Below are 72,089 nucleotides of genomic sequence, written 5' to 3'. Positions count from 1 at the left end.
TCACTGTACAGTATATTGTTTAGCGGCTGCTCTAAGTATCATAACTTAATTTCTATTGTTTACATCCATCCACTGGATGAGAAAATAACAGCTGATCAGTGGGGTCTAATATTCAGCATATACTGTATTATGGATAGGTCTTTAATGTGATAGACAAGCCCTTTAAGCTGGCAGAAATGTAATATTATTTTCCAGTTTTGTTGGTGACGAACTAAAGACCATGACTATTGCTCAATTTGAACTTTTCTGTAATAATGGCTTGGCACCATATTGTAGTGACTGGTAGAGGGTCCAGCAGTAGGACCACCAGGAATCATACCCTTATCATTAATCATGCGTATAGGCAATTATTTTTTTAAGCATAACCCTTTTGCTAATTCCTTTACTAAGTTCTAAAAGAACCCCTCCAGCATTCCCAACAAACCCTAACCCATTCATTTTCTCCATGCCATCTCTATCTTCCTATTTAGAAAGGGATTGACACCTCGATAGTAGAAATCACTGTCTAGTTGGTTTGGTACTATTTACATGTTTGATAATACATTGCTTAAAGAGAACATGTTACCTGGTAAAATGGGGCCAGTCTTTGCTCTTCATCATTTTCCTCCTGAATCTCTGAGTATTCCATTTTTTTTTTAAATACACTACATGGTTCCAGAGATGTGTGACTTACTACTTAATGCAACATTTTATGGTCTTCACAAAGGAGGCTCACAGGGTAATAATGAAAAGCAGTCTACAGACACCCCCCATAGACTCCTGTGAGCCACGTCCCTATGGAAAGAATCAGAAAAAATATTGCTAATTGAAAATGCTCATATCTCTGGAACCGTATGGTGGATTTATGGTGGATTTACAAAAAACAAAAAGAAGCTGAGTAGTGGTCACTTTTGAGTTGGTGATAGGTCCTCTTGAAGCATAAGAACAAGTGAGGCCAGAGCACATCTAGCACATGCTAAAGTTGAATTAGAAAGAGGTCTAGAACACAAGGAAAGATATACTTTAATCTGCATGTGTGTCTCAAGCAGTAAACAAATGTTAATCCAATTAAGTGTCGAGCAACGATGATTGTTTGATAATAAATGTACATAATCTATAGGAACCATAAAATAGCATCCGATCCCTTTGAGTCATAGGACTCTCCCTATACACACTCGCATGGAGAGATCTGTCACTCCAGAGCAGAGGGTAGAAAGAAGGGATCCGCCTGTACAACTAGTCTCCCTTGAAGCTCGGTCCTTGGTGGCAATTAACCCCTTCATAACCAGGCTGTTTTCCGTTATTTCGTTTTTGGTTTTTCCTCCCCTTCTTCCAAGAGCCATAATGTTTTTTGTGGGACAAATTGTACTTTTGAATGACACGATTCATTTTTCCACGTGATGCACTGGACAAAATTCCAAGGGAGTTAAAATTGCAAATTCCACAATTGTTTGTTTGAGGTTTTCTTTTTACTATGTTCACTATACGGTAAAACTGACCTTCCAATATAATTCTCCAGGTCAGTACGATTACACAGATCCCAAAAATGTTTTGTTTTTTATTTAAGTCGTGAAAAAAAATTCTGAAGGTTGTAAAAAATATTTTTTTGCTTGCGTTGTCATTTTCCAAGACCCAGAAAATGTGATATGGGACTGTGAGAGGGCTTTTTTTTTGCGCGTTGATATGACAATTTTACTGATACCATTTTGGGGTACATACAATGTTTTTATCACCTCTTATTGCATTTTATTGCAATGTTGCGGCAGACAAAAAACTATTATTCCGGAGTTTTGATATTTTTCTCGTTACGCCATTCATTTATTAGATTAATTTATATTATATTTTGATAGATTGGACTTTTAAGACTGCAGTGATATCAAATATGTGAATTTTTTTTATTTCCATTGTTTTACGTTTAATAAAACAAAAAGTGGGAATTTAAATTTTTGTAAACAAAAATGTCACATTTTTAAAAACATTTTTTTCCACTTTTTACTGTTTTTGTTCATTCCCTTAAGGGACTTGAACCTGCAATACACTGTGTGCATAATTATTAGGCAAGTTGTATTTTAGAGGATTATTTTTATTATTGATCAACAACTATGTCCTCATTCAACCCAAAAGATTTATAAATATCCAAGCTTAATATTTTTGGAAGTTGGGGTGGTTTTTTTTTAGATTTGACTATCTTAGGAGGATATCTGTTTGTGCAGGTAACTATTACTGTGCAGAATTATTAGGCAACGTAATAAAAACCAAATATAATCCCATCTCACTTGTTTATTGCACCAATATCAGTGCACAAAATTTAGAAATAAACATTTCCGACATGCAAAAACAAAAAACAAAAAAATTAGTGATCAATATAGCCACCTTTCTTTATGATGACACGCAACAGCCTTCCATCCATAGATTCTGTCAGTTGCTTGATCTGTTTTCGATCAACATTGCGTGCAGCAGCCACCACAGCCTCCCAGACACTGTTCTGAGAGGTGTACTGTTTTCCCTCCCTGTAGATCTTACATTTTATGATGGACCACAGGTTCTCTATGGGGTTCAGATCAGGTAAACAAGGGGGCCATGTCATTATTTTTTCTTCTTTTAGACCTTTACTGGCCAGCCATGCTGTGGAGTAGTTGGATGCATGTGATGGAGCATTGTCCTGCATAAAAATCTTGTTTTTCTTGAACGATACCGACTTCTTCCTGTACCACTGCTTGAAGAAGTTGTCTTCCAGAAACTGGCAGTAGGTCTGGGAGTTGAGCTTCACTCCATCCTCAACCCGAAAAGGTCTCACAAGTTCATCTTTGATGATACCAGCCCATACCAGTACCCCACCTCCACCTTGCTTGGTAGTTGGCTCTCAAGCCTATGCAGCTTTGCGTAGGACAACATGTATAAAAAGTATAATGTGATCAAAATACTCATTTGCCTAATAATTCTGCACACAGTGTAGTCTAATCATTTGTACTATACATAGCAGTGCATCAGCAGCAGTATCAGATAGTATCAGCTGTCAGATTCTTTTTAAGAATGGTGTACGAAACTCCAATTTTAATGAATCGGCCCCTAATACTTTGTAATTGTACTGACTGTTGAATGTCTCCAACAATTAAAGGTTTATGTAGCTTTGGGTAAAGTTAAAAGATTTGATAACTTGGAATTTGAAATTTTAACGACATCTTAAAAACATAAGTGATGGAAACTAATACATTTAAGGTGCAATATCCTCCTGAATGAAAACGTAATATGGCTGGCATAGCCTTCTATAGGGTTAGGCTATGTGCACACTGCACGTTTTTGATGCATTTTCACGGCGTTATTTCCGCATGGAAATGCACCAAAAACACTAGGTAATCCGTGTGCCAGCTAATGCAATGACAATGCTGAAGTGCTGTTCACATGATCAGGAATTTTCCTGTCAAGATTGTCATTGCATTTAAATCTGCAGCATGTCAATTCTTTGTGCGTTTCTGCAGCCTTTTTCACCCATAGACTTGAATTGAGTCAGTCAAATCCGCTCCAAAAACGCAGGTATAAATATATTTGCAGATTTGCTGCGGATGTTTGCTGCGTATTTGACTGAATCAATGCAAGTCAATGAGTCAAAAACACTACAAAAACGTCGCAAAAACGCACAAAGAATTGCACCCGGGGAAGACTAATTCTCCCATAATCTGACGGCTGCTCCCGTTTATAACAGTGAGAACAGGTGCGGCTGAGGAGAGAACTAGTCTACTCAGCCGGCATCTGTGCGCTGTGTAAAAAAAAGAAAAAAGTAAAAATAAATCTATATTAAAATAAAAACATCTTATTCTCACCTGTCCGCCGTTCTCCCGATGTCCCACGGCGACCGAATCACCCCGCAGCCGGCAATACACTGACAGGAGCGCGATCGCTCCCGGCAGTGTACATCACTGCTGGGATTGAGTTCACCAGAGTTTTTCAGCTGAGTGCAAGACTGAGTCCCCATGACTCCAGACCCACCACCCCACAAACACAGGCTGGTCAGAAAGTTAAACTAATAACTTCATGTTCAGTATTATATTTTTTTGCCGAGAGGCAAACTAAGAACCTCATGTTCAGTTTTATATATTTTTGCTGAGAGGCATTAGATCAATGTATGTATGCTGTCCATTTTCTTTTTTCAGCGTGTTTTTATTTTTAGTTTCTTACAGGAGACGAGAGCTTCGGGGATTGGGCATTAGGTGAGTATACTGTGTTTTTCATTTTTAAATAAAAGATTTAAACCGTGTGTAATTGTATTTAAAATTAAAGACTTTATTCTGGCAGTGTATTTATTTGAAAAACGTCAAAAACCTTAGTTTGGGGTTAGTAATGGGGGTGTCTTATAGAAGTCCTCCATTACTAACCTGGGCTTCATGTCAGCCGCCATTATAAGGCTGACATGAACCCCAATCTTCTTACTCCACTCTACACCGCTACACGGCAGTGTGAAGAGCAGAGGCTAAGCACCAGATTTGGCGCATCTTATGGATGTGCCATTTCTGGGGCTGCTGAGAGCTGATATTATTAGCTAAATAAACAGCTGTGGGCTGTTATTAGAGTTGAGCCACCCCCGTAGTGTTCGGGTTCGGTTCGTCGAACACCGGTATGTTCGCTGAACTGTTCGTCGAACTGTTCGTCGAACACCGTTAAAACCAATGGCAGGAAAACAAAAACAAATAGAAACACATAGAAAACACCTTCAAAGGTGTCCAAAAGCTGACAAACTGCTCAGAAGACACAACTAACACATGGAAAAGTGACAAGTACATATAGTCATGCGAAAAGAAAAGAGGTGGAGGAGTAAAAGGAGGGAGAGACACAGATATAGGCATGTCATGCCCTTCTGAAATCAAGAAAGGCTGGAGAAAAAATCTAAAATCAGCCTACCAACATCCAGACATCGTGACAAGAAAATTAAAAAAAGAAATATCTTTAGGTAGAATGGCGGTTCCATTCAGAACACTTTCCTTACAAGACGTAGTGGTATCCCCGTAGGGAGTCGTGCCAAAAACGGAACCCAATACATTAGGACTAATCCACCATTTGTCATATCCAAGGGGCAGGTCAGTAAAAGACAACATCGACGCGGAACCAAGTACAGTAGTATATATTGTACCTCCTTTGACAAGGCAATCAGGCGGGTCAAGAAGTTGGGAAGGGGCACCCTAATGGCCAAAACAGACATTGAGGGGGTGTTCCGGTTACTTAGTACCTGTGCCTCCGAATAGTGTCCGCCTATTGGGCTGCTTCTGGGAAGGAGCATACTATATAGATCGCTGTTTGCCCATGGGGTGCTCCAGATCCTGCTCACTATTTGAGGCACTTAGTTGCTTCCTTGAATGGATTGTCATGGATGTTTCTAAGGGGGCACATATTATCCATTACCTCGACAACTTCTTATGCCTGGGCCCAAAAGACGCCACAGTGTGAATACACACGGTAGTCCACCTGTGAGAAGGAGAGAGCTGGAGGGAGAGCGGACACCACAGAGCTGAGGGGTTAGATGGAGAACGGAAGAAGGAAAGAGGGCGAGGGAGGTAAGGGAGTACAGTGGAAGGCCGACCTGAGCTCCCCCACGTTACTTCTGGACGGGGAACAGCCCTTGGAAGAAAAGCCACTTGCGCATCCCTTTGAGGTTACGGGTGCGAGCGGGCAGAGGGACTACGCTGGAGTGCGAAGCCGACATGGCCAGTCAGTTCCTGCCCGTGCGACCTCCATGTCGCCGAGTTTGTGTCAGAGCCGCGGTGGACCCTGACGGCCAGCCCCCCTCTCCCAATACTGGTGCCAGTCCGCTGGTGGGTCGAGACCCCCCAACGGTGGAAGCAGGTCTAAGCTCTGTAATTTAAATTGGCTCTGTAATTTGAATGAGTACATTTAAATCCTTTTGCAAGGATCTATTAGAGGGCAAGTCTGATGCCAGCAGCCGCGGTAATTCCAGCTCCAGTAGCATCCACTAAAGCTGCTGCAGTTAAAAAGCTTTCATAAGGATCGAGCTTGGCGGTCCACCGCAAGGCGTGCTGCCCCCAGTCCCAGCCCCTCTTCCTTGGGGCACCTCCCCGATGCTCTTCACTGAGTGTCCCAGGGGCCCAAAGCATTTCCTTTGAAAAAATTAAGTGTTCAAACCACAGTTGGTGTAGCTTGCTTAACAACTGGGCTACTCCGCTGACTAGGAGACACTGCTACTAAGCCCAAAGTATTGCCTGGGCTAGATGCAGTTAAAAATTTCTAATTAGATCTTCAGGTGGTGGCTACTCCGCTGACTAGCAGACACTGAAGCTTTGGAGCAGACCTCTGATTCCCAGGCTATAGTATGAGTAAACAGCTCTTCAGACTCAACCATCTGTGTTACCCCAAGCCATAGTGTATGTAGTTTCTTACGGTTAAAAGGGGGGGGAGACCCAACCCACCTGGAATTGATGATGCCAACGTCATGTAAAACACAGCAAGGGGATTCCAAAAAAGAGTCTCCATTTTTTCCAAAAATTGTGGCACAGACACCACTTAAGTGGCATCAATTGTCCCAGAGTTGCTTAAAATGGTTGGTGAGGTGATTTTCCAAAATCCTCAAGCTTTTAGTCTCCCCAGGATGACACAGGTGGGGCAGATGGTGGTTGGCCCGGCCCGCTAGGCCTCATTGTAGCACAGTGAGATTCACACTGCAACTTATGCTTCATATCCATGTGACGGTTCAAGCATAAAGTACTCAAACTATTGTTTTTTTGGCCTCTACTTAGCTTTTGGTGACAAATGTTACAGACTACATGAGTTGGGTCATCCTTAGTGATCTCAAAAAATGCCCAGGCTATGCAAGGTTTAGAGCCCATGCGATACTGCTACTAGCAATACTAGCAAATGATTGGCTGGGTTAGATGCAGTAAAAAATTGTTATTAGATACACAGGCAGTGCAGCTTGCTTCACAGCTGGGCTACTACGCCCAAAGTATTGCCTGGGCTAGATGCAGTTAAAAATTCTTATTAGATACACAGGCTGTGTAGCTTGAATCACAGCTGGGCTACTACGCCCAAAGTATTGGTAGACTCTATACTAAATAAGGAAGGAGTCACTGACTGTGGTGGCCCCTCCGCGGTCTGTGGCGATTGGTCATCCCCTTTCGCTGCCCCTTACTGACCAATGATCCTGTAGTCCCTGAAGGGACCAATGAAGCGGAAGGGACGGCTGCCACAAGCCATCCCATGGATACATAAACACCGAGACATCCCACCTTCCTTCCTTCCTTTCTGCTCCAAACTATTCATATACCAGGATACGGTGTATAACTCGTACAAAGCCCATGGTGGTTCAGCATGGTGGCGCTACGACGAAGAGCTCCGGAGGCGGTTGGCCCTGCAACCACAGCTAGGCTGGGGGGCTGAAGCTACAGATGTTTGGCTACGACTAATGCTGTCACAAAAACATCATCCCTTTCCAACAACGTCTACTGGACAACCGGCAACAGCAGGCCAAAATTCAGTGGTCGTACGTAGACCAGGGGCCTGCTGGCAGTACAATGAGGGACACTGTCGTTTGTACGCCTTATGCAGATACAAACATGAATGCTCAGCCTGCGGAGGAGCCCACCCCGCAGCAAGATGTTCTCGTCTCGCAAGCAAATTATCAACAAAACTCCCACAGTCAGAATCCAAGGACCCCGGTGAGCATAAACGCGATGGGTCCTTGGCTAGACCAATATCCTAAGAAAGACGCAGTGGGGCAGTTACATTTTGGTTTCACATATGGTTTTTTCATCCCAGTCAAACTCAATAAATCGCCCACCTTTGCAAATCACCTTAAATCAGCAAGAGAGCACCCCGAAATACTTAGGCAAAAATTACAAAAAGAAGTAGCGCTAGGCAGAATAGCGGTCCCCTTCCCAAAACCACCATTCAGAAACTTAAGAGTTTCCCCTTTGGGAATAATACCTAAGAAAGATACAGATTCATTCCGGCTTATCCGTCATTTATCTTACCCAAAAGGAGAATCTGTGAATGACGGTATTTCGTCTGAAGACGCCTCGGTCTCCTACGCGTCATTCGACAGAGCAGTAATGTTAGTATGCGATGCGGGGCCCGGAGCGCTGCTCGCTAAATCAGACATAGAATCCGCCTTTCGCCTACTACCGGTACACCCAGATTGCTACCACCTGTTGGGATGCCAACGACTACTTCTACGACATTTGCCTCCCAATGGGTTGTTCAATATCTTGTTATTACTTTGAACTATTCAGTTCCTTCCTAGAATGGGTGCTGATGTACGAAACCGGCAATAGGTCCGTCACACATTACCTAGATGACTTCCTATTCATCGGACCCAAAGATTCAAAGCAATGCCAATCATTACTCAACGAATTCACAAACATCTCCCGTTGGTTTGGAGTCCCATTATGCCTAACAAAAACCATAGGCCCCACAACAAAGCTATCGTTCTTAGGCATCGAAATCGACACCACAGCAAGATTGTTCCACCTCTCATGGGAAAAAATACAAAAACATTACATCTGATCGAGGGTTTTTGCGCAGTATGGAAAGTAACACTACAGCAGATGCAAGTATTACTAGGTCTCCTCGTGTTTGCGAGCCGGGTCATGCCAGTCGGAAGGGTTTTTTCTCGTCATTTATCGCCCGCAACAAAAGGGGCATCAAAACTGAGTCATAGAATCAGAATCAGCAGGCAGCTACGGGCGGACTTAGAGGTGTGGAAAACCTTCTTATAATCATTCATCGGTCACACGTTATTTATGTCAGCAGAACAGTCCAACATTGAATTAAAATTATTCACGGGGGCGGCAGAATCAGGCGGATATGCAGCGATACTAAATAACCAATGTGCACAAGCTTATGGCCTCCGTATTGGGCAGAATAAGTGCTGACAAAAAAAACAGACACTCCTGGAACTCTTCCCAATAGTGGTAGCAATAGAAATATGGGGCGCGCGCCTGGCTAACAAAAATATACGCTTCATAGCAAAAAACACCAGCCTAGCGCACTGCATTAATAAGATGGCATCATCGTCTCTCCCAGTGCTAGGCCTAGTACGCCGGCTAGCATTCCTGTGCCTAAAACACAATGTATGGGTCCACGCTAGCCACGATGCTGAGGGGTCTAACGCTGCTGCTAACGCTTTATCACAATTAAATTGGCAGATTTTCACAGAGCTCCTCCCCAATGCCCACCCATCGGGCACCAGTTGCCCACCCTCCCTATGGGATCTAGTGGCGAACAGTTGATGCCATTAATCAGAGCGTCAGTTGCCCCGTCGACGTGGCAAGCATACGGTAAGGCATGGGAAGAGTGGACACGACTAGTAGCAGGCAGACGGATTGACCAATGTGAACAAGCCAGATTACAAGTCATCATAGAATTTCTCCACCAGCTAATGATGAGGGGCATATCAGGGGCGTCAGCGCAGCGGTGGCTGACCGGGGTAGCATTTCACTTCCAACTACTGAATTGGGGAGATGTGACAAAGAGATTCATCATCAAACAATCCATAAAAGGGTGGAAAAGGGGTCAGCCAAGTCAGGAGTGTAGACGTCCTGTCCCGTGTCACTAAAACTGATTTCTCACATCATATCCCTAACACCATTAACATGCCACTCACAATTTGAAGCAACACTACTGTCTACTGCACTTGCGATCGCCTTCTTCGGGGCGCTATGCATAAGCGAATTAGTCCCTCAATCCAAAATTAACACCAGTGGAGGCTTATTACACCAGGACGTAGTCATAGCCAATAATGCAATACGTCTACGCATACGCAAATCGAAAACGGTTCCAGCGGGCAGGGGCACTTGGGTACTTCTACAACCCACAAACGGTACACTGAGTCCAGTAACAATAGTAAAAACATATATAACCATCAGATCACAAAGTAATTTCTTCCTATCACACATTGATGGAACGCCATTATCAAGATACCAGTTCCAAGCTATATTTAATAAATGCCTAACATCGGCAGGGAACCACCCCAAAGATTACGGGACACACTCATTCCGCATAGGCGCGGCCACGGAAGCAGCAAGAGCAGGACTGTCAGAAATGGAAGTGAAGAGGATAGGGAGATGGCGATCCACGTGTTTGGCGAGATACATAAGACCGGACTTGTTATCCTAACGTGGTTTGTTTCTTTTACAGGTGATGCTAAGCCAACAGTGTGGGTGATAGGCCACTCGTATATATATTGGGCTGAAAAAAGGGCGAAAGTCCGCCCAGGCGGGAGGAAATTAGAGTTTCATAACACATATTTCAACTGGAGAGGTATTAGAGGCCTGCGATGGCCACAGGTACTAATGGAGGTAATCAAGGTAGGGAGAGAGGCAAGAGATCCGGTCATCTTAGTTATACAGGCCGGGGGAAACGACCTAGGTCATCACAAGAGCGCAGAACTAATGGCAATAATGAAACTAGACACTGAGCGCTTCAGAGAATTTTTCACAAAGCTAACTATAGTATGGTCAGAGATTGTGCCGAGAGCACGGCCATCTAATGGACAAGGCGGGTAATAAATATTCGGATGGCAAAATTTATAAGAGACAGAGGCGGTGCAGTGATACGACACCGACAACTGGATGGAGATAAAGCAGGCCTCATACGGCCCGACGGTGTTCACTTAATGGATATAGGACTGGACATATTCCTGTCAAGACTCCAGGACGGAGTGGAACAAGCGTTAAGAGTGATGGATGGTGGTCGGAGTCCTGCATACGAGTATGCAGGATCCTCCGTGGCCTGGAAATAGAAAGGACATGTTGGAGAGTTACACTTGTTGGCCAACTTGCCGGTGTGGAGACACAGGGCATGCTACAACAAGCTGAATTATTTTGGAAATAAAATGCCTTTCTAATGGAATGAGTATAAAGAAGTTAATAAAGCTGTGACCGATCCTCACCCATCCAGTTGTAAGAGTTACATTATTGTATTGTCAAGGAAAGGAGTGGGGGCTGAGCGTCTGGGTTTGGTTGGGGGGTCCCCACAGTCTGCCTAGGCTAGATGCAGTTAAAAATTCTGATTAGATACACAGACGGTGCAGCTTGCTTCACAGCTGGGCTACTACGCTGACTAGCAGATACTGAAGCTTTGGAACAGACCTCTGATTCCCAGGCTATAGTATGAGTAAACAGCTCTTCAGACTCAACCATCTGTGTTACCCCAAGCCATAGTGTATGTAGTTTCTTACGGTTAAAGGGGGGGGGGGGGGGCGACACAGCAAGGGGACTGCAAAAAAAACCTCAATTTTTTCCCAAAATTGCGGCACAGACACCACTTAAGTGGCATCAATTGCCCCAGAGTTGCTCAAAACGGTTGGTGAGGTGATTTTACCAAATCCTCAAGCTTTTAGTCTCCCCAGGATGATACAGGGGTAGAAAAGTCCTTGCGGATCCATGATTTGTTCATCTTTATGAACGTGAGTCTGTCTACATTGTCAGTGGACAGCCGCATGCGCTTATCTGTCAGCACACCACCAGCAGCGCTGAACACACGTTCAGAGAGAACTCTGGCTGCGGGGCAAGACAAGATCTCCAAGGCGTGAGTGGCGAGCTCAGGCCATTTTTCCAGATTGGAAGCCCAAAATGAGCAAGAGTCCAGTGACACAGTCATGGCTTCGATGTTCACTTGGAGATACTCCTGTACAATCCTCTCTAGGCGTTGACTATGTGTCAGACTTCTTGTCTCCTGTGGCCTTGCAAAGGACAGTCTAAAAAATTGGTGAAACGATTCCACAAAATTGCTGTTACCAGCAGATACGGTGTTACTGTTAAGGTTTGAGTGATGAAGACTCGACAGTCCCATTGTTGGCAAGTTAGAACTGTGAGATTCACTACGTGCACCACTGATGTTTTGTGGAAAAGCACATGTAAGATTCTGTAACAGCCTCTGCTGATACTCCTGCATGTGTGAATCCCTTTCTATGGCAGGAATTATTTCGGCAAATTTACTTTTGTACCGGGGATCTAAGAGTGTGGCAACCCAGTAGTCGGGATTACTTTGAATTCTGACAATCCGAGGGTCATGTTGCAGGTAGTGCAGCAAGAAGGCACTCATGTGTCTTGCGCATCCAAGAGGACCAAGTCCTTGTTATGTTGGTGGCGAGGTAAGAATCCTGCTTCCTTCCTCTGCCCTCTCCCCCCAACCTCGCACAACAGAAATGTTATCAAGGTCTCCCTCATCTGATGAGTCTTCCATGCCCATCGCTTTACCACCTACCCCACGGACACAACCTTTTTTTCCCTTTCCAACACGCCTATTCCCCTTTCCAACAGCAGCAGACCTTTTGCCACTCATTTTGGTGGTTAACTAATTGGCATTCTGTAGTTGTTTGCCCAAAAAACGATGGATGGAAACCGAGCAGAGCTGAGTGGCCAAACTGTGGTACTAGCCCAAAAGGATTGGCTGGGTTAGATGCAGTAAAACAATTTTATTAGATACACAGGCGGTGTAGCTTGCTTCACAGGTGGGCTACTCCGCTGACTATGAGACACTGCTACTATGTCTAAAAGGATTTACTGTGGTAGATGCAGTAAAAAATTGTTATTTGATATACAGGTGGTGTAGCTTGGTTCAGATGGGCTACTCCAATGACTAACAGACACTGCTACAGGCCCAAAAGGATTTACCGGGCTAGATGCAGTAAAAAATTGTTATTAGATACACAGTGGTGTAGCTTGGTTCAGATGGGCTACTCCACTGACTAACACACACTGCTACAGGCCCAAAAGGATTTACTGGGCTAGATGCAGTAAAAAATTGTTATTTGATACTCAGTGTTGTAGCTTGGTTCAGATGGGCTACTCCACTGACTAACACACACTGCTACTGTGTCCAAAAGGATTTACTGGGCTAGATGCAGTAAAAAATTGTTATTTGATACACAGTGGTGTAGCTTGGTTCAGATGGGCTACTCCAATGACTAACAGACACTGCTACAGGCCCAAAAGGATTTACTGGACTAGATGCACTAAAAAATTGTTATTTGATACACAGCGGTGTAGCTTGGTTCAGATGGGCTACTCCAATGACTACCAGACACTGCTACAGGCCCAAAAGGATTTACTGGGCTAGATGCAGTAAAAAAATGTTATTTGATACACAGTGGTGTAGCTTGGTTTAGATGGGCTGCTACAATGACTAACAGACTGTAACATACCTGGCGGCGTTCTTGCATAGGGCACCATCTCCCACTATGCAAGATCGCAAACTTGATCATCAGTCCAGTCTGCTAGCCTGGCTTCTTTCCATGCTGTCTGCTTGCCTCTGTGCTGGCTGCTTAGGGCGGCAGCCCGGTCACTTCCTGTTTCTTGTAGCTGCTGTGGGCACACCCCTAATGCGTCCTCAGCCTATTGCTGTCAGTCATTGGATATTTAAACCAGCTCCACATACAAGCTGGTGCCTGAGGAACTTTAACATTCAGTGTGCTCCTTGACTCTGAATGTGCCAGGTCCTGTTCTGTTTTTCCCTGCCTGTCTGCCTTCCTGGAGGCTGTATTCCCAGGCCTGTCTGAACACGCTCCTAGCCTGTTCGTTTCTGCCTCTGGGGGCCATATACCCAGGCTCGTTCCTGTATTTCGCTGCAGTAACAGTTCCTGTCTGAACTGTCTCCTAACCTGTCACTTGTTTTGTTTCTATGTCTGTTCCTACCTTTTGCTGCAGTGTCTGAACCAGCTCTTGGCTATACCTAGGCTCGTTCCTGTATTTTGTTGCAGTACAGTTCCTGTCTGAACTGTCTCCTAACCTGTTACCTGTTTTGTCTCTTTGTCCGTTTCCTCTCTTTTTCTGCAGAGTCTGATCCTGCACCTAACTCCTACTCGTTGTCGCTGTACTTCTGTTTGTGAGTTTGGAGTCCACTCGCTACCTCTTTGCAAGTACCTTGTGTGTATCTGGTTCTGCCTTTCCCTTCCAGTCTGTTCCGTGTGAACACAGCCCTGTCCCCTCTGCTCTGTCTTTGCTCACCGCTTTGGCGGTTTATCTCTGCTCTGCCTTACTTACCGCTCTGGCGGTTTCTGCCCACTCTGCTTTGTCCACCACACTTGCGGTTTCGCTCTGCTCAACCTTGTCCACCGCGCTTGCAGTTTCGCTCTGCTCAGCCTTGTCCACCGCACCTGCAGTTTCGCTCTGCTCAGCCTTGTCCACCGCACCTGCGGTTTTGCTCTGCTCAGCCTTGTCCACCGCACTTGCGGTTTTGCTCTGCTCTGTTCTGCCTTGTCCACCGCATCTGTGGTTTCGCTCTCCTCTGCCTTGTCCACCGCATCTGCGGTTTCGCTCTGCTCTGCCTTGTCCACCGCATCTGCTGTTTCGCTTTGCTTTGCCTTGTCCACTGCATCTGCGGTTTCGCTCTGCTCAGCCTTGTCCACCGCATCTGTGGTTTCGCTCTGCTCAGCCTTGTCCACCGCATCTGCGGTTTCGCTCTGCTCAGCCCTCTCTACTGCACTTGCGGTTTCACTCTGCTCAGCCCTGTCCACCACACTTGCGGTTTCGCTCTGCTCAGCCTTGTCCACTGCACCTGTGCTTTCGCTCTGCTCAGCCTTGTCCACCGCACTTGCGGTTTCGATTTACTCTGCTTGATTACCGCATCTGCGGCTCTGAACCCGTCTCCTAGTCTGTACTGGACCCTACCCAGCCTGTGCTCTAACCTGCCTGTTCCTGTATTCCCCGGTGTGGGTCAACAGCCGTGTCCGGGTCTGACATGGAGTCGCACCTGGTCCCTCTCCTCGGTTCCTCCCTGGTGCACGGCGTCGTAGCCATCGTGTGACCTGGGTCGGATCGGGTTTATACTTAGTTACGCCCCACCAGGCACTCTCCGGTTCATGGCACAGTGGGATCACTAATCACGCACACGCCAGTCAGTCCGGACGTTTGCATAACAGTTTGCTCAGGCCATGGTTCTCGCTGAGCCCCACGGCCCTTCGCTCTCAGAAACATTTTGAATCTTTGTCCAGCGAATACGTGCAAAAAAAAAATAATAATAATAATAAAAAAAAAAAAAATTTTTTTTTTTCTCTAGCTATGGCCCAGGCGATGTACGTACCAGTTCAAATGGAGCTTTCTGCACCCGTTCCTGCAGATCCACCACGGTACTATGGGGATCCTAAACAAAGCTGTGCGTTTGTGGAGCAATGCATGCTGCATTTCAAGTTCTACCCTCTCTATTTTCCTACCGATTGGGCTAAAGTGGCATTTATGTTATCCTGCCTAGCGGGTGATGCCTTGAAATGGATCACCCACCTATGGGAAGCATGGGATCCTATCGTCCTTGACCTGCAGGCCTTCCTGGTGGCCTTTCTAATGGTCTTCGACGACCCTAATCCTGGGGACTCTGCTGAAGCTGCCCTTCCCAGTGTCCCGGAGCAGCCCCGATGGGTGATGTGTGTGGGTAGCTCACCAGTTCTCCTGCCCGAAGAGACTGCTTCCCACCCAGAAACCAGACTGAAGATGGTCCCAAAGCAGTGACTCTCCATCTTTAATGAATCTGGCGATACGTCCATCGAGGCGGAGGATACTCCCAAGTCTCTGCACCCCTCTAACCTGGCGGAGGACCTCCAGTTGCCTTCTGAATCCTCCGGGGTGCTACCTGTTAACGAACGGAGAGAGACTTTCCTACACCCTGTACCGGATATCTCGCCCACTTCATCCAGTGAGCTTGACCAAGTGTACTCCAAAACAGTGGTTACCCCCGAGTCTCTGCACCCCTCCAACCAGGCGGAGGTCCTCCAGTTGCCTCCTGAGTCCTTTGGGGTGCTACCTGTTAACGAATGGAGAGAGACTTTCCTACACTCTGTACCGGATACCTTGCCCACTTCATCCAGTGAGCATGACCAAGTGTACTCCGAAACAGTGATTACCCCCGAGTCTCTGCACCCCTCCAACTAGGTGGAGGTCCTCCAGTTGCCTCCTGAATCCTCTGGGGTTCTACCTGTTAACGAATGGAGAGAGACTTTCCTACACCCTTTATCGAATACCGCGCCCACTTCTTCCAGTGAGCTTGACCAAGTTACCCCCGAGTCCCTGCACCCCTCCGGCCAGGCGGAGGACCTCCAGTTTTCTCCTGTATTCCCCGGGGTGCTACCTGGTAACAATTGCAGTGAGACTTTCTTACACCCTGCACCTGGTACTGCGCCTACTTCATCTAGTAAGCTTGGCAAAATGTACTTCGAAGCAGTAATGACCCCCGAGTCTCCGCGCCCCTCTAACCAGGCGGAGGACCTCCAGTTGTCTCCAGAATCCACTGGGGTGTTATCTGATAATAAATGGACAGAGACTTTCCTGTGTGCTGTTCCTGGTACTTCACCCACTTCATCTGTTGCTGAGGATGGCTTGATGGGAGGAAGCATCGTAGTTACCAAGATGATGAGATCAGTTTTGTTTCCTCTAGTGGACAGAAGAGGTAGTCCTCTTGAAGAGAAGGATTGGCCTCCAAATTCTCTGCGGAACACTCTTGCAGGCTTGAAGAAGAGGGGGCGTAAAGGGGGGGGGTAATGTAACTTACCTGGCAGCGTTCTTGCATAGGGCACCATCTCCACTATGCAAGTTCGCAAACTTGATCATCAGTCCAGTCTGCTAGCCTGGCTTCTTTCCATGCTGTCTGCTTGCCTCTGTTCTGGCTGCTTAGGGCGGCAGCCCGGTCACTTCCTGTTTCTTGTAGCTGCTGTGGGCACACCCCTAATGCGTCCTCAGCCTATTGCTGTCAGTCATTGGATATTTAAACCAGCTCCACATACAAGCTGGTGCCTGAGCAACTTTGACATTCAGTGTGCTCCTTGACTCTGAATGTGCCAGGTCCTGTTCTGTTTTTCCCTGCCTATCTGCCTTCCTGGAGGCTGTATTCCCAGGCCTGTCTGAACACGCTCCTAGCCTGTTCGTTTCTGCCTCTGGGGGCCGTATACCCAGGCTCGTTCCTGTATTTCGCTGCAGTAACAGTTTCTGTCTGAACTGTCTACTAACCTGTTACTTGTTTTGTTTCTATGTCCATTCCTCCCTTTTGCTGCAGTGTCTGAACCAGCTCTTGGCTATACCTAGGCTCGTTCCTGTATTTTGTTGCAGTACAGTTCCTGTCTGAACTGTCTCCTAACCTGTTACCTGTTTTGTCTCTTTGTCCGTTTCCTCTCTTTTTCTGCAGAGTCTGAACCTGCACCTAACTCCTACTCGTTGTCGCTGTACTTCTGCTTGTGAGTTTGGAGTCCACTCGCTACTTCTTTGCAAGTACCTTGTGTGTATCTGGTTCTGCCTTTCCCTTCCAGTCTGTTCCGTGTGAACACAGCCCTGTCCCCTCTGCTCTGTCTTTGCTCACCGCTTTGGTGGTTTATCTCTGCTCTGCCTTACTTACCGCTCTGGCGGTTTCTGCCCGCTCTGCTTTGTCCACCACACTTGCGGTTTTGCTCTGCTCAGCCTTGTCCACCACACCTGCGGTTTCGGTCTGCTCAACCTTGTCCACCGCACCTGCGGTTTCGCTCTGCTCAGCCTCGTCCACCGCACCTGCGGTTTTGTTCTGCTCAGCCTTGTCCACCACACTTGCGGTTTCGCTCTGCTCTGCCTTGTCCACTGCATCTGCGGTTTTGCTCTGCTCTGCCTTGTCCACTTCATCTGTGGCTTCACTTTGCTCTGCCTTGTCCACCACATCTGCGGTTTCGCTCTGCTCAGCCCTGTCCACAGCACTTGCGGTTTCGCTCTGCTCAGCCTTGTCCACCGCACCTGTGGTTTCGCTCTGCTCAGCCTTGTCCACCGCACCTGCGGTTTTGCTCTGCTCAGCCTTGTCCACCGCACCTGCGGTTTCGCTTTACTCTGCTTGATTACCGCAACTGCGGCTCTGAACCCATCTCCTAGTCTGTACTGGACCCTACCCAGCCTGTGCTCTAACCTGCCTGTTCCTGTATTCCCCGGTGTGGGTCAACAGCCATGTCCGGGGTCTGACCTGGAGTCGCACCTGGTCCCTCTGCTCGGTTTCTCCCTGGTGCACGGCGTCGTAGCCGTCGTCCGACCTGGGTCGGATTGGGTTGATACTTAATTACGCCCCTCCAGGCACTCTCTGGTTCATGGCACAGTGGGATCACTAATCACGCACACGCCAGTCAGTCCGGGTGTGTGCATAACACAGACACTGCTACAGGCCCAAAAGGATTTACTGTGCTAGATGCAGTAAAAAATTGTTATTAGATACACAGGTGGTGTAGCTTGGTACAGATGGGCTACTCCACTGACTACCAGACACTGCTACTATGCCCAAAAGGATTTACTGGGCTAGATGCAGTAAAAAATTGTTATTAGATACACAAGTGGTGTAGCTTGGTTCAGATGGGCTACTCCACTGACTACCAGACACTGCTACTATGCCCAAAAGGATTTACTGGGCTAGATGCAGTAAAAAATTGTCATTTGATGCACAGTGGTGTAGCTTGGTTCAGATGGGCTACTCCAATGACTAACAAACACTGCTACAGGCCCAAAAGGATTTACTGTGCTAGATGCAGTAAAAAATTGTTATTAGATACACAGGTGGTGTAGCTTGGTACAGATGGGCTACTACACTGACTACCAGACACTGCTACTATGCCCAAAAGGATTTACTGGGCTAGATGCAGTAAAAAATTGTTATTAGATACACAAGTGGTGTAGCTTGGTTCAGATGGGCTACTCCACTGACTACCAGACACTGCTACTATGCCCAAAAGGATTTACTGGGCTAGATGCAGTAAAAAATTGTTATTTGATGCACAGTGGTGTAGCTTGGTTCAGATGGGCTACTACAATGACTAACAAACACTGCTACAGGCCCAAAAGGATTTACTGGGCTAGATGCAGTAAAAAATTGTTATTAGATACACAGGTGGTGTATCTTGGTTCAGATGGGCTACTCCAATGACTAACAGACACTGCTACAGGCCCAAAAGGATTTACTGGGCTAGATGCAGTAAAAAAATTTTATTAGATACACTGGTGGTGTAGCTTGGTTCAGATGGGCTACTCCAATTACTAGCACACACTGCTACTATACCCAAAAGGATTTACTGGGCTAGATGCAGTAAAAAATTGGTGTTAGATACACAGGTGGTGTAGCTTGCAACACAGATAAGCTATTCCACTGACTAACACACACTGCTAGAGGCCCAAAAAGATTGGCTTAGCTACATTTAGCCAAATGCTGTGAAAAACACTTGCACAGCACTGGCACAGACCTGCCTGGCAAAAAGTGCTAGGAACTGCTGTAACTGCTGCAATTACAACTAGTCCCTACTCCCTAAACCTATCTGTCCATTTAACAGCAAATTCGCTTGCAATTCACACAGTTAGAAAGTATAGCGCCCACAGCAGCAGTGGTGCCGTCTAACACTCAGCTGTAGCAGTGGCAAAATGGTAGCGACGGGGAAAATGGCTGGGTCTTATATGGCAAGGACATGTGACATTCACAGCCAATGACACATGCCCTTGCTTATGTGAAAAAAAAGCACTTCGCTGCGTGTGTGCGCTGCTTATAGGCTGACAGACTGCACCTCCCCACTGTAAATGCGGGAAAGAAAAAAAAAATGGAGATCGGCATTATTTCTGCAGAGATCCATCCCCTGCCCCTCCCCCCGCCCACTCTACACTGAAACTGTCTATTAACATTGATTAACAGTATTACTGTGAAAAAATCCAGTTACGATTTTGGTGTACGAACAGTTATCGAACATATCATCGAACAGCCGAATTTTTTGCAAATCATTAGGGTTTGTCGAACAGCTCGAACACCGCCCAAAACAGCTCGAATTTGAGATTGGCGAACAGCTCGAGTCGAACACCGCTCATCTCTAGCTGTTATTAATAGCCAGGGAACATTTTTGGCTAATGGCCCCTTCCCCGGCTACTAATATCAGCTCCCAGCAGTCGGCTTTCTCTCTGCTGGTTATGAAAATGATGCCCACACCATTTTTTTAAATATTAAACTATGTGCCCACGATCCGGACGTGGCAGTGTTTTGGATGCAGTATATTTTTGCTGTGTCCAAAACGCTGTATTCTATTGAACACAGGTAAATCCACATGTGTTCACTGAACCATGAGGATTTACCACATTCAACACATTCTAGTGGTCAAATTTCTGACTAGCGACTCTGCAAGAGAATTTGACTTGCTGCGGTCCTGAAAGATGCACCGCATGTCAGTGTCAGCGGGTGATCTGCAGCCTCTGATGCACGCATAGTGGACATGGGATTTCTAGAAATCCCATCCACTGTGCTGTAACCTCTGAACACTGCACTCTGCATAAACATGCAGCTTCAAACCCGCAGCAGCTCCTGATCGTGGGCATGTACCCAAACTCACCGGCAGCATATCAATTTCTGTAGTGGACAAGCTAGTCTCCTCTGCAGATTTTGACCGATTGAAATTTCATTACATGCTGTGGATCCAAATGTATTGACAACAAAAGTGCTGCATTAGAACACAGAATTTTGAACGCAGCTAAAATACTCTGCGTCCAAAGCGCTGCTGGTTGCTGATTGTGGAGACGTAGTGGCTAAACAAACAACTGTGAGCTGTTATTAATAGTCAGGTGCCTAATGGCACCTTCCTAAGCTAAGAATAGCAGCTCTCAGCTGCCCCACAAATAACATGAATGGGACTGCAAATGGGATTAAGGTTTATAGGATTAGCTGACACCAAACCCTTTGTTTGGTGATGAAAAGGTGTCAATCAGACCCTCTCATTACTAAACCTAAGTAAAGTAAAGAGTTAAATAAACAAGCACACTGAGAGTAAAACACTTTATTTGAAATAGAACAGACACATTATTTAATCATTTAAATTAGCCAATATACTCACGCCAGGTCTGACGGTAATCCAAGGGTTAAAGTGATGTCCCTTTCTTTATTTTTTCAAATATCTTCATTTATCTCCAAAAAGCATTCATTTCTGTACAAAAACACATAAAAAACCGTATCAAAAACTACATAAAAATTGCTGCAAAATGTACGTTTTTTTCTGCAGCGTTTTTCCTGAAAAGAGATGCAGAAACCTTAAGGAATTTTCTGCATTCAAATCCTGAACGTGCGCACATAGCCTTACCCTATTGTCTATCCACCTGCAATTTCATAAAGATACAAAAGTTTCTCTGTCAGATTCTGCATGGAGTAACACATTTGTAAGACTGTGCTGAATCGTGACAGCACATCACAACACATGGAGCTCCTATAAATCTATGGTATGCAGATATGTAAATACTCTGTGTACATTCTGTCATATTCTTGGAAATGAAGGGAATACTGACCAGCAAGGACACAGATGGATAGAGTCACGAATATGGCATGATGAATACGGCATGATGAATATGGCATTGGGTTGATGTCACATTTACTGCATGATTAATATAGATAATGATTAGTGCTCTTTATATATTTGTGTACATATATGTGTGTGTGTGGGGGGGGTCTTAACAGCATATAATAATAGATAATTTTAATAAACAGTAGGGGTATCTTACATTGAGTTAGATATAGGGAATATGTGTGTTTAGTATTCCCAGGTTTAAATGCAATGGGAGAGGAGAAAATGAAATAATCTATACTTAATGATTCAAACATCTAAAAAGAGCCATACTATGCCAAGTATTACATATAAATGATCCTAGCATTAACCAGCAGAATAAGCATGTGAAATCTACTCTTCCTTTGAGAACATATGCAGGAAAATGGAGTATAAGGCGACAACCACAAGTATTGTCATATTCAATAGAAAAACATATCTCTTAAAGATCAAGGTCCACTTATGGATAAAATTACTTTGCATTTAAGCTACTGACAATGGCATTATGTGGAATGCACCTTAAATTAAGGAAGGAGGCTTTGTGTTATTGTCTGCTATGATTTTGACTTCAAATGCATTTCAACTATGCTATTGTCGGTGGAACAAATAAGAATTGCTTTAATCTGCATTTCAGTGGTCATGCTCTATTTGTCGTTAACGAAGCAATAGAATAAAAATGAACTAAATAACATGTATTAAATATAAATTTGTATTTATTTTTAATTAGAAAATCACAATCGTTTTGTCTAGGGACGTAATTACTAAAGAATTAAAATTGCCACCATCTTGTTATACTAATAGAAATCAGTCCTAGAATATTAGGACAAGTGCCTGTGAACATGTGCAATGGAATCTCCAACCTCTTCATGTATAGGAAGATGTGCTGCTAGTGGATTTTTGTGTTAATAACATAGATACCAGGAGTGAGGTAAAAAGAGGCTGTGCTCACACTGCTTTCCATCCTATCTAATCTAATACTGGAGATACCAGGCTGCTGAGGTAAGAAGAGGATGTTTACATGTCCACCATATCTATCTGATCTAACACTGGAGATCCCAGGTGGGCCGAGGTAAGAAGAGGCTGCTCACACTACTGTCCACCCTGTTTATCTAATCTAATATTGGAGATACCAAGGGTGCTTAGGTAGGAGGCTTTTCACCTGTCTACCATGTCTATCTGATTTAATACTGGAGACACCAGGGGTGCAGAGGTATAAAGAGGCCGCTCACACTGCTGTCTGATTTAATACTGAAGATAACAGGGAAGTTGAGGTAAGAAGAAGCTACTCATACTGCTATTCACCCTCTCTATTTGATCTAATACCGGAGATACCTGAAGTACTTAGGTAAGAAGAAGCTGCTCACACTGCTGTCCACCATTTCTTTCTGGCCTAATACTGAAGACACCCGGAATCCTGAGATAAGACTAGGCTGCTCATAATGCTGTCCACCCTGTCTATCTGATCTAATGTTAGAGATACCAGTGGTGCTGAGGTAAGAAGGGACTGCTCACACTGCTGTCCACTCTGTCTATCTGATTAAATACTGGGGATAACAGAGGACTGAAGTAAGAAGAATCTGCTCATTCTGATATTCACTTTCTATATTTGATATAATACTGGAGATACCCGAACTGCTTAGGTAAGAAGATGCTGCTACACTGCTGTCAACCATGTCTTTCTGTTCTGATACTGAAGAGACCAGGAGTGCTGAGGTAAGAGGAGGCTTCTCATACTGCAGTCCACTTTGTCTATCTGATCTAATACTGGAGATACTAGAGGTGCTGAGGTAAGAAGAGACTGCTCATACTACTGTCCACTATGTCTATCTTATCTAATACTGGAGATAATAGGGGTGCTAAGATAAGAGGAGGCTGCTCACACTGCTGTCCACCCTGTCTATCTGATCTAATGCTAGAGATTGTCCAGGGGTGCTGAGGTAAGAAGAGACTGCTCACACTCTGTCCACCTTGTCTATCTTATCTAATACTGGAGATACTAGGGGTGCTGAGGTAAGAGGAGGCTGCGCACACTGCTGTCCAACCTGTCTATCTGATCTAATGCTAGAGATCGTCCAGGGGTGCTGAGGTAAGAAGAGGCTGCATACACTCTTGTCCACCCTGTCAATACTTGAGACACCAGGAATGCTGAAGTAAGAAGAGCCTGCTCACACTGCTGTGTCCTCTCTGTCTATTTGATCGAATACAAGAGATACCAGGATTGCTGAGGTAAGAAGAGACTTCTCATACTGCACTGGTACACAAAATTCATTAGCCCTCATATAATATGACCCCTCGTCACAAAGGAGAAACATTTCAGCGTGCAATGCAAAGTCCAGCAAATTTTTATTTTGACCTTATCCAAACATTCATTTTTCTCTCATACATGAGAAAACTGCCAGTTTTTCATCAGTGTTTGGTCAGTGTATCAATTTTTACCATCAGTGATTTTCTCATATGCCAAAAAAAATCAAAGCTGCTATTACAAAGTTCAAATCAGATATCATACGGATTGCACACACATGGCAATGTTTGCTGTCCATGATAAACTTGTATGGGTGATCCAAAATGGATATATGTCTGTGATTTTTCTGCAGATACACAGTCTGCAAAATAAACCAATGGACATCCATTATAGCTTCATAGACTATAATATATACCTGTTCTATCCTTTACAAGCTTAAATAGGAAAACATACATGAAAAACTGACCAGTGAATGAGGCCTTACTTTGGCATGTCCTTCAACACTCAAGAAATATTCATGACATTTTTTATTCTTTACACCTGTGTATATGTTTATGTAATGTGGTGTAAGTGCAGTAATATACTTAGTGATCAACAACTTCTCCGGTTTGCAGCACCGCTCTTGTCCTTGTTTAACTCACATGACTTTTATTCCGACTTGCCGGATCACACTGCGCACTGTGTCTGCACCTGAAGATCCTTTACTATGTAAGTTTATGGAGCATCAGAACAGGGCTCCCAAAGTTTACATTAAAAATTACTTCCAACTCACAGATAGTGTGCAGTGTGACCCAGAAAAGGACCTGAGCGGTACTAGAAACTGGGGAAGATGGTGATTGGGGACTATATTAACACACTTTAACTACATTACATATACATTTATACATGTGTAAGGAATATAAAAGATCATGAGAGTTCTTCTTTAAACATTCAGTTAAAAAATGTTTTCTTCATACATTTGAACACAAGGAATACAAAACGTTAAAATCTAGCATTTCTATCTTTCTATCCACCATCATGGTCACATAGGATTGCTGGATTCTTACTAGCTGTATTTCACGTGTGTTGTTTTTTTTCTTTATTTGGTACCTCAACTTTGAACTGGCAGAATACAGACTTAGGCTGAATACATAACAATTACAATAAGTCATTAATACGAGATTGGAGGGGTCCAACACCTTGCATTTCCACCAATTAGCTGCTTTTAGCTCTCACTGTGGCCGGATTTATACAATGCATATAATGTCACTGGTGATCATTGTATTACCAGTATACTGACACTATATACAGAGCTGTGTATAATGTCACTAGTGTTCACTTTATTACCTGTACACTTACACTATACACTGTATATTATATGCAGAGCTCATGTGTATAATGGCACTTATGGTAATATTAGTATTGTGTTTTGTTTTTTATTTATGATCAGTATTGTAGTAGTCAGTCACTATGTCATGGTAATATATGGTCAGGTCATGGTGTGGCGGTATTTGTTCCTTGTATGTGGTATTATTTTGTCACTATGTGGTGGTAATATGTGGTATGGTCATGATGCGACTGTATTTGTCCCTTGTATATGGTACTATTCGTTCACTATGTGGTGGTAATATGTGGTCTAGTCATGGTGTCGCGGTATTTGTTCCTTGTATGTGACATTATTCAGTCACTATGTGGTGGTAATATATGGTCTGGTTATGGTGTGGCGGTATTCCTTGTATGTGGTATTATTCGGTCAGTAGAAATAGTATAATTTGGACCGACATCTCTTGCACTACAGCCAACCCAGTAGATTGAGACCAAACAGGAGTCTCCACATTTCCAAAATATAGTGACAGACACCAGTGAAGTGGCATCAATTTCACTAGAGTAGAAATAGCATAATTAGGACCGACACCTCTTCCACTACAGCCAATCCAGCAGATGGAGACCCAACCAGGAGTGTTCACATTTCCCTAAATTAGGGCCTGAACCACCGAAGTCGCATCAATTTCACTAGAGCGGAAATAGTATAATTAGGACTGATACCTCTTACACTACAGCCAACCCAGCAGATGGAGACCCAACCAGGAGTATTCACTTTTCCCTAAATTAGTGGCTGACACCACTGAAGTGGCATCAATTTCACTAGAGTACAGATAGTATAATTAGGACCGACACCTCTTCCACTACAGCCAACCCAGAAGATTGAAACCAAACAGGAGTCTCCACATTTCCAAAAATTAGTGTCAGACACCAGCAAAGTGGCATCAATTTGATTAAAGTAGAAATAGTATAATTTGGACCGACATCTCTTCCACTACAGCCAATACAGCAAATGGAAACCCAAACAAGAGTGTTGATGTAGCACCCTGAGGATTCGGCTGCTACAGGGGTAATACACCTCAAGCCAGAGGTGTGGTATTCCACTCCCGGGTAAGGATGGAGTGTGGAACTGAGCTCAGTAGGCTGCATGCACTACATACATCCCATTTCCGGGGGACAGATCAATGGTACTCCCACTAGGTATATGTGCAGGTACGACAGTGTCTGTCCCTGGCTGGAGTGGGAGGGGGGTGGAACATCCCAGTAGTGTAGGGGCAGATAGGGGGAGCAGTCTGGGTAATGCTAGGAGCTCATTGGGTGCTGGTCACCTGAGCTCACACATAGAGGGAGTATATAAGGTGGGAACCATCTTAGATCAGGGTCAGACAGGCAGACAGTTACCAGTCAGTCTTTTGTAGAGGGTCAAGCAGTCCTGAAAGAAGAGAGAGAGGAGAAGAGAAGGACCCAGAGGGGAAGACAGATGGAACCCCAAGAGCCCAAATACAACCAGAAGGGTGAAGGGTTGGCACAAGGGTACCGGATCCCAAGCTGGTGGAGGGCACTAATCCTCAGCCAGAGACCGGAGGTTGTGGGCAGGACCTGCCACGACCCCCCACTAAATCCACTGCGAAGGCACACCGAGTATAGGGTCAGGGAACCCAGAGACAAGGGTTTGACCAACAAGAGGCCCGAGGGAGCCGGACATAAGTGGATCCCTGGTGGGGAAGGCCAGAGAAAAGGAACGTCAGAAAGGGAGCTCAAGATCACGCTCCAGAATTACCTGGGGGTTGGCCGAGTCCAGGACCTGGTGGACGCAGCACGGCTCGGGCGGTCACTCAAGGCCGGAGTGACCAGCACAACAGCAGTAAGTAAAAACCCTGAACTGCACAGCCCGACTCTGAGTCTTATTACCATCCTCACTGCACCACCACAACCACCACCCTCTACAACTGACCCCCTGAGGCTATACCCCTCCCGTTGGGGGTTATACTACCAGAAGCTGCACACACACCACCAGCCTCAGCGGACCCTGCTGCAGCGGCGGCCGTATTGACCGCAAATCAACGGGTGGCGTAGTCGACACTAAAGAACATCCAGCAACATCTGTAGGACTGCCACACACTGAGCTTGACACCCTGGGCACGGACCGGGTCACCGCCACTCGGAGACTACAACCCCCATCTGATCCGGCTCCGGGTATCCCCCAAACAACACTGGCCCAGGGGGCGCGTCAACTTTGGCGTAGTCGGCAGGATTACGTGCCCGCAACAACCGGGTACTGCGTGCCTGAAGAAAAGTTCACCGTTACCTCAAAAAGAAGTCTCCCGCCGGTTCCGGAGGGTCCCCGCCAACGGACCCTATCACAGGTCGTTTCCCGCCGGTTGTCCGCCATTTGCAGCTTTTTCCCGCCATCCATGGAGTTTCCCGCCACTGGGAGACGATTCCCGCCATCTCCAAAGATTTCCCGCCTTGGAAGAGCGGACGCCATTATGGGCGTGCCAGAGGGTGGCAAAAGGCCGCCTCCCATCGTGGGCCAGGTCGAAGAATGGCGCCAAAAGCGGAAACCGCGCCCACCAACAGAGACTGTGATGCTGGAAGTGTCCATCAGCATGAGAGAACTGCCCCTGGAACTGACAATCACAAAGTTGCCCCGGGACCACCTTCAATGTGGGCGGAGACAGAACAAAACAGAGAAGATGGGTGCAGCCTGGAGGAGTCTGGAGAGAGCGCACCCGGAGACAAGGAGTCTGGAGAGGAGTCCAGAGAAAGCGTACCCGGAGATGGAGGGAGAGACAGGCAGCACCGACCCAGTGGTCAGGAGCCTTCCTGCAAGCAACAACCCCACTAGGCTTAGTGGAGATCCTAGCACAGCTCCCCCGAGACCGGGAGTGTGCACAGACCGCGCTGGAGGGCCTCGCACGGAGGATGGCCCAGGTGCAGCAAGACACGCTGACGGAGTGGAGCCGTGAGATGGCCCAGCAGACCGGAACCCGTCAGCGGAGCACGCCACCCGAGACGAGGAGACAGACCGCCTCTGAGGATGGTGCAGGAGGAGTGAAGGCCGGAGACGACGCCGAGGAGGGAGCTGAACAGATGGAGGCAGGTAAAGGGGACGTCTTTACCCCGAGCCGAGAAACCGTGTACCTGTCCCAGCTCCCCGTCGCAGAGCCCGAAATTCCCCCTGCCGTGCCCGTCGCTGCATCGTCACCGTGCCGGACTAGGCCTCAAGTAGAAGCCGCGGCCGCGACCCCTGTGACGTCACACGCCTCGACCCTGAGCGCGACCAAACAGGAAATACCATCGGCCTGGTCGCAAGGTCTAGTACCTCCGGGCGCTGCAATTCCAACAGCGCCCCCTACCTCCGCGGAGCCACCGGCCTGGTCGCAGGGCCTAGTACCCCCGGGCGCCGCCGTCCTTACGGTGCCCTTTACCTTTAGGGTGCCCCAAGCCTGGTCGCAAGGCCTGGTCAACCCGGGCGCCGCTACCATCAACGCGCCCTCAACATCTCGAGTGCCGCACCTGGGCGAAGATCTATTTGCCCAGCACACGTGCCCGGATGGGCAGCCCTTTGTATGGCCCCAGGAGTACTACCAACTGGAACTCCAAAGAGCAAGGCCCCTGTGCGAGCCCCTGATTCCGGCTCCAAAGCCCGTCAGGAGAACCCCGCTCCCGCTAGAAGAAGCACAATTCGAGTGGGACCCCACCGGAGGAGACCTCATGGGGTTCACTCAAGAAACGCGGGCAGCTGCAGCAGAGCGAGTGGAGTGCTGCCGCCAGCAGTTGGCAGCCTTTGAGCAAGAGCGGAAAGAGAGGCGGATCCGTGAGCAGCGGCTGCAGGAACAGAGCGCAGGGCAGAAGAGCCGGACCAGGAGGAACCCCCGTGCAGCTCATGGTCCCCGTACCACCGGGACTGTGATTAAATTCAACCTGCAGCATGGGTGGGGCTTCATAAGAGACCATCATACCCCCGGCGACGTCTTTGTAACCCGCAGAGACGTAGAAAGCCATCTGCCGGAGGGACACAGAGGTCGTGACCTGTACGTAGGGGACGAGGTCACGTTCACCCGGCACAAGTGTGCCAAAGGACCCTACGCCCTCCATGTGCATCGCCTGACGGAGGAGGAGCTGCGGTGTGAGGAGGAGCAAGAGGACCCGGACGGGTCTGAAGACAAAGAAGGAGCAGGAGGACGCCGTCGTTAAAGTACGGTAAAGAGACTGTAAATAGTTACCCGTGAAGGTACAATAACTGTTACCATTATAGTCCCCGTTGGGACCAGTGAACTGTTCCAGTGTGTCCCATCTCCCCACAGGCTGAGGACTGTGAGCAGCCATCCCTAATCCCACTGGCCGAGGACTGAGAGCGGCCATACCTTCCCTTGTATATAGTTGCGCTTTCTAAGGTGCCCCCTACCGGTTTTATAGGAAACTGTTGTTTTTACTACAAGAGACTGTTGCACTTTACCCGGTCACAAGTTGCACCGTGGCCGGAGGAACAAGAATGGTTACTATGAAAAGTTTTATATGAAAAGTTTTATGCTGATGATATATATATAGTGTTTTATATGTTTATAATGTTTTTGAAAGAAAATTTGTATGTTTGTGGATGTTTTTATTCTTTTACAGCCCGAGGACATGCTGTAATTTACCAGGGGGGAATGTAGCACCCTGAGGATTCGGCTGCTACAGGGGTATTACACCTCAAGCCAGAGGTGTGGTATTCCACTCCCGGGTAAGGATGGAGTGTGGAACTGAGCTCAGTAGGCTGCATGCACTACATACATCCCATTTCCGGGGGACAGATCAATGGTACTCCCACTAGGTATATGTGCAGGTACGACAGTGTCTGTCCCTGGCTGGAGTGGGAGGGGGGTGGAACATCCCAGTAGTGTAGGGGCAGATAGGGGGAGCAGTCTGGGTAATGCTAGGAGCTCATTGGGTGCTGGTCACCTGAGCTCACACATAGAGGGAGTATATAAGGTGGGAACCATCTTAGATCAGGGTCAGACAGGCAGACAGTTACCAGTCAGTCTTTTGTAGAGGGTCAAGCAGTCCTGAAAGAAGAGAGAGAGGAGAAGAGAAGGACCCAGAGGGGAAGACAGATGGAACCCCAAGAGCCCAAATACAACCAGAAGGGTGAAGGGTTGGCACAAGGGTACCGGATCCCAAGCTGGTGGAGGGCACTAATCCTCAGCCAGAGACCGGAGGTTGTGGGCAGGACCTGCCACGACCCCCCACTAAATCCACTGCGAAGGCACACCGAGTATAGGGTCAGGGAACCCAGAGACAAGGGTTTGACCAACAAGAGGCCCGAGGGAGCCGGACATAAGTGGATCCCTGGTGGGGAAGGCCAGAGAAAAGGAACGTCAGAAAGGGAGCTCAGGATCACGCTCCAGAATTACCTGGGGGTTGGCCGAGTCCAGGACCTGGTGGACGCAGCACGGCTCGGGCGGTCACTCAAGGCCGGAGTGACCAGCACAACAGCAGTAAGTAAAAACCCTGAACTGCACAGCCCGACTCTGAGTCTTATTACCATCCTCACTGCACCACCACAACCACCACCCTCTACAACTGACCCCCTGAGGCTATACCCCTCCCGTTGGGGGTTATACTACCAGAAGCTGCACACACACCACCAGCCTCAGCGGACCCTGCTGCAGCGGCGGCCGTATTGACCGCAAATCAACGGGTGGCGTAGTCGACACTAAAGAACATCCAGCAACATCTGTAGGACTGCCACACACTGAGCTTGACACCCTGGGCACGGACCGGGTCACCACCACTCGGAGACTACAACCCCCATCTGATCCGGCTCCGGGTATCCCCCAAACAACACTGGCCCAGGGGGCGCGTCATTGACATTTCCAAAAATTAGTAGCAGACACCACCAAAGTGGCATCAATTTCACTAGAGTAGAAATAGTATAATTAGGACTGACACCTCTTCCACTACAGCCAACCCAGCAGATGGAGACCCAATCAGGAGTCTCCACATTTCCCTAAGTTAGGGGGAGTTGACATCACCAAAGTGGTATCAATTTCACTAGAGTAGAAATAGTATAATTAGGACTGGCACCTTCTCGACTACAGCTAACCCAGCAGATGGAAACCCAACCAAGAGTGTTCACATTTCCAAAAATTAGTGTTAACATCTGCAGCAGCAGCAACAGAAGGCGCAGACGCCACGCTAAAAATATCACAGACTGCAATTACACGAGATCAATGCAGCACACTAAAAACTAGAACATTGCCTAGTCTGTACAGTCTGTAATTAGGGTGCAAAAGTCCTTGGAGATCCATGACTGGTTCATCTTGATGAAAGATAGGCGGTCTATACTTTCAGGTGACAGACGGCTGTGCTTACCTGTCAGGAGACCACCAGCAGCACTGAAGACAGGTTCTGAGATAACGCTGACTGCCGGGCATGATAAAACCTCCAAGACTTTACAGACGAGCTCAGGCCACTCATCCATTTTTGAAGATCAAAATGTAAAAGGGTCCAAACTCTCCCTGATGGTATTGATATTGAGCTCTAGATACTCCTGTACTATCCTCTCCACTCGTTCCCCACATGCCAGACTTGTACTCTGTTGTGCTGGTGGATGAGCTGGTGTAAAAAATGTGTCAAAGGACTCACAGAAATTGCTTCTGCCTCTTACACTGTTGCTGCTGCTGTTTTGGCGTTGATGAACTGACGTGCCGGAGGTTGAAAGTCTAGAGCTGCGATACACACTGTGTGCCTCAAATATGGCTTGGGGAAAACCTCTCTTAAGGTTGTGTAAAATCGTGTTTCCATACTCCAGCATTCGTTGGTCCCTTTCCAGGGTGGGATGCATCTGGCAAAATTTACTCTTTTAACGTGGATCTATCAGAGTGGCAACCCAGTAGTCAGCAGTCAGCACTATTTCGAATCCTATCTATATGAGGATCATGTTGCAAATAGTGCAGCAAGAAGGCACTCATATGTCGGGCTCTTCCATGACATCCAAGCCCATGCTATGTTGGTGGCTGGGTAACACTGATGCTTGTTTCCCACGTCCACTCCCGCCAACCATAAACAACATAGAGGGGATGAGTATCCTCTTCATCTCCTGACTGTTGCTCGCCCATCACCTCTTCATCCTCCATTTTTTCCTCAGCTCTTGAACCTTCACTAACAGGTTGTCTGGTATTAACATCCCCCCCTTGATTGCAGTAATCCACCTCCCCTTGGCACCCGCCTGTGTGACAACAGTCTGGAACTTTGAAACATTCTTACTCCTTCACCATCCTTCTCTTCCTCTGGGATCACCACCTCCTCCCGCAGGCTATTCAAAGTCTGTTCCAGCATGTAGATGACCGGAATAGTGATGCTGATGACGGCATCGTCAGTGCTAACCATCTTAGTAGCCATTTCAAAACTATGCAGAAGGGTGCAGAGGTCCTTAATCTGTGCCCAGTCCGTAAACGTCATATGCCCCACGTCCATATTGCCCAGGCCATATGTCATGACATACTGTATCAGGGCTCATTGCTGCTGCCACAGTCGCTGCAACATGTGCAAAGAAGTATTCCACGGTGTCGGAACATCGCATATCAACCTGTTAAATGGCATGGACAAAGACCTCTGTATCGATGCAAGTCGATGACCTAAGGTGTGCAAACTGCGGAAGTGAGCACACAGTTTCTGTGCTTCTGCAGCAGCTCATCCTGGCCAGGATAGTGGCGGAAAAATTGCTGTACCACTAGGTTGAGGACACGAGTAGTGTTGAGCCACCCCCGTAGTGTTCGAGTTCGGTTCGGTTCGTCGAACACTTGTATGTTCACCGAACTGTTCGTCGAACTGTTCGTCGAACACCTTCGAACACCATTAAAACCAATGGCAGGCAAACAAAAACACATAGAAACACATAGAAAACACATAGAAAACACTTCAAAGGTGTCCAAAAGCTGACAAACTGCTCAGAAGAGACAACTAACACATGGAAAAGTGACAAGTACATATAGTCATGCAAAAAGAAAAGAGGTGGAGGAGTAAAAGGAGGGGGAGACACAGATATAGGCATGTCATGCCCTTCTAAAACCAAAAAAGTGCGAAGCCGACACGGCCAGTCTGTTCCTGCCCGTGCGACCTCCGTGTCGCCGGGTTTGTGCCAGAGCTGCGGTGGACCCTGACGGCCAGCCCCCCTCTCCCAATACTGGTGCCTGTCCGCTGGTGGGTCGAGCGAGCCCCCCTGCGGTGGAGGCAGGTCTAATGTTTTTAATTTAAATTGTCTAGCTAATTTGAATGAGTACACTTTAAATCCTTTTACAAGGATCTATTGGAGGGCAAGTCTCATGCCAGCAGCCACGGTAATTCCAGCTCCAGTAGCGTCCACTAAAGCTGCTGCAGTTAAAATTCTTTTATAAGGATCGAGCTTGGCGGTCCACCGCAAGGCGTCCTACTGCCAGTCCCAGCCCCTGTGCCTTGGGGTGCCTCCCCGATGCTCTTCACTGAGTGTCCCGGGGGCCCGAACCATTTCCTTTGAAAAAATTAAGTGTCCTACCTACAGGTGGTATAGCTTGCTTAACAGCTGGGTTAATCCGCTGACTAGCAGACAATGCTACTAGGCCCAAAGTATTGCTTGGGCTAGATGCAGTTAAAAATTTGTAATTAGATACTCTCGTTGGATGCTGAGAAAGCATTCCATAGAGTCTCCTGGCACGCCATATATTATTCTCTTAAAAAGCTTGGGGTAGGGGACCCTTTTATAGCCAAAATCATGGCCCTGTATCGTAATCCATCAGTTAGGCTGAAGATAAATGGAACATTATCATCACCTTTCATAATCACCAATGGGACAAGGCAGGGATGTCCTCTGTCCCCTCTCTTATACATCCTAGTGATGGAGCAACTGCTCTCATCAATTCACGGTAACCCCAATATTAGGGGGATTGAGGTGGGAGGCACCGAGTACAAGTGCTCTGCATTTGCTGATGATGTCCTAGTATATATCACTCAGCCACATATATCCATCACTGCTGTTATGGCTGAAATAGATCACTTTGGTACATGGTCAAATTTTAAAATCAATGCAGCGAAGTCTGAGGCCCTCGATGTCTCCCTCCCCAAATCCATACAGGATTCCATCTAGTCCAACTTTCCCTTTGCCTGGCCCTCACAGGGTATCAAATACTTATGAATTCGTATTCATAGAGACCTCTCCCGTCTATTTTATCTTAATTTTGAGCCCTTTATTGAACAACTCCATAGAGATCTTACTTCTTGGACGGTGAAAGATTTTTCCTGGTTCGGCAGAATAAATATACTGAAAATGAACGTCCTACCTAAACTCTTATACCTCTTCCAAACCATTCCCGTGGTAATTCCCTCAAATTTTTGGAAAAGACTGCGCAGTAGCTTTTGCAGATTTATCCGGGCAAGTGGGCGTCCACGCATTCGGGGGGACGTTCTGATCAGACACAAACAAAAGGGGGGCCTTAGCCTTCCGGATTGTAGAAGGTATTACATGGCAGCAGTCCACGCTAGAATCCTGGACTTCTTCCATCATTCGAAGGGGAAATTGTGGGTCAAAATAGCTCAATCCATTTGTCCTAAAGCTCTTATCACTCTCCCATGGTGCGCCCATTTAATTGTCCCCTCTCTTGGCCTCATGTCATATAGTACTTATGCCACTGCTTTGGCTTTGAGATCCCCCAAAAAAAAGCTTATCCTCAATCGACCCCCAGGGCCCCTTGCTCCCGATTTCAGGTAATCCGGATTTCCCACCAGGACTATCTGCAAATAGATTTCTCGGTTCAAATAAATCCCATCCGATATTATTTTCTCATGTCATCTCCAATACTTTGCTGCTCCCCCTCAATGACTTGTTACAGGGAAGAGCCACTTCCCCGGAGGCTAATTTTGAATATAGCCAGTTACAACACTTCTATTCAACTGTGAAGAAGCGCACACATCTTCATAGAGATCTCACAAACTTTGAAAAATTGAGCCTATCATTGTCACCCCCTACACACTCCATCTCCCTACTGTATAATCTCCTCATTGCCCAGGTAACTGACAATAGGCCATGATTCTGCGGTGCATGGGAAAGGGAACTGGGGAAGTCCTTCTCTGACTCACAATGGGATAAATGTTTCTTCCTAACACATAAAACCTCAATAGGGTCCAAAGCTCAGGAAACCTCCTTCAAAATTATCTCTAGATGGTACCGGGTACCAGCAGTCCTTCATAGATGGTATCCAGTGGTCTCAGATAGATGATGGAGATGTGGGGAGGGGGAAGGGACAATGTCACACATATGGTGGGCATGCCCTATAATAAATGCATTTTGGGCATAGGTGGTTCCCATGATTGAGAAAATAACTGGTTTGACTATCCCTAATACGCCAGAAGCCCTCCTTTTATCAATGTTACCAATAAGTAAACGTAGTTATAAAAGGTCATCAATAGGCTACCTAATACAGGCGGCTAAGAATGTCATTCCACGACACTGGAAAAGCAGAGACCCACCCACTGTGGAGGAATGGTTTGCGGAGATCTCCCTCCTTAATAGGATGGAGCATCTGATTGCCATATGACCGGCTGATGTTGATAGATACTGTGTGATTTGGAGGGATTGGATTGATTTGCAAAACTCTGACGCCTACCATCTAGCCCCCAACTAAAATTATCCGTGATGTCGGCACAACAATGATCATAATCGCACTCTATTGATTGGTGGTCTGCCGTGGTCCGCTCCCTCTCTCTCTATCTTTCATATGGAAAAATACATGCTTGATCTGGATATTGATGGAAAACCCTCCCTGTATCCCCCAATGTACTGTCATTATGCATAGATTTATAGTTATACTACCCCTTTTACTATGTATATTGTATTTTCTTGTACTTTTTCAACACAAAAATAAAAAAATTGTAATTAGATCTACAGGCGGTGGATACTCCGCTGACTAGCAGACACTGAAGCTTTGGAGCAGACCTCTGATTCCCAGGCTATAGTATGAGTAAACAGCTCTTCAGACTCAACCATCTGTGTTACCCCAAGCCATAGTGTATGTAGTTTCTTACGGTTAAAAGGGGGGGGGGAGACCCGACCCACCTGGAATTGACGATGGCAACGTCATGTAAAACACAGCAAGGGGACTCCAAAAAGTCTCCATTTTTTCCCAAAATTGTGGCACAGACACCACTTAAGTGGCATCAATTGTCCCAGAGTTGCTTAAAATGGTTGGTGAGGTGATTTTCCAAAATCCTCAAGCTTTTAGTCTCCCCAGGTGGGGCAGATGGTGGTTGTCCTGGCCCGCTAGGCCACATTTTAGCACAGTGAGCTTCGCACTGCAACTTATGCTTCATATCCATGTGATGGTTCATGCATGAAGTACTCAATCTATGGATTTTTTGGCCTCTACTTAGCTTTTGGTGACAAATGTTACAGATCATACGAGTTGGGTCATCCTTATCGATCTGAAAAAATGCACAGGCTATGCAAGGTTTAGAGCCCATGCGACTCTGCTACTAGCAATACTATCAAATGATTGGCTGGGTTAGATGCAGAGCGTCTGGGTTTGGTTGGGGGTCCCCACAGTCTGCCTAGGCTAGATGCAGTTAAAAATTATTATTAGATACACAGGCGGTGCAGTTTGCTTCGCAGCTGGGCTAATACGCCCAAAGTATTGGTAGACTCTACTGTATACTAAATAAGGAAGGATTCACTGACTGTAGTGGCCCCTCCGTGGGCCGTGGCGATTGGTGGAGATTTGGTGGATGATTATAGGAGAAAGCTACTTAATAGAGAAAGTTGGTGGATTTATACTTTAAATACACGTGTACAAGCGGGTTTAAACATCAGACATGATTTCATGTATCATTATGAATGATCATTTATAGATTATTATTATATATATGTTCCTTTTTTCGTCTTTTATTTTTCTTTTGGATTATTTACATTTATATGCATTGTTTCTATGCTATACGATTTTAACATGGTATGTGTGTTTAAATTTCTGATTAACTCAGCCTTGAACAGGTGCATAGCAGGACATGACATAAATACCACTTCCTTGCTGTTTTTTTGCTATGCAATGATTAAGAACCTTTAGCTCGAAACGCGTTTTCTGTTCTTCTCCAAGGTGGACTTTTAAAATATTTTTTGCATGACCGAATACAAAGTGGATTTTAGAAGATTTATTCAGCTGGATCTTCCTGGTTCCTCATGTTCGTCTGGTAGCACTCCTGTCTCAGTGCTGTTGATCTTCTAGGTGGGTGAGCTGATTTTTTCCTTTCTTTTTCTGCCATGTGGCGATTGGTCATCCTTTTTCGCTACCCCTTACTCAACGAATTCACAAACATCTCCGGTCGGTTTGGAGTTTCATTATGCCCAACCAAAAACATTGGCCCCACAACTAAAAAAAATCGTTCTTAGGCATCGAAATCGACACCACAGCAAGGTTGTTCCGCCTCCCATGGGAAAAAATACCAAAACATTACACCTGATCTAGTTTTTTTGCGCAGTATGGAAAGTAACACTACAGCAGATGCAAGCATTACTAGGTATCCTCGTGTTTGCGAGCCGGGTGATGCCAGTCAGAAGGGTTTTTTCTCTTCATTTATCGCCAGCAACAAAAGGGGCATCTAAACTGAGTCATATAATCAGAATCAGCAGGCAGCTACGGGCGGACTTAGAGGTGTGGAAAACCTTCTTATAATCATTCAACGGTCACACGTTATTTATGTCAGTAGAATAGTCCAATATTCAACTAAGATTATTCACTGGGGCGGCAAATCAGGCGGATATGCAGCGATACTAAATAACCAATGGTGCACAAGCTTATGGCCTCCGTATTGGGCAGAACAAGTGCTGACAAAAAAACAGACAGTCCAGGAACTGTTTCCAATAGTGGTAGCAATAGAAATATGGGGCACGCGCCTGGCTAACAAAAATATACACTTCGTAACAAAAAACACCAGCCTAGCGCACCTCATTAATAATATGGCATCATCGTCTCTCCCAGTGCTAGGCCAACTACACCGGCTAGCATTCCTGTGCCTAAAACACAATGTATCGGTCCGCGCTAGCCACGATGCTGAGGGGTTTAACGCTGCTGCTAACGCTTTATCATAATTCAATTGGCAGATTTTCACAGAGCTCCTCCCCAACGCCCACCCATCGGGCAACAGTTGCCCAGCCTCCCTATGGGATCTAGTGGAGAATAGTTGATGCCATTAATCAGAGCGTCAGTTGCCCCATCGATGTGGCAAGCATACGGTAAGGCATGGGAACAGTGGACACGACTAGTAGCAGGCAGACGGGTTGACCAATGTGAACAAGCCAGATTACAAGTCACCATAGAATTTCTCCACCAGCTAATGATGAGGGGCATATCAGGGGCGTCAGCGCAGTGGTGGCTGACCGGGGTAGCATTTCACTTCCAACTACTGAATTGGGGAGATGTGACAAAGAGATTCATCATCAGACAATCCATAAAAGGGTGGAAAAGGGGTCAGCCAAGTCAGGAGTGTAGACGTCCCGTCCCGTGTCACTAAAACTGATTTCTCACATCATATCCCTAACACCATTAACATGATACTCACAATTCGAAGCAACACTACTGTCTACTGTATTTGCAATCACCTTCTTCGGGGCGCTATGCATAAGCGAATTAGTCCCTCAATCCAAAATTAACACCAGTGGAGGCTTATTACACCAGGACGTAGTCATAGCCAATAATGCAATACGTCTAAGCATACGCAAATTGAAAACGGTTCCAGCGGGCAGGGGCACTTGGGTACTTCTACAACCCACAAATGGTACGCTGAGTCTGGTAACAATAATAAAAACATATATAACCATCAGATCACAAAGTGATTTCTTCCTGTCACACATTGATGGAACGCCATTATCAAGATACCAGTTCCAAGCTATATTTAATAAATGCATAACATCGGCAGGGAACCACCCCAAAGATTACGGGACACACTCATTCCGCTTAGGTGTGGCCACGGAAGCAGCAAGAGCAGGACTGTCACAAACGGAAGTTCAGAGGATAGGGAGATGGCAATCCATGTGTTTAGCGAGATACATAAGACCGGACTTGTTATCCTAACGTGGTTTGTTTCTTTTACAGGTGACGCTAAGCCAACAGTGTGGGTGATAGGCCACTCGTATATATATTGGGCAGAAAAAAGGGCGAAAGTCCACCCAGGCAGGAGGAAATTAGAGTTTCATAACACATATTTGAACTGGAGAGGTATTCGAGGCATGCAATGGCCACAGGTACTAATGGAGGTAATCAAGGTAGGGAGAGAGGCAAGAGGTCCGGTCATCTTAGTTATACAGGCCGGGGGAAATGACCTAGGTAATCACAAGAGCGCATAACTAATGGCAATAATGAAACTAGACACTGAGCGCTTCAGAGAATTTTTCACAAAAATAGTCAGAGATTGTGCCGAGCGCGGTATGGCAAGGTGCCCGAGACATCACGGCCATCGAAGGGACAAGGCGGCTAATAAATATTTGGATGCCAAAATTTATAAGAGACAGAGGCGGACAACTGGAAGGAGATAAAGCAGGCCTCATACGGCCAGACTGTGTTAATGGATATTGGACTGGACATATTCCTGTCAGGACTCCAGGACGGAGTGCAACAAGCGTTAAGAGTGATGGATGGGGGTCATAGTCCTGCATACGAGTACGCAGGATCCTCCGTGGTCTGGAAATAGAAAGGACAAGTTGGAGAGTTACACTTGTTGGCCAACTTACCGTTGTGGAGACTGGAGACACAGGGCATGCTGCAACAAGCTGAATTATTTTAGAAATAAAATGCCTTTCTAATGTAATGAGTATAAACAATTAATAAAGCTGTGACCGATCCTCACCCATCCAGTTGTAAGAGTTACATGATTGTAATGTCAATGAAAGGGGGGCGGTAGGGGGCTGAGCGTCTGGGTTTGGTTGGGGGTCACCACAGTCTGCCTAGGCTAGATGCAGTTAAAAATCATTATTAGATACACAGGCAGTGCAGCTTGCTTCACAGCTGGGTTACTACGCTGACTAGCAGACACTGAAACTTTGGAGCAGACCTTTGAGTAAACAGCTCTTCAGACTCAACCATCTGTATTACCCCAAGCCATAGTATATGTAGTTTCTTACGGTTAAAAGGGGGGGGGAGACACAACCCACCTGTAATTGACGATGCCAACATCAAGTAAAACACAGCAAGGGGACTCCAAAAAGAGTCTCCATTTTTCCAAAAATCTGGGGAACAGACACCACTTAAGTGGCATCAATTGCCCCAGAGTTGCTTAAAACGGTTGGTGAGGTGATTTTAACAAATCCTCAAGCTTTTACTCTCCCCAGGATGACACAGGTGTAGAAAAGTCCTTGCGGATACATGATTTGTTCATCTTTATGAACGTGAGTCTGTCTACATTGTCAGTGGACAGCCACGTGCGCTTATCTGTCAGCACACCACCAGCAGCGCTGAACACACGTTCAGAGAGAACAAAAATTATCATTAATTTGAAAGCTGGTGGAGCTTAGTATAGATGGCCTAATAGAATGAGTACCACACACTGCTACTATGCCCAAAATTATTTTCCAGACAAGATGCCGCTAAAAATTATTAGTAATTTGAAAGCTGGTGGAGCTTAGTATAGATGGCCTAATAGAATGAGTACCACACACTGCTACAGGCCCAAAATTATTTTACAGGCAAGATTCAGCTAAAAATTATTAGTAATTTGAAAGCTGGCGTAGCTTAGTATAGATGGCCTAATAGAATGAGTACCACATACTGCTACAGGCCCAAAATTATTTTCCGGGCTAGATGCAGCTAAAAATTATTATTAATTTGAAAGCTTAAAACGGTTGGTGAGGTGATTTTAACAAATCCTCAAGCTTTTACTCTCCCCATGATGACACAGGGGTAGAAAAGTCCTTGCGGATCCTTGATTTGTTCATCTTTATGAACGTGAGTCTGTCTACATTGTCAGTGGACAGCCGCGTGCGCTTATCTGTCAGCACACCACCAGCAGCGCTGAACACACGTTCAGAGAGAACGCTGGCTGCGGGACATGACAAGATCTCCAAGGCGTGAGTGGCAAGCTCCGACCATTTATCCTGATTGGAAGCCCAAAAAGAGCAAGGGTCCAGTGACACAGTCATGGCTTCGATGTTCACTTGGAGATACTCCTGTACCATCGTCTCTAGGCGTTGACTATGTGTCTGACTTCTTGTCTCCTGTGGCCTTGCAAAGGATGGGCTAAAAAAGTGCTGAAAGGATTCTGCAAAATTGCTGTAACCAGCAGATACTGTGTTTCTGTTATGGTTTGAGTGCTGAAAACTCGACAGTCCCACGGTTGGCAAGTTAGAACTATGAGATTCACTACGTGCACCACTGGTGTTTTGTGGAAAAGCACATGTAAGATTCTGCAACAGTCTCTGCTGATACTCCTGCATGCGTGAATCCCTTTCTATGGCAGGAATTATTTCGGCAAATTTACTTTTGTACCGGGGATCTAAGAGTGTGGCAACCCAGTAGTCAGGATTATTTCGAATTCTGACAATTCGAGGGTCATGTTGCAGATAGTGCAGCAAGAAGGCACTCATGTGTCTTGCGCATCCAGGAGCTCCAAGTCCCTGTTGTGTTGGTGACAAGGTAAGAATCATGCTTCCTTCCTCTGCCCTCTCCCCCCAACCTCACACAACAGAAATGTGATCAAGGTCTCCCTCATCTGATGAGTCTTCCATGCCCATCGCCAGTTCGTTCTCCACGTCTTCCTGGGCTCCTGCACCTTCCTCACTAGTTTGGCTGCTACCATGCGCCCTGGTTAATCCCTCTCCCCCACCCTCCCATGCCTGCTGCCTTGGTGCTGCCGACCGTCTGGACCTTGCAGATGTTAGCCCTTCCGCATACAACTCCTCCTCCTCTACTTCCTCCACCTCCTCTTGTCCCACCACCTGACTCCGAATTCTGTTTAACATGTGCTCCAGCATGTAAATCACCGGAATAGTCATGCTGATAATGGCATCGTCAGCACTAAACATCTTCGTCGCCATTTCAAAACTGTGCAGAAGGGTGCATAGGTCCCTGATCTGAGACCACTCCTCCAGCGTGATTTGCCCCACCTCTGGATCTCGTTGGCCCAGGCTATAAGTCAGAGCGTATTGCACCAGGGCTTGTTGGTGCTGCCACAGTCGCTGCAACATGTGCAGAGTTGAATTCCACCATGTTGGCACATCGCATTTTAGCCAGTGAAGTGGCAGTCCCAACGACTTCTGTAGTCGCTGAGCTGTGGGATGCGAACGGCGGAAGTGAGCACACAGCGATCGTGCCCTCTGCAGAAGGTCATCTAGTCCCGGATAGTGGGCTAAAAATTGCTGGACAACCAGGTTCAACACGTGAGCCATACAAGGCACGTGTGTGACATTGCCCCGGCGAAGGGCCGCACCCAGGTTTGCAGCATTGTCGCACATGGCCTTCCCTGGTTGCAGGTCCAGTGGAGACAACCATTCATGAAACTGGTTCTCCAGAGCTGACCACAACTCCTCAGCTGTGTGACTCACATTTCCCAAACATTTCAAAGTAAAAACCGCCTGATGACGTTGAGCCCTGCTGCCAGCATAGTAAGGAGGTGTGCAGGATCCCTTCTGCGCAGTTAGAAAGCAGGTGGCATGACCACACAGGCTTTGGGTGCAGGTGGAGGACCAAGAGGAGGTTGAGGAGGCAGAAGCAGTGGAGGAACTTCGAGATAAAGAGGATTGATGCACAACTTGTGGGGATGGCAAGACTTGGACAGCAGCCCCTTGTCCTGCTGTCACCATAGTTACCCAGTGCCCAGTCAGCGACATGTAACGCCCCTGTCCATGCCTACTCGTCCAAGTGTCTGTGGTGAAATGCACCCTGTCACACACAGAGTTTCTCAAAGAAGCGGTGATGTTGTGTGCGACATGCTGGTGGAGCGCAGGCACATCTTTCTTTGAGAAGTAGTGCCGACTGGGCATCTGGTACTGGGGTACTGCGACGGACATAAGGTCTTGAAAATCCTCTGTGTCCACCAGGCGGAAAGGCAGCATTTCTGTAGCCAAGAGCTTGCAGATGGTGAAATTCAACCTCTTAGCTTTCTCATGGCTCGGAGGAAATGGTATTTTACTTGTCCACATCTGAGGGACCGAGGGCTGGCTGTTGTGCTTAGTCGGGGTTGAGTAGGGTGTCCCCGGCAAACTGCCGGTCTGTGAGGAAGATGCAGGCGGACATGTTAGGTTGCCTTGAACCAAAGGTGGTGCTCTCGATGTCGGAAAGCGCTCAACACCAGCTGGTGTTTCCACTTCCAAATTAAATGATGACCTGCCAATCACGCTGGCTGTTGAGGGTAAAGAGGTGGCAGGTCTGCGTCCCAAAACAGGTGTGACTGCTGTCACCCCAGTCACAGAGGATGAAGAGGCCGCGGATTCACAAGATCGGGCAGATGGTGGTTGGCCCGGCCGCATTGTAGCACAGTGAGCTTCCCACTGCAACTTATGCTTCATATCCATGTGACGGTTCATGCATGAATTACTCAAACTATGGATTTTTTGGCCTCTACTTAGCTTTTGGTGACAAATGTTACAGATAACACAAGTTGGGTCATCCTTATCGATCTGAAAAAATGCCCAGGCTATGCAAGGCTTAGAACCCATGCGACCTGAAGAGCCGCCACGACTTGTGGTCAGAGGCAGAGTTGTGTTTGAGGATGCAGTTGTTGATGTGCTTCCAGTACTATGTCTCTGTCCTGGAAGGCGCAACCTGACCTTGTCGTCACTAGCATCCTCCTCCACCTCCTCTGCTGACCTCATCTCTTGGCTGACTGTGGGTTGACAGTAAATGGGATCTGCAACCTCGTCATCATCACCCTGTGTGTTCTCACACCCGTCGTCCTCAGAGCCAACCTCTTCCTGCCCTGACAAAAAACTCAAGTTGTCGCTCCAATCAGGTATTTGAGTCTCATCATCGTCTTCCTCATTGTCTCCACCAACAGGAGTTACAGTTTGGGAACAAGGGTCTACATTATGCTCAGAACCTTCTTCATCTGGTCCTGGATCCGACTCATAAAGATTCTGGGCATCAGTGCAGATCATTTCCTCGTCTGGATTCACAGAAGCTCTGGAGCCGACCTCTGATTCCCAGGCTATAGTATGAGTTAACAGCTCTGCAGACTCAACCATCTGTTCTACCCCATACTCAGACGGGCAGCTGGAGACTTGGGCGCTGTGAGGAAGCAAGTGCGATTGGGGTAACACCTCTGAGGACTGGAGTATTTGTGATGTTGAAGTTGAGGTGGAGGAGAGCCCACTTAAAGGAGCACTTGATATCCATTGAAGCACCTGCTGTTTTTGTGCCTCATCTGGAATTAGTAGCGATGGGCGTGGCTGTAAGAAAGAGATCGTATCACATTGTCCCCTAAAAGAAGCAGACATCTTAGTTTGGCTGGAAGATGGTCTTTCTTCTGTAGATGTTACTGTTGCTTTAACACCTACCCCACGGACACAACATTTTTTTCCCTTCCCAACATGCCTATTCCCCTTTCCACCAGCAGCAGGCCTTTTGCCACTCATTTTGGTGGTTAACTAATTGACAACTCTGGAGTTGTTTGCACAAAAAACGATGGATGGAAACCGAGCAGATCTGAGTGGCCAAATTTTGGTACTAGACCAAAAGGATTGGCTGGGTTAGAAGCAGTAAAACAATTTTATTAGATACACAGGTGGTGGAGCTTGGTATAGATGGCCTAATAGAATGAGCACCAAACACTGCTACAGGCCCAAAATTATTTTCAAGCAAGATGCAGCTAAAAATTATTAGTAATTTAAAATCTGGTGGAGCTTAGTATAGATGGCCTAATAGAATGAGTACCACACACTGCTACAGGCCCAAAATTATTTTCTAGGCAAGATGCAGCTAAAAATTATTAGTAATTTGAAAGCTGGTGGAGCTTAGTATAGATGGCCTAATAGAATGAGTACCACACACTGCTACAGGCCCAAAATTATTTTCCAGGCAAGATGCAGCTAAAAATTATTAGTAATTTGAAAGCTGGTGGAGTTTAGTATAGATGGCCTAATACAATGAGTACCACACACTGCTACAGGCCCAAAATTATTTTCCAGGCAAGATGCAGCTAAAAATTATTAGTAATTTGAAAGCTGGTGGAGCTTAGTATAGGTGGCCTAATAGAATGAGTACCACACACTGCGACAGGCCCAAAATTATTTTCCAGGCAAGATGCAGCTAAAAATTATTAGTAATTTAAAAGCTGGTGGAGCTTAGTATAGATGGCCTAATAGAATGAGTACCACACACTGCTACTATGCCCAAAATTATTTTCCAGGCAGGATGCAGCTAAAAATTATTAGTAATTTGAAAGCTGGTGGAGCTTAGCATAGATGGCCTAATAGAATGAGTACCACACACTGCTACAGGCCCAAAATTATTTTCCAGGCAAGATGCAGCTAAAAATTATTAGTAATTTGAAAGCTGGTGGAGCTTAGTATAGATGGCCTAATAGAATGAGTACCACACACTGCTACTATGCCCAAAATTATTTTTCAGGCAAGATGCAGCTAAAAATTATTATTAATTTGAAAGCTGGTGGAGCTTTGTATAGAAGGCCTAATAGAATGAGTACCACACACTGCTACAGGCCCAAAATTATTTTCCAGCAAGATGCAGCTAAAAATTCTTTTTAATTTGAAAGCTGGTGGAGCTTAGTATAGATGGCCTACTAGAATGAGTACCACACACTGCTACAGGCCCAAAATTATTTTCCAGGCAAGATGCAGCTAAAAATTATTAGTAGTTTGAAAGCTTGTGAACCTTAGTATAGATGGCCTAATAGATTGAGTACCACACACTGCTACAGGCCCCAAATTATTTTCCAGGCAAGATGCAGCTAAAAATTATTAGTAATTTGAAAGCAGGTGGAGCTTTGTATAGATGGCCTTAATAGAATGAGTACCACACACTGCTAATATGCCCAAAAGGATTTACTTGGCTAGGTGCAGTAAAAAAATTGTAATACATACACAGGTGGTGTAGCTTGGAACACAGATAGGCTACTCCACTGACTAACACACACTGCAAGAGGCCCAAAAGGATTTGCTTAGCTAGATTTAGCCAAATGCTGTGAAAAACACTTGCACAGCACTAAAACAGACCTGCCTGGCAAAAAGTGATAGGATCTGATGTAACCTAGCTCTCAAAAGGGCTGCAATTACAACTAGTCACTACTCCCAACCTATCTGTATAACAATAACAATCACTTCTCACCTATTGTGTCCCCCCATTTCCGTGTAGAATTTAAGCTTGCGAGCAGGGACCTCACTCCTGATGTAACTGTTAAACTGTCTCACCTTGTATTGAATTTATTGTTTGTACATGTCCCCGCTTAATTGTAAAGTGCTGCGGAATATGTTGGCGCTATATAAATAGAAATGATTATTATTATTTATTTATTATTATTATCTGTCTATTTAAGAGCACAGACCTGCCTGCTAAAAGTCGTAGGAAATGCTGTAACCTAGGCCTCAAAAGGGCTGCAATTAGAACTAGTCCCTACTCCCAAGCTATCTGTCTATTTCAGATAAAATTCGCTTGCAATTCACAGTTATACTGTATAGCGCGCACACAGCAGCAGCGGTGCCGTCTAACACTCAGCTGCATCAGTGAGAAAATGGTGGCGACGGGGAAAATGGCTGGGTCTTATAGGGCAAGGACATGTGACATACACAGCCAATCAAACATGCCCTGGCTTGTGTAAAAAAAAGCACTTCGCTCCGTGTGTGCACTGCTGATAGGCTGACAGACTGCACATCCCCACTGTAAATGCGGGAAAGAGAAAAAAAATTGGAGATCTTCATTATTTCTGCAGAGATCCATCCCATGCCCTTCCCCCTGCCCCGCTGTACACTCAATCTGTGTATTAACATTGATTATCAGCATTACTGTGAAAAAATCCAGTTACGATTTTGGTGCACGAACAGTTATCGAACATAACCTCGAACAGCCGGATTTTTTTCAAATCGTTCGGGTTCGTCGAACGGCTCGAACACCGCCCAAAACAGCTCGAATTTAAGATTGGCGAACAGTTCGATTCGAACACCGCTCATCTCTAGACATGAGGCAAGCAAGGCATGTGTGTGAGCTTACCTCAGCCAGGTTCACATCGTTATCGCACACGGCCTTCCCTGGCTCCAGGTTCAGCGGAGACAGCCATTGCTCAAACTCAGCCTGGATAGCTGTCCACAACTCTTCACCTTCATGACTCCAATCTCCATGGCATATTAATTTTAACACTGCCTGATTGCGGTGAGCCCTGGCTGCGCAGTACGGAGGTAGTGCGGATTCGCTCTGCCCTGTTGGAACGTGTATCTCATTAAGGCAGAGGTTGAGTGTGCAGGTGGAGGCCCTAGAGGAGGTGGAGGAGGCAGAAGCAGTGGAGGAAGTGTGAAATACAGAGGTTTGTTCTGCAAGCCTTGGGGATTCCAAGAGTTGTGGAGCAGCCCCTTCCCCGCCTGTCCCCACAGCCACCAGATTCACCCAGTGCCCAGTCAGCGAGATGTAACGCCCTTGGCCATGCTTACTCGTCTAGGTGTCTGTGGTGAAATGCACCCTGGCAGACATAGGTTTAGTCAAGGAATGGGTAATGTTGTCTGTGACATGCTGGTGTAGCACAGGCACAGCTTTCTTAGAAAAGTAATGGCGACTGGACAACTGGTGCTGGAGGACTGCGACGGCCATCAGCTTTTGGAAACCATCTGTATCTATCAGGCAGAAACGCAACATTTTCCTGGCCAACAGATTGGAGATGGTGGAGTTCAACCTCTTTGCTTTGTCATGCGTAGGAGGAAACAATTTTTTATGTAACCACTGCTGCAGGACCGAGGGCTGGCTGCAGTTCTGAGAGAGGGCGTAATACAGTGAACCAGACAAACTGCTGGACCGTGAGTGAAGTGCAGGCGGAGATGTTACGGTGGATTGATAAAATTGTGGTGTGCTCGTTCTCTGAGATCGGTCATGTGTTTCCTTTTCCCTTCCCCTATTACCCCTATTATATACCCCATATCATTTATTTACCATGTATATCAGCTCTTTTGTTTTTTGCATTTTTTTTGTAATTTTGTATTTTCTGTAAATTGTTACTTACATTATTTTGCATTTTCTGCAGTCAACTGAAGAAGGTCTGAATGACCGAAACGTTTTGCTATTGAGTGTATTACGGACTGCAATAAATTTTCACTATCAGAGAACTTTTGAGTGCCAAGGTTATTTCCATAAAAACAGCAGGCATGTCTGCTTCCATTATAGCTGATGGGCTCTCACTCAGCCTGACTGGAGCGGGTAAAGAACCGGAGGTTCTGCGTTCGGAGACCAGCGTGAAAATACTTGGCATGGTAACAAAGGAGGAGGAAGAAGCAGCAGATGTGGTTGATGGGGCAGCTGATGGTTGTTGAGATCCGCTGGTCCGCATTTTATCACAGTGAGATTGCCAGAGTAACGCATGTTGATTGCGCATGTGAAGGTTCATGCATGTAGTAGTCAAATTATTGCACTTTTTACATCTACTGAGTTTTTTTGCAAAGTTGGCAGATAACATGAGTTGGCTCATCTTTTGCAGTGTCAAAAAAGGCCCAGGATAGGCAACTCTTGCCGCCCCAGCGAGCAGCAGACCAGCGATCGCTGCTGGCCACAGCCACAGTTGTGGCTAAGGATGCAGTGCTCATAGTGGTTGCATCACTCCATGTCTGTGCAGTAGGGCGCAACGTAACCTCCTAGTCTTCCTCCTCCTCCACCTCTTCAGATGACCTTCTCAGCTGCATGCCTCTGGGTTCACACTAAGTGGGATCTACAACCTCATCATCATCCTCTGTATTATCCCATTCCTCGTCCTGAGAGTCACCCTCCTCCTCTTTCTGCCCTGACAATACAGTACAGTTTGCGTGAGCCTCAGGTATCTGAGTCTCATCAGGATCACCTTGCCCCAGGGGATTAATGTCTGCTGATGAGGGTCAGGATCTTGCTCGGACCCTACTTCGTCCTGCCCCGGATCAAACCTAAAAAAATTTTGGGCATCAGTGCGGATGATTTCTTTCTCTTGACTAGAGATGAGCGGTGTTCTATTCGAACTGTTCGCTAGAGATGAACGTTGTTCTACTCGAACTGTTCGCCAATCTCAAATTCGAGCTGTTTTGGGCGGTGTTCGAGCTGGTCGGCGAACACGAACAATTTGAGAAAAATTCGGCTGTTCGAGGTTATGTTCGATAACTGTTCGTGCACCAAAATCATAACTGGATTTTTTCTCAGTAATGATGAAAATTAATGTTAATACGCAGTTTGAGTGTACAGCGGGGCGGGGGGAGGGGCAGGGGATGGATCTCTGCAGGAACAATGAAGATCTCCATTTTTTTTTCTCTTTCCCGCATTTGCAGTGGGGAGGTGCAATCTGTCAGCCTATCAGCAGCGCACACACGGAGCGAAGTGCTTTTTTTCACACAAGCAAGGGCATGTGTGATTGGCAGTGTATGTCACATGTCCTTGCCCTATAAGACCAAGCCATTTTCCCCGTCGCCACCATTTTCTCACTGCTGCAGCTGCGTGTTAGACGGCACCGCTGTTGCTGTGTGTGCTATACCTTGTTAATTTCAAGCCAATTTTCGCACAAATATACAGATAGCTTGGGAGTAGGGAATAGTTGTGATTGCAGTCCTTTTAAGGACTAGGTTACAGCATTTCCTACGACTTTTATCAGGGAGGTCTGTGCTCTTAAATAGATAGGTTGTGGGAGTAAAGACTAATTGTAATTGGAGTCCTTTTCAGGACTAGGTTACATGAGTTCCTATCAGTTTTTGCCAGGCAGGTCTGTGCCAGTACTGTGCAAGTTTTTTTCACAGCATTTGGCTGAATCTAGCAAAGCTAATCCTTTTTGGCCTATTGCAGAGTGTGTTAGTCAGTGGAGTAGCCTATCTGTGTTGCAAGATATAACACCTGTGTATAGAATACCAATTTTTTTACTGCACCTAGTGAAGTAAAATCTTTTGGGCATAGCATCATTCTATTAGTCCATCTATACTGACCTCCATCAGGTTGCAAACTGAATATTATTTTTTTCTGCATCTAGCTCTGAAAAAATATTTGGGCTTCTAGCGGTGTGTGGGACTTGGTCTATTAGTCCATCTATACTGACCTCCATCAGGTTGCAAATTAAAAATATTTTTTTTCTGCATCTAGCTCTGAAAAAATATTTGGGCTTCTAGCAGTGTGTGGGACTTGGTCTATTAGTCCATCTATACTGACCTACATCAGGTTGCAAATTAAAAATATTTTTTTTCTGCATCTAGCTCTGAAAAAATATTTGGGCTTCTAGCAGTGTGTGGGACTTGGTCTATTAGTCCATCTATACTGACCTCCATCAGGTTGCAAATTAAAAATAATTTTTTTCTGCATCTAGCTCTGAAAAAATATTTGGGCTTCTAGCAGTGTGTGGGACTTGGTCTATTAGTCCATCTATACTGACCTCCATCAGGTTGCAAATTGAATAAAAAAATTTTCTGCATCTAGCTCTGAAAAAATATTTGGGCTTCTAGCGGTGTGTGGGACTTGGTCTATTAGTCCATCTATACTGACCTCTATCAGGTTGCAAATTAAAAATAATTTTTTTCTGCATCTAGCTCTGAAAAAATATTTGGGCTTCTAGCAGTGTGTGGAACTTGGTCTATTAGTCCATCTATACTGACCTCCATCAGGTTGCAAATTAAAAATAATTTTTTTCTGCATCTAGCTCTGAAAAAATATTTGGGCTTCTAGCGGTGTGTGGGACTTGGTCTATTAGTCCATCTATACTGACCTCCATCAGGTTGCAAATTAAAAATAATTTTTTTCTGCATCTAGCTCTGAAAAAATATTTGGGCTTCTAGCAGTGTGTGGGACTTGGTCTATTAGTCCATCTATACTGACCTCCATCAGGTTGCAAATTAAAAATAATTTTTTTCTGCATCTAGCTCTGAAAAAATATTTGGGCTTCTAGCAGTGTGTGGGACTTGGTCTATTAGTCCATCTATACTGACCTACATCAGGTTGCAAATTAAAAATAATTTTTTTCTGCATCTAGCTCTGAAAAAATATTTGGGCTTCTAGCAGTGTGTGGGACTTGGTCTATTAGTCCATCTATACTGACCTCCATCAGGTTGCAAATTAAAAATAATTTTTTTCTGCATCTAGCTCTGAAAAAATATTTGGGCTTCTAGCAGTGTGTGGGACTTGGTCTATTAGTCCATCTATACTGACCTACATCAGGTTGCAAATTAAAAATAATTTTTTTCTGCATCTAGCTCTGAAAAAATATTTGGGCTTCTAGCAGTGTGTGGGACTTGGTCTATTAGTCCATCTATACTGACCTCCATCAGGTTGCAAATTAAAAATAATTTTTTTCTGCATCTAGCTCTGAAAAAATATTTGGGCTTCTAGCAGTGTGTGGGACTTGGTCTATTAGTCCATCTATACTGACCTCCATCAGGTTGCAAATTGAATAAAAAAATTTTCTGCATCTAGCTCTGAAAAAATATTTGGGCTTCTAGCGGTGTGTGGGACTTGGTCTATTAGTCCATCTATACTGACCTCCATCAGGTTGCAAATTAAAAATAATTTTTTTCTGCATCTAACCCAGCCAATAGTTTTGGCCTAATACCACAGTTTGGCCACTCAGCTCTGCTCGGTTACCATCCATTGTTTTTTTGTGCAAACAACTCCAGAGTTGTGAATTAGTTAACCACCAAAATGAGTGGAAAAAGGCCTGCTGCTGGTGGAAAGGGGAATAGGCGTGTTGGGAAGGGGAAAAAAGGTTGTGTCCGTGGGGTAGGTGCAGAAGAAAGACCATCTTCCAGCCAAACTAAAATGTCTACTTCTTTTAGCGGACAATGTGATAAGATCCCTTTCTTACGGCCACGCCAATCGCTACAAATTCCAGATGAGGCACAAAAACAGCAGGTGCTTCAACGGATATCAAGTGCTCCTTTAAGTGGGCTCTCCTCCACATCAACTTCAACATCACAAATACTCCAGTCCTTAAAGGTGTCACCCAAATCGCACTTGCTTCCTCACAGCTCCCAAATCTCCAGCTGCCCGTCTGAGTGTGAGGTAGAACAGATGGTTGAGTCTGCAGAGCTGTTTACTCATACTATAGCCTGGGAATCAGAGGTCGACTCCAGCGCTTCTGTGAATCCAGACGAGGAAATGATCTGCACTGATGCCCAGAATCTTTATGAGTCGGATCCAGGACCAGACGCAGAAGGTTCTGACCATAATGTAGACCCTCATTCCCAAACTGTAACTCCTGTTGGTGGAGACAATGAGGAAGACGATGATAAGACTCAAATACCTGATTGGAGCGACAACTTTAGTTTTTTGTCAGGGCAGGAACAGGTTGGCTCTGAGGACGACGGGTGTGATGATGAGGTCGGAGATCCCACTTTATGTCAACCCACAGTCAGCCAAGAGATGAGGTCAGCAGAGGAGGTGGAGGAAGATGCTAGTGACGACGAGGTCAGGTTGCGCCTTCCTGGACAGAGACGTAGTACTGGAAGCACGTCAACAACTGCATCCTCAAACACAACTCTGCCTCTCACCACAAGTCGTGGTGGCTCTTCAGGTCGCATGGGTGCTAAGCCTTGCATAGCCTGGGCATTTTTTCAGATCGATAAAGATGACCCAACTCGTGTTATCTGTAACATTTGTCAGCAAAAGCTAAGTAGAGGCCAAAAAATACATAGTTTGAGTACTTCATGCATGAACCGGCACATGGACATGAAGCATAAGTTGCAGTGGGAAGCTCAGTGTGCTACAATGCGGCCTAGCCGGCCGGGCCAATCACCGTCTGCCATATCTTGTGCATCCGCGGCCTCTTCATCCTCTGTGACTGGGGGGACAGCAGTCACACCTGTTTTGGGGCGCAGACCTGCCACCTCTTTACCCGCAACAGCCAGCGTGATTGGCAGGTCATCATTTTCTTTGGAGGTGGTAACACCAGCTGGTGTTGAGCGCTGTCCGACATCGATAGCACCACCTTTGGATCAAGGCAACCTAACATGTCTGCCTGCATCTTCCTCACAGACCGGCAGTTTGCCGGGGACACCCTTATCAACTCCGTCTAAGCACAATAGCCAGCCCTCGGTCCCTAAGATGTGGACAAGTAAAAGACCATTTCCTCCTAGCCATGAGAAAGCTAAGAGGTTGAATTTCACCATCTGCAAGCTCTTGGCTACAGAAATGCTGCCTTTCCGCCTGGTGGACACAGAGGATTTTCGAGACCTTATGTCCGTCGCAGTGCCCCAGTACCAGATGCCCAGTCGGCACTACTTCTCAAAGAAAGGTGTGCCTGCGCTCCACCAGCATGTCGCACACAACATCACCGCTTCTTTGAGAAACTCTGTGTGTGACAGGGTGCATTTCACCACAGACACTTGGACGAGTAGGCATGGACAGGGGCGTTACATGTCGCTGACTGGGCACTGGGTAACTATGGTGACAGCAGGACAAGGGTCTGCTGTCCAAGTCTTGCCGTCCCCACGAGTTGTGCGTCAATCCTCTTTATGTCAAAGTTCCTCCACTGCTTCTGCCTCCTCAACCTCCTCTCGGTCTTCCACCTGCACCCAAAGCCTGTCTGGTCATGCCACAAGCTTTCTAACTGCGCAGAAGGGATCCTGCACACCTCCTTACTATGCTGGCAGTAGGGCTCAACGTCATCAGGCGGTTTTTACATTGAAATGTCTGGGAAATGTGAGTCACACAGCTGAGGAGTTGTGGTCAGCTCTGGAGAACCAATTTCATGAATGGTTGTCTCCACTGGACCTGAAACCAGGGAAGGCCGTGTGCGACAATGCTGCAAACCTGGGTGCAGCCCTTCGCCGGGGCAATGTCACACACGTGCCTTGTATGGCTCACGTGTTGAACCTGGTTGTCCAGCAATTTTTAGCCCACTATCCCAGACTAGATGGCCTTCTGCAGAGGGCACGGTCGCTGTGTGCTCACTTCCGCCGTTCGCATCCCGCAGCTCAGCGACTTACATCTCTACAGAAGTCGTTGGGCCTGCCACTTCACCGGCTAAAATGCGATGTGCCTACCCGGTGGAATTCAACTCTGCACATGTTGCAGCGACTGTGGCAGCACCGACAAGCCCTGGTGCAATACGTTCTGACGTATAGCCTGGGCCAACGAGATTCAGAGGTGGGGCAAATCACGCTGGAGGAGTGGTCTCAGATCAGGGACCTATGCACCCTTCTGCACAGTTTTGAAATGGCGACGAAGATATTTAGTGCTGACGATGCCATTATCAGCATGACTATTCCGGTGATTTACATGCTGGAGCACATGTTAAACAGAATTCGGAGTCAGGTGATGGCACAAGAGGAGGTGGAGGAATTAGAGGAGGAGGAGTTGTATGCGGAAGGGCTAACATCTGCAAGGTCCAGACGGTCGGCAGCACCAAGGCGGCAGGCATGTGAGGGTGGGGGAGATGGTTTTACCAGGGCGCATGGTAGCAGCCAAACTAGTGAGGAAGGTGCAGGAGCCCAGGAAGAAGTGGAGGACGAACTGATGGAAGACTCATCAGATGAGGGAGACCTTGATCACATTTCTGTTGTGCGAGGTTGGGGGGAGAGGACAGAGGAAGGAAGCATGATTGTTACCTCGCCACCAACACAACAGGGACTTGGTGCTCCTGGATGCGCAACACACATGAGTGCCTTCTTGCTGCACTACCTGCAACATGACCCTCGAATTGTGAGAATTAGAAATAATCCTGACTCCTGGGTTGCCACACTGTTAGATCCCCGGTACAAAAGTAAATTTGCAGAAATTATTCCTGCCATAGAAAGGGATGCACGCATGCAGGAGTATCAGCAGAGACTGTTGCAGAATCTTACATGTGCTTTTCCACAAAATACCAGTGGTGCACGTAGTGAATCTCACAGTTCCAACTTGCCAACCGTGGGACCGTCAAGTGTTCAGCACTCAAACCGTAACAGAACCACAGTATCTGCTGGTAACATCAATTTTGCGGAATCATTTCACCACTTTTTTAGCCCATCCTTTGCAAGGCCACAGGAGACAAGAAGTCTGACACATAGTCAACGCCTAGAGACGATGGTACAGGAGTATCTCCAAGTAAACATTGAAGCCACGACTGTGTCACTGGACCCTTGCTCTTTTTGGGCTTCCAATCTGGATAAATGGCCGGAGCTAGCCACTTACGCCTTGGAGATCTTGTCATGCCCCGCAGCCAGCGTTCTGTCTGAACGTGTGTTCAGCGCTGCTGGTGGTGTGCTGACAGATAAGCGCACGCGGCTCTCCACTGATAATGTAGACAGACTCACGTTCATAAAGATGAACAAATCATGGATCCGAAACGACTTTTCTACCCCTGTGTCATCCTGGGGAGAGTAAAAGCTTGATGATTGGTTAAAATCACCCTACCAACCGTTTTAAGCTTTCAAATTACTAATCATGTTTATCTGTATCTTGACTGGAAAATAATTTGGGCTTTGTAGCAGTGTGCAGCACTGATCCTATTAGGCCATCTATACTAAAGCTTCACCAGATTTAAAATTAAAAATAATTTTTAGCTGCATCTAGCCCGGAAAATAATTTTGGGGCTCCGAGATGCGCAAGGCACATAAGTGCCTTCTTGCTGCACTACCTGCAGCATGACCCTCATATTGTCAGAATTCGAAGTAATCATGACTACTGGGTTGCCACACTCTTAGATCCCCCAAACTTTTCGATCAACCTTTTCATTTTAATAAAGACCAAAAAAATGGTCATTTTTGAAATTATAAGCATTAGCAGGTTGTTAGAAACTGAAATCAAACAGTTTTCAACTCAAAACTTTTTTCTAGGTGATGTTACATTTTCACATAGGACCCCTTGTTCGAAAGGAGCTTCTGAACTCTCTCGTCCATTGAATTTGTCAGGTTTTGGATGGTTTCTGCTTCAATTGTTTTGCATGAGGACAGAATACCCTCCCAGAGCTGTTGCTTAGATGTGAACTGCCTCCCGCCATCATAGACACTCCTTTTAATGATGCTCCAAAGGTTCTGAATGGGGTAGAGGTCAGGGGAGCATGGGGGTCACACCATAAGTTTGTCCCCTTTTATGCCCATATCAGCCAGAGATGCAGATGTTTTATGTGCAGCATGAGATGGTGCATTATCATGCAGAAAAATGATCTTGCTGTGAAATACACGGTTCTTCTTCTTGAACCATGGCAGGAAGTGCTGTTTGAGAAAATCCACATACATTATGGAGTTCATCTTTAGCGCCTTCAGGGATCCTAAAGGGGCCGACAATCTCTCTCCCCATGATTCCAGCCCAAAACATTACTCCACCTCCTCCTTGTTGGCGCTGTAGCCGTGTTTGCGTGGGGTGTCCATCAACCAGCCATCCTCCACTACATCCATCTGGACCATCGAGCGCTGCACGGCACTCATCCGTGAACAAAACAGTTTTGAAATCAGTCTTCATGTAATGTTTGGCCCACTGGAGCCGTTTCTGCTTGTGTGAAGTGGATAGAGGAGGTCGACAGGATGGCGCATGCACAGCTGCAAACCTCTGAAGGACCCTGCATCTTGTTGTTCGGGGGACGTTGGAGGCACAAGCAGCTTCAAAAACTTGTCTGCTGCTATGACAAGGCTTTTTTGCCGCTGCTCTTTCAACCTGACGTAATTGCCTGTAGGAAAGAGTCCTCAATTTGCCCTTATCAGCACGCACACGTGTGTACTGTGAATCAGCTACATACTTCTTGATTGCCAGGACACTTCATCCTGATCATCGCACAATGTTGATTGTAGTCATGCCTTGACCTAAACACTCCACAATTTGTTGCTTCTCAGCAGCCGACACATCCTTTTTCTTTCCCATTTTGGCAGAAAATGTAGGCTGCTTAATAATGTGAGAGAGCCTTCTTAAGTAGTCTTGCCTTTCATTGGACACACCTGCCAAACTAATTAGCACAGGTGTCTGCAATTGCTTACAGTGATATAAAGAGCCCTGACACACATCACCATCAATGAGTTTAACTGACAAACAAACAAATTCTTCCCTTATCACTCCTAAACACTTTTTGTATAATAATTTGGAACGCAGTGTACATGTGCTTTTCCACAAAATACCAGTGGTTCACGTAGTGAATCTTACAGTTCTAACTTGCCAACCGTGGTCTGTATGGAGTTGTTCAATAAAGGGCCCAAAATTAAGATAACATAGATGGGAGAGGTCTCTATGAATAGGAATTCCTAAGTATTTGATACCCTGTGAGGGCCAGGCAAAGGGAAAGTTGGACTGGATGGAATCCTATATGGATTTGGGGAGGGAGACATCGAGGGCCTCAGACTTCGCTGCATTGATTTTAAAATTTTACCATGTAACAAAGTGATCTATTTCAGCCATAACAGCATGGATGGATATATGTGATTGAGTGATATATACTAGGACATCATCAGCAAATAGAGAGCACTTGTACTCGGTGCCTCCCACCTCAATCCACCTAATATTGGGGTTATGGCGAATTGATGAGAGCAGGTGCTCCGTCACTAGGATGTATAAGAGAGGGGACAGAGGACATCACTGCCTTGTCCCATTGGTGATTGTGAAAGGTGATGAAAATGTTCTGACGCACCCCCTGGGCCTTGGGACACCCGGAGCCGGACCCTTTTTGGTGGATGCTGGTGGTTGTAGTCTTCGTGGCGGCGACCCAGTTCCGTGGCTCAGGGCGGTCAAACCAGTGGCGGAACTATTTATGTGGTTTTCATGTTTAAATGTCCGACTACGCCACCCGTGGATTGCGGTCAGAGTGAAACGCCGCTACAGGGCAGACCACTGAGGCTGGTGTTGTGGGTGCAGCAGAGCGTAGCATAACTCCCCACGGGAGGAGTATAGCCTCAGGGCAGTGTATGCGGAAGATGGGGGTGATGGTGCAGGGCAGCAGCAGTAATGACACGGAGTCAGTGATGCAGTTCAGGGCCTTTACTCACAGTTCTTATTATCCAGACCACGTCTGCAGGTAACGGCTGCCCACGTCGTACTGTGCTCACCAGGTGAGGGGCTCAGACAACTCCCAGATAACTTTGGACCACTTCACAGGACCCCCTTTGTGTGTCCTTTGTCTGGCCTTTCTTACCAACACTTCTGTCCGGCTGCCTCGGGCCTCCTCTTGGTAAACTTGGCGCCAGTTTCCCTGACCCTATGTGGTGCCTTCCTAGCGGGTGTAGCGAGGGGCTGCGCCACATAAAATGTCAGAGCCTCCGATTTCTAGCTGAGGGTCGTTTCCTGCCTCCACTAGTTCGGGGACCGGTCTCCCCCTTTGGCCTGACCCCTCCACGCAGGTGGATTCGGGCGTGCGGTGGCGACTCGCCCGTCCGCACCCCTGGGATCCCTTCATTCCTCGTTCCTGGAGCCTTCTCCGCTCCTCTTCCTTCCTTCTCCCTCTTCCAGGCCTGGGCCTCTGTTACTAGGCCCGCCTCCGGAGCAGAGCTCATGCAGAGCCCCTGCTCCCTGCCACTTCTGCTCAGACTTCTCTGCACTGAACTAAGATGGTGCCCACCTTTTATACTCCCTTCTCAATGCACCCAGGAACTGCTTCCTCCCTGCTCCTGCACTACAGGGTTCCCCTTCCTCAGTGTTCCCTCCCCCCACTCCAGCCAGGGACAGGGACTGTCGTGCCCATCTCAGGGGCATATTGGTCGCCCTGCCCCACGGCAATGTGGTGTAATGCATGCAGGTGTCGGGTCCTGATCCACACTCCATCCTTACCTGAGAGTGAGATATCACACCTCTGGGTGAGGTGCAATACGTCTTTAGCAACCGAGCCCTCAGGGTGCTACAGTTCCATTTATCTTCAGCCTAGGTGACGTATTGCGATACAGGGCCGTGATTTTGGCTATAAAAGGGTCCCCTAGACCCCTACCCCAAGCTTTTTAAGAGAATCATATATGGCGTGCCAGGAGACTCTATGGAATGCTTTCTCAGCATCCAACGAGAGTATCTAATTACAAATCTTTAACTGCATCTAGCCCAGGAAATACTTATTGCCTAGTAGCAGTGTCTGCTAGTAAGCGGATTATCCCGGCTGTTAAGCAAGCTGCACCACCTGTAGTTTAGACACTTAATTTTTTCAAAGGAAATGCTTCGGGACCATGGGATACTTAGTGAAGAGCATCAGGAGGCACCCCAAGGCATAGGGGCTGGGACTGGCAGTAGGATGCCTTGCGGTGGACAGCCGAGCTCGATCCTTATAAAAGCTTTTTAACTGCAGCAGCTTTAGTGGACGCTACTGGAGCTGGAATTACCGCGGCTGCTGGCATGAGACTTGCCCTCCAATAGATCCTTGTAAATGGATTTAAAGTGTATTCATTCAAATTAGAGAGACAATTTAAATTAAAAAGCTTAGAGCTGCCTCCACCACAGGGGGGCTCGCTCGACCCACCAGCGGACAGGCACCAGTATTTGGAGAGGGGGGCTGGCCGTCAGGGTTCACCGCGGCTCTGGCACAAACCCGGCGACACGGAGGTGGCACGGGCAGGAGCGGACTGGCCGTGTCGGCTTCTCACTTTTTGGATTTTGGAAGGGCATGACATGCCTATATCTGTGTCTCCCCCTCCTTTTACTCCTCCACCTCTTTTATTTTCGCATGACTATATGTACTTGTCACTTTTCCATGTGTTAGTTATGTCTTCTGAGCAGTTTGTCAGCTTTTGGACACCTTTGAAGGTGTTTTCTATGTGTTTCTATGTGTTTTTGTTTGCCTGCCATTGGTTTTAACGGTGTTCGAAGGTGTTCGACGAACAGTTCGACGAACAGTTCGGCGAACACACGGGTGTTCGACGAACCGAACCGAACTCGAACACTACGGGGGTGGCTCAACACTACTGTTCGCCAATCTCAAATTCGAGCTGTTTTGGGCGGTGTTCGAGCCGTTCGGCGAACACGAACGATTTGAGAAAAATTCGGCTGTTCGAGGTTATGTTCGATAACTGTTCGTGCACCAAAATCATAACTGGATTTTTTCTCAGTAATGATGAAAATTAATGTTAATATGCAGTTTGAGTGTACAGCGGGGTGGGGGAGGGGCAGGGGATGGATCTCTGCAGGAATAATGAAGATCTCCATTTTTTTTTCTCTTTCCCGCATTTACAGTGGGGAGGTGCAATCTGTCAGCCTATCAGCAGCGCACACACGGAGCGAAGTGCTTTTTTCACACAAGCAAGGGCATGTGTCATTGGCAGTGTATGTCACATGTCCTTGCCCTATAAGACCAAGCCATTTTCCCCGTCGCCACCATTTTCTCACTGCTGCAGCTGCGTGTTAGACGGCACCGCTGTTGCTGTGTGCGCTATACCTTGTTAATTTCAAGCCAATTTTCGCACAAATCTACAGATAGCTTGGGAGTAGGGAATAGTTGTGATTGCAGTCCTTTTAAGGACTAGGTTACAGCATTTCCTACGACTTTTATCAGGCAGGTCTGTGCTCTTAAATAGATAGATTGTGGGAGTAAAGACTAATTGTAATTGCAGTCCTTTTCAGGACTAGGTTACATCAGTTCCTATCAGTTTTTGCCAGGCAGGTCTGTGCCAGTGCTGTGCAAGTTTTTTTTCACAGCATTTGGCTGAATCTAGCAAAGCTAATCCTTTTTGGCCTATTGCAGAGTGTGTTAGTCAGTGGAGTAGCCTATCTGTGTTGCAAGATATACCATCTGTGTATAGAATACCAATTTTTTTACTGCACCTAGTGAAGTAAAATCTTTTGGGCATAGCATCATTCTATTAGTCCATCTATACTGACCTCCATCTGGTTACAAATTGAATATAATTTTTTTCTGCATCTAGCTCTGAAAAAATATTTGGGCTTCTAGCAGTGTGTGGGACTTGTTCTATTAGTCCATCTATACTGACCTCCATCAGGTTGCAAACTGAATATAATTTTTTTCTGCATCTAGCTCTGAAAAAATATTTGGCCTTCTAGCAGTGTGAGGGACTTTCTCTATTAGTCCATCTATACTGACCTCCATCAGGTTGCAAACTGAATACATATTTTTTCTGCATCTACCTCTGAAAAAATATTGGGCTTCTAGCTGTGTGTGGGACTTGTTCTATTAATCCATCTATACAGAGCTCCATCAGGTTGCAAACTGAATATAATTTTTTTCTGCATCTACCTCTGAAAAAATATTTGGGCTTCTAGCAGTGTGTGGGACTTGTTCTATTAGTCCATCTATACTGACCTCCATCAGGTTGCAAACTGAATATATTTTTTTTCTGCATCTACCTCTGAAAAAATATTGGGCTTCTAGCTGTGTGTGGGACTTGTTCTATTAATCCATCTATACAGACCTCCATCAGGTTGCAAACTGAATATAATTTTTTTCTGCATTTACCTCTGAAAAAATATTTGGGCTTCTAGCTGTGTGTGGGACTTGTTCTATTAGTCCATCTATACTGACCTCCATCAGGTTGCAAACTGAAAATAATTTTTTGTCTGCATCTAGCTCTGAAAAAATATTTGGCCTTCTAGCAGTGTGTGGGACTTTCTCTATTAGTCCATCTATACTGACCTCCATCAGGTTGCAAATTAAAAATAATTTTTATCTGCATCTACCTCTGAAAAAATATTTGGGCTTCTAGCTGTGTGTGGGACTTGTTTTCTTAGTCCATCTATACTGACCTCCATCAGGTTGCAAACTGAATTTAATTTTTTTCTGCATCTAGCTCTGAAAAAATATTTGGCCTTCTAGCAGTGTGTGGGACTTTCTCTATTAGTCCATCTATACTGACCTCCATCAGGTTGCAAATTAAAAATAATTTTTTGTCTGCATCTAGCTCTGAAAAAATATTTGGCCTTCTAGCAGTGTGTGGGACTTTCTCTATTAGTCCATCTATACTGACCTCCATCAGGTTGCAAACTGAATATATTTTTTTTCTGCATCTACCTCTGAAAAAATATTGTGCTTCTAGCTGTGTGTGGGACTTGTTCTATTAATCCATCTATACAGACCTCCATCAGGTTGCAAACTGAATATAATTTTTTTCTGCATCTACCTCTGAAAAAATATTTGGGCTTCTAGCTGTGTGTGGGACTTGTTCTATTAGTCCATCTATACTGACCTCCATCAGGTTGCAAACTGAAAATAATTTTTTGTCTGCATCTAGCTCTGAAAAAATATTTGGACTTCTAGCAGTGTGTGGGACTTTCTCTATTAGTCCTTCTATACTGACCTCCATCAGGTTGCAAATTAAAAATAATTTTTATCTGCATCCAGCTCTGAAAAAATATTTGGCCTTCTAGCAGTGTGTGGGACTTTCTCTATTAGTCCATCTATACTGACCTCCATCAGGTTGCAAATTAAAAATAATTTTTATCTGCTTCCAGCTCTGAAAAAATATTTGGCCTTCTAGCAGTGTGTGGGACTTTCTATATTACTCCATCTATACTGACCTCCATCAGGTTGCAAATTAAAAATAATTTTTTGTCTGCATCTAGCTCTGAAAAAATATTTGGCCTTCTAGCAGTGTGTGGGACTTTCTCTATTAGTCCATCTATACTGACCTCCATCAGGTTGCAAACTGAATATATTTTTTTTCTGCATCTACCTCTGAAAAAATATTGGGCTTCTAGCTGTGTGTGGAACTTGTTCTATTAATCCATCTATACAGACCTCCATCAGGTTGCAAACTGAATATAATTTTTTTCTGCATCTACCTCTGAAAAAATATTTGGGCTTCTAGCTGTGTGTGGGACTTGTTCTATTAGTCCATCTATACTGACCTCCATCAGGTTGCAAACTGAAAATAATTTTTTGTCTGCATCTAGCTCTGAAAAAATATTTGGACTTCTAGCAGTGTGTGGGACTTTCTCTATTAGTCCTTCTATACTGACCTCCATCAGGTTGCCAATTAAAAATAATTTTTATCTGCATCCAGCTCTGAAAAAATATTTGGCCTTCTAGCAGTGTGTGGGACTTTCTCTACTAGTCCATCTATACTGACCTCCATCAGGTTGCAAATTAAAAATAATTTTTATCTGCTTCCAGCTCTGAAAAAATATTTGGCCTTCTAGCAGTGTGTGGGACTTTCTCTATTACTCCATCTATACTGACCTCCATCAGGTTGCAAATTAAAAATAATTTTTTGTCTGCATCTAGCTCTGAAAAAATATTTGGCCTTCTAGCAGTGTGTGGGAGTTTCTCTATTAGTCCATCTATACTGACCTCCATCAGGTTGCAAACTGAATATATTTTTTTTCTGCATCTACCTCTGAAAAAATATTGGGCTTCTAGCTGTGTGTGGGACTTGTTCTATTAATCCATCTATGCAGACCTCCATCAGGTTGCAAACTGAATATAATTTTTTTCTGCATCTACCTCTGAAAAAATATTTGGGCTTCTAGCTGTGTGTGGGACTTGTTCTATTAGTCCATCTATACTGACCTCCATCAGGTTGCAAACTGAATATAATTTTTTTCTGCATCTAGCTCTGAAAAAATATTTGGCCTTCTAGCAGTGTGTGGGACTTTCTCTATTAGTCCATCTATACTGACCTCCATCAGGTTGCAAATTAAAAATAATTTTTATCTACATCCAGCTCTGAAAAAATATTTGGCCTTCTAGCAGTGTGTGGGACTTTCTCTATTAGTCCATCTATACTGACCTCCATCAGGTTGCAAATTAAAAATAATTTTTATCTGCATCTACCTCTGAAAAAATATTTGGGCTTCTAGCTCTGTGTGGGACTTGTTCTATTAGTCCATCTATACTGACCTCCATCAGGTTGGAAACTGAATATAAATTTTTTCTGCATCTAGCTCTGAAAAAATATTTGGCCTTCTAGCAGTGTGTGGGACTTTCTCTATTAGTCCATCTATACTGACCTCCAGCAGGTTGCAAATTAAAAATAATTTTTATCTGCATCCAGCTCTGAAAAAATATTTGGCCTTCTAGCAGTGTGTGGGACTTTCTCTATTAGTCCATCTATACTGACCTCCATCAGGTTGCAAATTAAAAATAATTTTTATCTGCATTCAGCTCTGAAAAAATATTTGGCCTTCTAGCAGTGTGTGGTACTTTCTCTATTAGTCCATCTATACTGACCTCCATCAGGTTGCAAATTTAAAATAATTTTTTGTCTGCATCTAGCTCTGAAAAAATATTTGGCCTTCTAGCAGTGTGTGGGACTTTCTCTATTAGTCCATCTATACTGACCTCCATCAGGTTGCAAACTGAATATATTTTTTTTCTGCATATACCTCTGAAAAAATATTGGGCTTCTAGCTTTGTGTGGGACTTGTTCTATTAATCCATCTATACAGACGTCCACCAGGTTGCAAACTGAATATAATTTTTTTCTGAATCTACCTCTGAAAAAATATTTGGGCTTCTAGCTGTGTGTGGGACTTGTTCTATTAGTCCATCTATACTGACCTCCATCAGGTTGCAAACTGAATATAATTTTTTTCTGCATCTAGCTCTGAAAAAATATTTGGCCTTCTAGCAGTGTGTGGGACTTTCTCTATTAGTCCATCTATACTGACCTCCATCAGGTTGCAAATTAAAAATAATTTTTATCTGCATCCAGCTCTGAAAAAATATTTGGCCTTCTAGCAGTGTGTGGGACTTTCTCTATTAGTCCATCTATACTGACCTCCATCAGGTTGCAAATTAAAAATAATTTTTATCTGCATCTACCTCTGAAAAAATATTTGGGCTTCTAGCTGTGTGTGGGACTTGTTCTATTAGTCCATCTATACTGACCTCCATCAGGTTGCAAACTGAATATAATTTTTTTCTGCATCTAGCTCTGAAAAAATATTTGGCCTTCTAGCAGTGTGTGGGACTTTCTCTATTAGTCCATCTATACTGACCTCCATCAGGTTGCAAATTAAAAATAATTTTTATCTGCATCCAGCTCTGAAAAAATATTTGGCCTTCTAGCAGTGTGTGGGACTTTCTCTATTAGTCCATCTATACTGACCTCCATCAGGTTGCAAATTAAAAATAATTTTTTGTCTGCATCTAGCTCTGAAAAAATATTTGGCCTTCTAGCAGTGTGTGGGACTTTCTCTATTAGTCCATCTATACTGACCTCCATCAGGTTGCAAACTGAATATATTTTTTTTCTGCATCTACCTCTGAAAAAATATTTGGGCTTCTAGCTGTGTGTGGGACTTTCTCTATTAGTCCATCTATACTGACCTCCATCAGGTTGCAAATTGAATATAATTTTTTTCTGCATCTAACCCAGCCAATAGTTTTGGCCTAATACCACAGTTTGGCCACTCAGCTCTGCTCGGTTCCCATCCATTGTTTTTTTGTGCAAACAACTCCAGAGTTGTGAATTAGTTAACCACCAAAATGAGTGGAAAAAGGCCTGCTGCTGGTGGAAAGGGGAATAGGCGTGTTGGGAAGGGGAAAAAAGGTTGTGTCCGTGGGGTAGGTGTTAAAGCAACAGTAACATCTGCAGAAGAAAGACCATCTTCCAGCCAAACTAAAATGTCTACTTCTTTTAGCGGACAATGTGATAAGATCCCTTTCTTACGGCCACGCCAATCGCTACAAATTCCAGATGAGGCACAAAAACAGCAGGTGCTTCAACGGATATCAAGTGCTCCTTTAAGTGGGCTCTCCTCCACATCAACTTCAACATCACAAATACTTCAGTCCTCAAAGGTGTCACCCCAATCGCACTTGCTTCCTCACAGCTCCCAAATCTCCAGCTGCCCGTCTGAGTATGAGGTAGAACAGATGGTTGAGTCTGCAGAGCTGTTTACTCATACTATAGCCTGGGAATCAGAGGTCGACTCCAGCGCTTCTGTGAATACAGACGAGGAAATGATCTGCACTGATGCCCAGAATCTTTATGAATCGGATCCAGGACCAGACGCAGAAGGTTCTGACCATAATGTAGACCCTCATTCCCAAACTGTAACTACTGTTGGTGGAGACAATGAGGAAGACGATGATGAGACTCAAATACCTGATTGGAGCGACAACTTTAGTTTTTTGTCAGGGCAGGAACAGGTTGGCTCTGAGGAAGACGGGTGTGATAACGCACAGGGTGATGATGATGAGGTTGGAGATCCCACTTACTGTCAACCCACAGTCAGCCAAGAGATGAGGTCAGCAGAGGAGGTGGAGGAAGATTCTAGTGACGACGAGGTCAGGTTGCGCCTTCCTGGACAGAGACGTAGTACTGGAAGCACATCAACAACTGCATCCTCAAACACAACTCTGCCTCTCACCACAAGTCGTGGTGGCTCTTCAGGTCGCATGGGTGCTAAGCCTTGCATAGCCTGGGCATTTTTTCAGATCGATAAAGATGACCCAACTCGTGTTATCTGTAACATTTGTCAGCAAAAGCTAAGTAGAGGCCAAAAAATACATAGTTTGAGTACTTCATGCATGAACCGGCACATGGACATGAAGCATAAGTTGCAGTGGGAAGCTCAGTGTGCTACAATGCGGCCTAGCCGGCCGGGCCAACCACCGTCTGCCATATCTTGTGCATCCGCAGCCTATTCATCCTCTGTGACTGGGGGGACAGCAGTCACACCTGTTTTTTGGTGCAGATCTGCCACCTCTTTACCCGCAACAGCCAGCGTGATTGGCAGGTCATCATTTTCTTTGGAGGTGGTAACACCAGCTGGTGTTGAGCGCTGTCCGACATCGATAGCACCACCTTTGGATCAAGGCAACCTAACATGTCCGCCTGCATCTTCCTCACAGACCGGCAGTTTGCCGGGGACACCCTTATCAACCCCGTCTAAGCACAATAGCCAGCCCTCGGTCCCTCAGATGTGGACAAGTAAAAGACCATTTCCTCCTAGCCATGAGAAAGCTAAGAGGTTGAATTTCACCATCTGCAAGCTCTTGGCTACAGAAATGCTGCCTTTCCGCCTGGTGGACACAGAGGATTTTGGAGACCTTATGTCCGTCGCAGTGCCCCAGTACCAGATGCCCAGTCGGCACTACTTCTCAAAGAAAGGTGTGCCTGCGCTCCACCAGCATGTCGCACACAACATCACCGCTTCTTTGAGAAACTCTGTGTGTGACAGGGTGCATTTCACCACAGACACTTTGACGAGTAGGCATGGACAGGGGCGTTACATGTCGCTGACTGGGCACTGGGTAACTATGGTGACAGCAGGACAAGGGGCTGCTGTCCAAGTCTTGCCGTCCCCACGAGTTGTGCGTCAATCCTCTTTATGTCAAAGTTCCTCCACTGCTTCTGCCTCCTCAACCTCCTCTCGGTCTTCCACCTGCACGCAAAGCCTGTCTGGTCATGCCACAAGCTTTCTAACTGCGCAGAAGGGATCCTGCACACCTCCTTACTATGCTGGCAGTAGGGCTCAACGTCATCAGGCGGTTTTTACTTTGAAATGTCTGGGAAATGTGAGTCACACAGCTGAGGAGTTGTGGTCAGCTCTGGAGAACCAATTTCATGAATGGTTGTCTCCACTGGACCTGAAACCAGGGAAGGCCGTGTGCGACAATGTTGCAAACCTGGGTGCGGCCCTTCGCCGGGGCAATGTCACACACGTGCCTTGTATGGCTCACGTGTTGAACCTGGTTGTCCAGCAATTTTTAGCCCACTATCCCAGACTAGATGGCCTTCTGCAGAGGGCACGGTCACTGTGTGCTCACTTCCGCCATTTGCATCCCGCAGCTCAGCGACTTACATCTCTACAGAAGTCGTTGGGCCTGCCACTTCACCGGCTAAAATGCGATGTGCCTACCCGGTGGAATTCAACTCTGCACATGTTGCAGCGACTGTGGCAGCACCGACAAGCCCTGGTGCAATACGTTCTGACGTATAGCCTGGGCCAATGAGATCCGGAGGTGGGGGAAATCACGCTGGAGGAGTGGTCTCAGATCAGGGACCTATGCACCCTTCTGCACAGTTTTGAAATGGCGACGAAGATGTTTAGTGCTGACGATGCCATTATCAGCATGACTATTCCGGTGATTTACATGCTGGAGCATATGTTAAACAGAATTCGGAGTCAGGTTGTGGCACAAGAGGAGGTGGAGGAAGTAGAGGAGGAGGAGTTGTATGCGGAAGGGCTAACATCTGTAAGGTCCAGACGGTCGGCAGCACCAAGGCGAAAGGCATGTGAGGGTGGGGGAGATGGTTTTACCAGGGCGCATGGTAGCAGCCAAACTAGTGAGGAAGGTGCAGGAGCCCAGGAAGAAGTGGAGGACGAACTGATGGAAGACTCATCAGATGAGGGAGACCTTGATCACATTTCTGTTGTGCGAGGTTGGGGGGAGAGGACAGAGGAAGGAAGCATGATTGTTACCTCGCCACCAACACAACAGGGACTTGGTGCTCCTGGATGCGCAACACACATGAGTGCCTTCTTGCTGCACTACCTGCAACATGACCCTCGAATTGTGAGAATTAGAAATAATCCTGACTACTGGGTTGCCACACTGTTAGATCCCCGGTACAAAAGTAAATTTGCAGAAATTATTCCTGCCATAGAAAGGGATGCACGCATGCAGGAGTATCAGCAGAGACTGTTGCAGAATCTTACATGTGCTTTTCCACAAAATACCAGTGGTGCACGTAGTGAATCTCACAGTTCCAACTTGCCAACCGTGGGACCGTCAAGTGTTCAGCACTCAAACCGTAACAGAACCACAGTATCTGCTGGTAACATCAATTTTGCGGAATCATTTCACCACTTTTTTAGCCCATCCTTTGCAAGGCCACAGGAGACAAGAAGTCTGACACATAGTCAACGCCTAGAGACGATGGTACAGGAGTATCTCCAAGTAAACATTGAAGCCATGACTGTGTCACTGGACCCTTGCTCTTTTTGGGCTTCCAATCTGGATAAATGGCCGGAGCTAGCCACTTACGCCTTGGAGATCTTGTCATGCCCCGCAGCCAGCGTTCTGTCTGAACGTGTGTTCAGCGCTGCTGGTGGTGTGCTGACAGATAAGCGCACGCGGCTCTCCACTGATAATGTAGACAGACTCACGTTCATAAAGATGAACAAATCATGGATCCGAAACGACTTTTCTACCCCTGTGTCATCCTGGGGAGAGTAAAAGCTTGATGATTGGTTAAAATCACCCTACCAACCGTTTTAAGCTTTCAAATTACTAATCATGTTTATCTGTATCTTGACTGGAAAATAATTTGGGCTTTGTAGCAGTGTGCAGCACTGATCCTATTAGGCCATCTATACTAAAGCTTCACCAGATTTAAAATTAAAAATAATTTTTAGCTGCATCTAGCCCGGAAAATAATTTTGGGGCTCCGAGATGCGCAAGGCACATAAGTGCCTTCTTGCTGCACTACCTGCAGCATGACCCTCATATTGTCAGAATTCGAAGTAATCATGACTACTGGGTTGCCACACTCTTAGATCCCCCAAACTTTTCGATCAACCTTTTCATTTTAATAAAGACCAAAAAAATGGTCATTTTTGAAATTATAAGCATTAGCAGGTTGTTAGAAACTGAAATCAAACAGTTTTCAACTCAAAACTTTTTTCTAGGTGATGTTACATTTTCACATAGGACCCCTTGTTCGAAAGGAGCTTCTGAACTCTCTCGTCCATTGAATTTGTCAGGTTTTGGATGGTTTCTGCTTCAATTGTTTTGCATGAGGACAGAATACCCTCCCAGAGCTGTTGCTTAGATGTGAACTGCCTCCCGCCATCATAGACACTCCTTTTAATGATGCTCCAAAGGTTCTGAATGGGGTAGAGGTCAGGGGAGCATGGGGGTCACACCATAAGTTTGTCCCCTTTTATGCCCATATCAGCCAGAGATGCAGATGTTTTATGTGCAGCATGAGATGGTGCATTATCATGCAGAAAAATGATCTTGCTGTGAAATACACGGTTCTTCTTCTTGAACCATGGCAGGAAGTGCTGTTTGAGAAAATCCACATACATTATGGAGTTCATCTTTAGCGCCTTCAGGGATCCTAAAGGGGCCGACAATCTCTCTCCCCATGATTCCAGCCCAAAACATTACTCCACCTCCTCCTTGTTGGCGCTGTAGCCGTGTTTGCGTGGGGTGTCCATCAACCAGCCATCCTCCACTACATCCATCTGGACCATCGAGCGCTGCACGGCACTCATCCGTGAACAAAACAGTTTTGAAATCAGTCTTCATGTAATGTTTGGCCCACTGGAGCCGTTTCTGCTTGTGTGAAGTGGATAGAGGAGGTCGACAGGATGGCGCATGCACAGCTGCAAACCTCTGAAGGACCCTGCATCTTGTTGTTCGGGGGACGTTGGAGGCACAAGCAGCTTCAAAAACTTGTCTGCTGCTATGACAAGGCTTTTTTGCCGCTGCTCTTTCAACCTGACGTAATTGCCTGTAGGAAAGAGTCCTCAATTTGCCCTTATCAGCACGCACACGTGTGTACTGTGAATCAGCTACATACTTCTTGATTGCCAGGACACTTCATCCTGATCATCGCACAATGTTGATTGTAGTCATGCCTTGACCTAAACACTCCACAATTTGTTGCTTCTCAGCAGCCGACACATCCTTTTTCTTTCCCATTTTGGCAGAAAATGTAGGCTGCTTAATAATGTGAGAGAGCCTTCTTAAGTAGTCTTGCCTTTCATTGGACACACCTGCCAAACTAATTAGCACAGGTGTCTGCAATTGCTTACAGTGATATAAAGAGCCCTGACACACATCACCATCAATGAGTTTAACTGACAAACAAACAAATTCTTCCCTTATCACTCCTAAACACTTTTTGTATAATAATTTGGAACGCAGTGTACATGTGCTTTTCCACAAAACACCAGTGGTTCACGTAGTGAATCTTACAGTTCTAACTTGCCAACCGTGGTCTGTATGGAGTTGTTCAATAAAGGGCCCAAAATTAAGATAACATAGATGGGAGAGGTCTCTATGAATAGGAATTCCTAAGTATTTGATACCCTGTGAGGGCCAGGCAAAGGGAAAGTTGGACTGGATGGAATCCTATATGGATTTGGGGAGGGAGACATCGAGGGCCTCAGACTTCGCTGCATTGATTTTAAAATTTTACCATGTAACAAAGTGATCTATTTCAGCCATAACAGCATGGATGGATATATGTGATTGAGTGATATATACTAGGACATCATCAGCAAATAGAGAGCACTTGTACTCGGTGCCTCCCACCTCAATCCACCTAATATTGGGGTTATGGCGAATTGATGAGAGCAGGTGCTCCGTCACTAGGATGTATAAGAGAGGGGACAGAGGACATCACTGCCTTGTCCCATTGGTGATTGTGAAAGGTGATGAAAATGTTCTGACGCACCCCCTGGGCCTTGGGACACCCGGAGCCGGACCCTTTTTGGTGGATGCTGGTGGTTGTAGTCTTCGTGGCGGCGACCCAGTTCCGTGGCTCAGGGCGGTCAAACCAGTGGCGGAACTATTTATGTGGTTTTCATGTTTAAATGTCCGACTACGCCACCCGTGGATTGCGGTCAGAGTGAAACGCCGCTACAAGGCAGACCACTGAGGCTGGTGTTGTGGGTGCAGCAGAGCGTAGCATAACTCCCCACGGGAGGAGTATAGCCTCAGGGCAGTGTATGCGGAAGATGGGGGTGATGGTGCAGGGCAGCAGCAGTAATGACACGGAGTCAGTGATGCAGTTCAGGGCCTTTACTCACAGTTCTTATTATCCAGACCACGTCTGCAGGTAACGGCTGCCCACGTCGTACTGTGCTCACCAGGTGAGGGGCTCAGACAACTCCCAGATAACTTTGGACCACTTCACAGGACCCCCTTTGTGTGTCCTTTGTCTGGCCTTTCTTACCAACACTTCTGTCCGGCTGCCTCGGGCCTCCTCTTGGTAAACTTGGCGCCAGTTTCCCTGACCCTATGTGGTGCCTTCCTAGCGGGTGTAGCGAGGGGCTGCGCCACATAAAATGTCAGAGCCTCCGATTTCTAGCTGAGGGTCGTTTCCTGCCTCCACTAGTTCGGGGACCGGTCTCCCCCTTTGGCCTGACCCCTCCACGCAGGTGGATTCGGGCGTGCGGTGGCGACTCGCCCGTCCGCACCCCTGGGATCCCTTCATTCCTCGTTCCTGGAGCCTTCTCCGCTCCTCTTCCTTCCTTCTCCCTCTTCCAGGCCTGGGCCTCTGTTACTAGGCCCGCCTCCGGAGCAGAGCTCATGCAGAGCCCCTGCTCCCTGCCACTTCTGCTCAGACTTCTCTGCACTGAACTAAGATGGTGCCCACCTTTTATACTCCCTTCTCAATGCACCCAGGAACTGCTTCCTCCC

This window comes from Phyllobates terribilis, unplaced genomic scaffold (assembly GCF_046119375.1).
Source record: "Phyllobates terribilis strain yellow unplaced genomic scaffold, ASM4611937v1 Scaffold_13__5_contigs__length_258822181, whole genome shotgun sequence".
Taxonomy (NCBI): domain Eukaryota; kingdom Metazoa; phylum Chordata; class Amphibia; order Anura; family Dendrobatidae; genus Phyllobates; species Phyllobates terribilis.
This window is presented reverse-complemented; position numbering follows the sequence as displayed.